Below are 70423 nucleotides of genomic sequence, written 5' to 3' on the forward strand. Positions count from 1 at the left end.
CCGATGAAGGCACAGAGGAGTCCCCTGGGCTAATTTTATTTGGGTGGCTTTGTTTGCTCTGGAGGAGCGGATTCAGGGGGGAGGCTTGCAGGGGACACCTGCAGGAGGCTGCCACACACACCTTGCCCTCCCCCGCCTACCCACCCCCTGGAGGGGGGGCCTGGGTGCTCCTCAGGGCACCTTGGCCCAGACCCCGCTGGGTGAGAGCGAAGGCTGGCTCGCCTCACACGAGCCATCGGTGCAGCACAGGGGCCCATAAACCTGCAAGAAGGGGGAGAGATTGGCTTGCTGCTTCCGGACACGAATTAATAGGTGCAACTCATAATCCTGTCTGCGGGGAGATGGAGGGGAAAAGGAGTGAGGGGGAACACAATGGCCAATCCTGCCCTATCGGCTGCCTGGGTGTCTCTCCGGTGTTTGAAGTTCAATGCATAGGAAATGAGCAGAGAGAGACTCGCAGGAGTCAGCACTTTGGGGGAGTCCAGCACGTGGGCGGCCTCCGGGGAAGCAGCAGCGCACCCCTGCCGGTCAGCAGCGGTGCACATGGGGGAAGGAGCGAGGCGGCCTTAGCCCCTCTGTCACCCCACCCGCTGGGCCGGCCACCATGTGGGTGCGGGGTGATTGCGTGTTCTGGGGCCTCTGATCTGGGGAAGCAAAAGGACAGAGCCGGAAGAGGCGGCTCAAACATTGCAGAATCATTGCCTTTGTTGCATGGATCGGGAGCTTGGGGCCGCGGGAGTAGGGGTGCCTCACGGTCTGGGGCCAGGGCACACAGGGGAAACACACTCCCCTCACACTGTCCCACAGGCTCATGAGCCCCCCCTCAGGGGGATCCGCCGACACCCTGCCCCGTGTGGGTGTGGATTCCCGGGTGACGCTGCTCCTACTCGTCATTGTCACCATTTATGGAGAATTTACCATGAGCCGTGTAACTGCATCTTTGCCTCATTGAATCTGCCCAGCAGGTCACACGGCTCTCCTGCCGTGGCGTCTACCTCACGCAGTCAGGGGGAAGCCTGGCGGGCTCAGCACATGCAAGGTGCTTTCTCGGTGAGTGATGTGCAGTCCGTGTTTCGTAAATATCACCCAGGGGCTGGTGTTGTGGCACAAGCCGGTTACACCACTGCCTGGGATGCCAGCATCCTGTATTGGTGTGCTTGGTTGAGTCCTGGATATTTTGTTTCCAAACCAGCTCCCTGCTAACGCACCCATGAAGGCAGCCAATGATGGCTCAAGTACTTGGACCCCTGTAATCCATGGGAGACCCGGATGGAGCTCCTGGCTCCTGGCTGCAGCCTGGTCCAGTCCTTGGCTATTTGGGGCATAAACTAGCAGATGGGAAAAACCTCCCTCTGTGTCTCTCCAGCTCTGTCTCTGTTGCTGTGCCTTTCAAATAAAGAAAAACAAATCCTTTAAATAAATAAATAAACATCACCCACTCATTCGTTCGTTCATTCACTGGACAAAGGCGTGGTATGTGCTAACTCGGCGCTGGGTACTGCTCTTGACTCTGCAGGTGCCTCTGTGGACAGAATGGACTGGAGGATGCCTCAGAGGGGTCGGTTCGAGCAGAGCGAGGCAGACAATGGATGAATAAGTAAGCAATGGCGACAAGGACCGCGTGGGTAACTGAGAGTGCACTCAGGGTCCTGGGGAGGTCTGGCTGATGCAGGGGCATCGGGCGAAATCTGGGAGCAGGTGCAGGGTGTGTGAGCCCCCAGGGAGTGGGCCTGCAGAGAGGGCTTTCCCACGGGAGGGTGCAGCAGGGGCAAAGGACTCGATGCCAGAGGGGTGTGAGGTCCGTTCCGGGACCTGACATAGGCTGCTGTGGGCAGCGTGACGGGGACCAGGGAGAAAGCAGGAGGCGGGTCTGAGTGGGGGCTGAAGGCAGAGCCTGTGGGGTCTTGTAGGCCATTGGGAAGGCTTCGATTTTGACGCCGAGCGCCGTGAGTGACACAAGGTGCTTCCCTTTGGTGGGACCACTCCCTCGTGTTCCTGTAGCTGCAGCCCAGCAGGGAGCTCGGGTGCCTTGGGGACCAGTCTGCGGCTAATGCTTAGGAGCAAGGTGGTGGAGACTCAGGGGCCGTGGTGCTTTCCTGGATGCATTTTTTTTAAAAAAAAGATTTATTTGTTTATTTGAAAGGTAGAGAGAGAGAGAGAGAGAGAGAGAGGCAAAGAGAGAGCTCTTCCATCCAATAATTCACTCCCCCAATGGTTGCAACATCCAGGGCCGGGCCAGGATGAAGCCAGGAGCCTGGAACTCCATCTGGGTCTCCTACATAAGTGGCAGGGGCCTGAGCACTTGGGCCACCTTCTTCTGCTTGCCCAGGTGCATTAACAGGGAGCGGGATAGCAAGAGGGGCATCCGGGACACGGGCATTGCAGGCTCCGGCTTAACCCCCTGTGCCACGATGCCAGCCCCGTCCTGGCTACGTCCTGAAGTGACATCCAGGAGGCCGGACTACAGGGTGTGACGACAACGCTGAGATCCCTGGGAGAGGGTTTGGTTTGGGGTGCAGGATCCCAGGGTTAGCTCCTGAGCCGATCAGAGGATGGATTCCCCAGAGCGCGGATGGTAAGTGGTGCCTGCTGCACCAGGGAGGGGTCTATGAGTTCTGTAGGCACAGCCCGGGTTCCCAGCAAGCAGAACTGGAGTCAGCACTCAAGGACTTGCCAAGGGCTAGTGAGGGTGGGGAGGGTGGGCAAAGCTCGCGCCCTTGTCCTTTCTGCTCTGTTTCCTACGCCCGAGACAGCCTGAGGGTCGGAGCTGAGCGGAAGCACCAGGGTGACATTCACAGCTGTAGAATCAGGACAAAGAGCAGGAGGGGGAGGGATGCCCAGACTTCCAGGGGCCACTGAGAGCTGAGTCCGGACCACAGCCCCTGAGCACAGGAGCCCACTGGTTGAATTTGGGGCTGGGCCCTCAGGGTTGTAGCCAGGATGCGGGTTGGTATTGTCAGATGCCACTGTGCCCCATATGCTGAGAACAGAGTCGGGGCCCAGGGCAGGGGCCAAAGCAGTCAGTGTGCCTGGCCTTGCCCGGAAATGAGGTCCTTTGCAGGGAAAATCTTGCTTCCTGGAATGCTGGGGGTGGAGGGAATTTCTCTCCTTTCTGGAGCTGGGGACCAGCTGAGACACATAGAAGTCTCCATGGGGCAGCTGGCCTACAGCACAGCACAGACCCTTCTGTGCCAGGGCGTTGGGGTCCCTGCGGCAGGAGTCTGGAAACTCCCAAGGAGTCGGATCCGAAGCACTCACACCCCCGTGTCCCTGCCGCATCCTGCCTCTGACGGCTGGGGCAGCGCGACCACAGTGCCTGCCTGGGCAACCAGCCCCCTCACACGTGCGCTTAGACCCCACCAGCCCACTGCTGCTGGCCACTGGTGCCTCAGGCTTCACCGGGATTAGTGCAGCCAGCAGAGGGCAGGCATGTGGGGAGAGGAGCGGAGAGGTCCAGAGCCAGGCTGGGACTTTGATCCAATCAAAGGTGGAGGGTCCCAGCGGCCGGTGGGACCAGGGTGTAGGGGAGGGCCGTGCTGGAAGTCTGGGAGGGAAAGTGCATGAGAGAGAATTCCAGAAGCAACTACTGATGCTTCTGCAAAAACAGTCTCATCAAGGACTGACCTTCATGTGGTGTGTGCGTGAGGTGCTTAGTGTGTGTGCATGTGTGACACAGTGTATGTGTGCACATGTGTGTGTGATGTGCCCCTCTGGAGGCATGTATGCGCGACGTGGTGTGAGTGTTTTGTGTGTGTGTGCAGTGCTATGGAGTGTGCCTCTCTCTGTAGGGGGCACAGTGTGGGTATATGACTGTGTGGGACAGTGTGAGTGTGTGTCTCTGTATATGAAGGCATATGAACATGTGAATGATGGTGTGTGAGACAGTGTGAGCGTGTGTGATTCTGTATGAGATATTGTGTGTGCGCATGTGCGTGACTGCATGTGAGATAATTTAAATATGTGGGTTTACATATGTGAGTGTGTGTGTGTGTGTGAGAGACTATAAGTATGCATGACTGCGTACAAGAACTGTGAGCCTGTGTGACTGTATGTATGAGTGGGTGTGACTGACAGTGTGAGAGCATATATGACAGGGTTAGCAGGTATGACTGTGTGTGAGATTGTGTGTGTATGATGGTGTGTGTGAACATAGATGACAGGGTTAAGTATGACTGTGAGACTATGTGAGTGTGTATGATGGTGTGTGAATGTGTGTGATGGTGTGTATGATGGTGTGTGTGTGAACACAGATGACAAGGTTGACAGGTATGACTGTGTGTGAGATTATGTGAGTGTGTATGAGACAGTGTGTGATGGTGTGTACGATGGTGTGTGTGTGAGCATATGTGACAGGGTTAGCAGGGATGACTGCGTGAGACTGTGAGTGTGTATGATGGTGTGTGAATGTGTGTGATGGTATGTATGATGGTGTGTGTGTGAACATAGATGACAGGGTTAAGTATGACTGCGTGAGACTGTGAGTGTGTATGATGGTGTGTGAATGTGTGTGATGGTATGTATGATGGTGTGTGTGTGAACATAGATGACAGGGTTAAGTATGACTGTGTGAGACTATGTGAGTGTGTATGATGGTGTGTGAATGTGTGTGATGGTATGTATGATGGTGTGTCTGTGAATATAGATGACAGGGTTAAGTATGACTGTGTGAGACTATGTGAGTGTGTATGATGGTGTGTACATGAATGATGATGTATGTGACTGTATATGAGTGTTTCTAGCATATATGACAGGGTTAGCAGGTATGACTGTGTGAGACTGTGTGAGTGTGTATGATGGTGTGTGAATGTGTGTGATGGTATGTATGATGGTGTATGTGTGAACATAGATGACAGGGTTGACATGTATGACTGTGTAAGACTATGTGAGTGTGTATGATGGTGTGTGAATGTGTGATGGTGTGTATGATGGTGTGTGTGTGAATATAGGTGACAAGATTGACATGTATGACTGTGTGTGAGATTGTGTGAGTATGTATAATGTCATGATGGTGTGTGTGACTGTGTGTATACAAGAATGTGTGAACATATATGGGAGGGTTAGCATGTATGACTGTGTTAAGGCAGGAAGGTATGACTGTGTTAAGGCAGGAAGCTATGGCTGTGTGTATGAGTGTGTGAGCATGTGTGGCTGTGTGTGTGTCACTGTTGATGTGAGTATGTATGGCATGTTATGATAAAGGGAGCCCATGCGACTGTGTGTGAGTGTTGTGTGTGACTATGTGAGCGTCACGGCTGTGTATGTGGGTGTTTGTGGATATGACTGTGCGTGTGTGTGTGTGTCATGGGTGTGTGTGTGGGTGTTTGTGGATATGACTGTGCATGTGTACATGTGAGTGTCATGGGTGTGTGTGGGTGTTTGTGGCTACGACTGTGCGTGTGTATGTGTGAGTGTCATGGGTGTGTGTGGGTGTTTGTGGATACAGCTGTGCATGTGTGTGTGACTGTGTGTGAGCGTCACAGCTGTGTGTGGGTGTTTGTGGCTACGACTGTGCGTGTGTGTGTGTGTCATGGGTGTGTGTGTGGGTGTTTGTGGATACGACTGTGCGTGTGTGTGTGAGTGTCATGGGTGTGTGTGGGTGTTTGTGGCTACGACTGTGCATGTGTGTGTGGCTGTGTGAGATGACATGAGCCAGTGGGTGGGGGGAGGAGGCAGGGTGTGCAGGAGGGGAGCTCCCTGCTCCAGACAGTGCCCCTCTGGGCCCCAGCCCCCCAGGAGACCCCCTTACCCCAACAGTGAAACAAAGGAAGCTCCAAGGCGGAGGCTGGTCCGAGATCAAAGCCTGCCCCCTCCCCTGGGCCCCTCCTCAGCCCCTCCCTCCGCTCCCTGTCTTTATTCTGCTCACTTCCCTTTCCTTCAAAGCCTCCTTGCAGGAAGAGGCATGGAGCCCTCTTTGTCTGCAACATGCTCTATTTTTTGTTAACGGTGGTACTGCAGCAAAAGAGATCAAAAGAGGGGCAGGGAAGAAAGGCAAAGGAATCCACCCCCAAAATGAATGACTTAACCCTCCCCCTCCCCCGGCAGGACGGGGCTGGCGAGACGGAGCGGGGCGGGCAGCATCCCCCAGCCTGCCCTGGCCGGGATGGGTGTGCAGCTCTGCTGTTCTCCCCCTGATACCTCTGTGCTGTGTGTCATCCGGCTCTTGCCTGGTCTTTTTGGTAGCCCTGTTTGGGGTTGAGGGAGGCAGTGAGCAAGTCAGGCAAACGTGTGCATCCTCAGGGAACTCCGGCAGGCCGGGGTCTTCATGGTCTCGCTTCCAGTTGGCCAGGGCTGGCTCTATTGCTAGGCGTGCAGAGTCCCCTTGTGTCCTCAAGGCTGGATGCGTGCTGTGCCTGGGCTGCTCGGGGGAAACCCAGCGGGAAAGAGTGACTTCCGTTCTTGTAGGATGGGGAACCCGGCTCCTGAGTGTCGGTGAGATGGGCTCTGGGAAGGATCTTAGGAGTTTGTGGTGGGGGCGGCACGTGGCCTCTGCTGGGCGTGAGGAGTGACCTGGAGTTCCTGAAGGGTCTGTGTTTGTCCCAGGCCCCTGGAGACTGTCGGGTGAGTGACATGATGCAAGGCGGTAGAAGCAAAGCACCTGTCTCCCCTTTTCTGTTGAGCGCCTATGCCTCCTAAGGCATTGTGTGTGGGGCTGCAGCGATGTGAGTGACCCGTGTCTTGGGCCATTCCTGCTCTTGTACCAAAAGACCTTAGGCTGCGTAGTTTGTGAAGAGCAGGGATGTATTGTTCACAGGTCTGGGGCGTGCAAGATCAAGGCGCCAGCACATTCCGTGTCTGGTGAGGGTCTTTCTGCACAGGTGACATCCTGTCTGTGTCCAGACGTGAATGAGCAAGCAGGCAAGCTCCTGCAGGCCTCACACATAAGAGTGCAGAACCCATCCAGGAGCCCCCCTCATGACCTACCCCTCCCACCTCTCAAAACAATCACATTGAGAGGGCGCAAGTGGCCACACATGGATTCCCAGGACCACTGCAACAGGTGTGCGTGCTGCAGCGTTTACATTCAGGATGGGAGGTGCCACAGCCTCAGGAAACAGGCCAGAAAGGGGCTGCTGATCCAGCAGAGGGAGGGAGGGACCCGGGGGACCTGCAATGGAGCCTGTGGAGGTGAATGTGGACCCACAGGGCTGACCCCAGCACACGGCAGATGTCACACAAGGAGTGAGGGCATGGGCACTTTGAATAAAGAAGACGTGTGTGTGGCACGGTATTCAAAGGGTGGAGAAAGGGGGCGGGCACTTGGCCTTGCCATTTAGATGCCTGTGCCCTACGTTGATTATCTGGATCAATTCCTGGCTCCCGTCCTGCCTCCAGCTTCCTGCCGGTGCAGACCCTGGGAGCCAGTGGTGATGGCTCCAGCGATGGGGTCCCTGCCACTCAACTGGGAAACATGAATTGAGTTCCTGGCTCCTGGCAATAGCCCAGAGCAACCCCAGCTGTGGTCAGGATTTGGAGAGTGAAACAGCAGATACCAACTCTCTGTCTGCCTCTCAAATACACACATAAAAATTTTTTAAAATGAGTAGCAAATACTATGTGGGAAGCCATGAGCGTAGCAGGTGCCCTGGTGTGTGTTCTCAGAGCAATTCTCTCTCGGTGCCAGGAGGACTCATGCACATTTATTCTGATTTCCTTTCTATAAATGAATGGGCAGCACCCCTACACTTCCATTCTTGTTTGTTTTAACTGCGTCTTTCTAGAGCAATTGAAATTTGCTGTAGAATGGAGAGGAAGGTGTAGATGCTGGCCCCCACGTGTGCACAGCTTGCTCATGACGAACACACCTGCCTGGTGGTACCTGTGGCACTAGAAATGTCCCTGCATTGGCATCACTGTCACTCAAATCCCGGAGATCGCATCAGAGTTCCCTCTTGGTTAAGATTGGACATTGGTGTATATGTATATATAATGATATATATCTACCATTATGTCTTACATCTGTCATGCACTCTATGGAGAATATTTTCACTGCCCTGTGAGTCCTCTGTGCCCCTCCCTCCACCTCCAGAATCTGCTATTCACTGTTTTTCTTCTGTGTGCTGTCACCTCGGTTTTCCTTTTCCAGAGTGTCATATGGTTGGAATTACACCGTAAGTAGACTTTGCCAGTGGGTTTCCTTATAGAGTGGTGTCCTTCATTTTGTAATACGTGTTTTTCTCCATGGGTTTCCAGGGCTTGGTAGTTCATTTCTTTTTAGTATAGGATTCCATTGTTTGGCTGTATCACAGTTTATTCGGCCGTGTGCATGTACTGGAGGACCTCTTGGTTGCAATTATGAATGGAGCGGGGTGCAGGTCACAGGGGGCGGGTCTGTTCTTGATTCCTTTGGGCACAGGGAGCACGGCTGCCCTTGTGCAGTGAAAGGACTTTAATTGCCTTAGGGACTGCCCAGTCGTTTTCCAAAGTGGCTGTGCCGTTTTGCGTTCCCACCAGTAATGAACGAGAGTTCCTGAGATCCACTTCCTCATCAGCACTCAGTTGTGGTGTCAAGGTTATGGCTTCGGGCTGTTCCAGCAGACAAGGTGTGCAGGTCTCTCATATCCCATTGTTTTAATTTGCATTTTCCATGACACATGTGGAGTCTCTTTCCAAATGTTTATTGGCCATTGGGATATTTTTTCCCAATGAGGTGTTAAATTCTTTGAATCCATTTAAGAAGTTTTCATTAACAATGATTGTACATATTTATGCTACAGTGTAACATTTCATGGCGTATACACAGCGGGTAGTGATCAAATCCGGGCAATCAACATTTCTACCGTTACTGTAAGAGGGTCTTTCTTCTATTTGCTCCTACAACTCCTAGCAGGAGATAGTGAACTCTCGTCTCCCCACTCTGCAGTGTTCCTCCCAGCTCACTCTGATTTACTACACACTTTTCATTTGGGTGGTTGGTTTTCTTATCGTTGACTTTCAAGGTTCTTTGCGTAGTCCGGACAATAAGCCTTCATCACACACGTGCCTTTGCCGGTGTTGCTTCCCGGTCAGGGTCTTGCCATCTCCTTTTCTTCACCTTGTCTCTTGTGGAGCAGAAGGTTTGGATTTGAACGAAGTTCAGCTAATCCACTCTTTCTTAGATGATGTAGTCACGTTATCTAAGCGTCTTTCTCTCATTACTCTCTGGGACATTTAGTACTGCTTTTATGTCTAAGTCTCTGATCCATGTTGAGTTAATTTTTCTTTTGTGTCTCGATTCAGTTGTTCAAGCACTGTTTGTTGAAAAGACTCTTCTCCACTGGCTTGCCTCCTCTCTGTGGCAAAGACTAGGGACTAGGTTGATGTGGGTGCGTTTGGGGGCTCTCCATTCAGATCCATTTATCTGTTTTCTTATTCTTTTGCCAGCATCACACTAAAGTGACTACTGCAGCTCTACTGTAGGAATTGGAGTTCACCTTAGATAAACAAAACTTGCACTTGGAAACTGTGAGTCTCCCCTCTTTGGTTTTTCTCCTACAGAACTGGGTTTTCTTGTATGGGTCTTTGCTTCTCCATATATACATCAGAATCTGCCTATAGCCACACAACAACTTGGTAGATTTTGGATTTAGGATGTCAAGATATCTATAGATCAAGTTGGGAAGAACTGACATCTTGATTAATTGAGTCTTCCTAGCTACAGACATGAAATATATTTATTTAGTTCTTTTATTTTTTAATCAGAATTTTATAGTTTTCTTCATCTATATATATTCAAGTATATATATATATATATATATATATATATATGTTGCAGTTTTTTGGATGCTGGTGTGAATAGTATTGTGTTTTTTTTTAAAGACTTTATTTATTTGAAAGTCAGAATTACAGAGAGAGAGAGAGAGAGAGAGAGGGAGGGGTCTTACGTCTGCTGGTTCATTCCCCAGGTGGCTACAATGGCTGGAGCTCCACCAATCTGAAGCCAGGAGCCAGGAGCCTCTTCCAGGTCTCCCACATGGGTGCAGGGGCCCAAGGACCTGGGCCATCTTCTACTGTTTTCCCAGGCCACAGCAAAGAGCTGGATTGGAAGTGGAGCAGCCAGGACGCGAACTGGCGCCCATATGGAATGCCCACACTGCAGGCGGGGGCTTTACCTGCTACATCACAGCACTGGCCCTGGTATTGTGTTTTTAATTTCAAATTTCACTTGCTTGTTATTGGTATATAGGAAAATAGTTGACTTTGTTCTGTGACTTTGCTTTCTTAAAACTTTGCTATCCTCACTTGATAGTTTCAGGAGGTTCTTTGTCGATTCTTTGATTTTCTAAGAGATAATCATGTCATTTGTGAACAAAGACAGATTTTTCTTTCTTTTCCCCATCTGTATATCTTTTATATCTTTTTCTTCTTGTCTTATTGCATCAGCTAGGACTTCTAGTACAATGTTGAAAAGGAATTATCTTGCTTTTTTAAACTAAAATGTATCTTGAAGTTTTTTAAGTACAAGTACATATAAAGCTGCCTTATTTTTTCATACTGCATATTATTCCATTTCAAGTATGGACCATAAAGTATTTCACCATTTCCCCTTGATGGACATTGAAACTTTTTTTCCCACTCTTTTCCTAATTACAACAAGAGCTGCAATTAATAACCCTATATACACATTGGTCACATATAAGCAAATTAATTTACAAAATATTCTTAGCAATGGAATCATTCGATCAAAAGATATATACATTTTGGCCTTAAACATGAAGATTCCCCTCAAAATATTGTACTAATTTTAACAGCCTACAGCGTGAGAAAAGAATTGATTTCTCATAACCTTTCAGATCATTTTATTACTTATTTTATTTGTTCCCAATAAAATGGCTTGGAAAAATTTGTACATTACTGAGGTTGTATTATAATGTCTTTATTGGAAATGAGGGATTTTTTTTTTTTATTTTTGACAGGCAGAGTGGACAGTGAGAGAGAGAGAGACAGAGAGAAAGGTCTTCCTTTTGCCGTTGGTTCACCCTCCAATGGCCGCCGCGGCCGGCGCAATCCAGCCGGTGCATCACGCTGATCCAAAGCCAGGAGCCAGGTACTTATCCTGGTCTCCCATGGGGTGCAGGGCCCAAGCACTTGGGCCATCCTCCACTGCACTCCCGGGCCACAGCAGAGAGCTGGCCTGGAAGAGGGGCAACCGGGACAGAATCCGGCGCCCCAACCGGGACTAGAACCCGGTGTGCTGGCACCGCAAGGTGGAGGATTAGCCTATTGAGCCGTGGTGCCGGCCTGAAGTGAGGGATCTTAAAATACGTTTAGGAAATACAGGATTGCTCATGACTTCTCATTTTTATATTGAGTTTTTGGTATTTTTCTCACTGATTTGTAAGAGTTCTTCATAGACTTGTTTGGATAAATGATGCAAATGTTTTATGTTGCCATTTTTCCTTTTGATTTTTAGTTCATTTTTAATCGACATGTACTAGTTGTGCATCCTTATGGAGCACACTATGATATTCTGATACAACTGTCCACGGTGTAGCTGAGTGGTTAACACCTCTATTATCTTGAATACGCGGCTTTCTTTGTGATGAGAATGTTCACAATCCTCTCTTCTAGCCATTTGGAAATACGCATCATTAACTATACTCACCGTACTGTGACGCGGATGATCCAAGCTTACTCCTATCTCATGGTCACTCCGTATCTGTCCACCAATCTGTTTGCTTTCCTCCCTCCTGACCACCCTCCCCAGCCTATGGTAACTACCATTAAACTGCCTACTTCTAGGAGGTCAACTCTGTAGGTTGTAGGTCAACCAACTCTGTAGGTCAACTCACACGTGCGTGAGATCACAGGGTATTTGTCTTTTCTAGTCCTGACTTATTTCACGTAATGTCCCCTCGGGTCATCCCTGTTGGCACCAATGACAGTATTTCATCCTTCTAAATGCCTAAGTGGTATTCCATTGTGTATGTATAACCACGTTGTCCTGACTCATTTGTCTGCCAATGATGGCGCAGAGACAGACGGACATGGTGGCTACCGTGAGCAGTGCTCCGGCCGACACGGGACTGCCGATGTCTCTTTGACATATGGATTTCATTTTCTTTAGGAGGATTCCTGGCAGTGGGATGCGGGCGGTTCTCTGTGATGTATGGAGGAGACTTCCTACTGTTTTGCATGGTGGCTGCCCTCATCTGCATGCCACTAACAGAGGGGAAGCATTCTGTTTGCTCTAGGCACTCACCACACCTGAGACCTGTGATTTTGACCCTGTCCATTCTTTTTTTTTTTTTTTTTTGACAGGCAGAGTGGACAGTGAGAGAGAGAGACAGAGAGAAAGGTCTTCCTTTGCTGTTGGTTCACCCTCCAATGGCCGCCGCGGCCGGCGCGCTGCGGCCGGCGCACCGCGCTGATCCGATGGCAGGAGCCAGGAGCCAGGTGCTTCTCCTGGTCTCCCATGGGGTGCAGGGCCCAAGCACCTGGGCCATCCTCCACTGCACTCCCTGGCCACAGCAGAGGGCTGGCCTGGAAGAGGGGCAACCGGGATAGAATCCGGCGCCCCGACCGGGACTAGAACCCGGTGTGCCGGCGCCGCTAGGCGGAGGATTAGCCTAGTGAGCCGCGGCGCCGGCCCCCTGTCCATTCTAACTGAAGCGAGGGATATTTCAATGTGGTTTTGATTCGCGCTGCCCCCAGGATTAGTGATGTGGAGCACTTTTTCGGGTATTTGCTGGCTATTTGATTCCTTTGGAGAGACGTCGATTGAGGTCTTTTGCCCTTTTGCAATCCTATGATTTGTTTTTGGTTGCTGAGTTGCTGGAGTCGCCTGTCTCCCCTGGATCTTAGCCCCTTATCAGACATCTAGTTTTCAAATATTTTCTCCCACTCCACAGAATGTCTCCTTACCCACGGCTTCCTGTCTGCTCGGAAGCTTTTCGGTCTGACACACTCCCATTCGTGTCTTTTTGCTTCTGTGGTTTGTGCTTGGTTGAGATGTGATCCAAAAAGGTTTAGTCGAGAGCAACCTCTTGTTTTCCCTGTGTTGTCGCCAAATTACTCACAGCTTTATGTCTTACATATTTAAGTTGCTAATCCATTTGGCTTTGATTTTTGTACGTGGTGAGAAACAGGGGTCTGGTTTCATCCTTTGGGAAGTGGATAGACAATTCTAGCACCTCTTACCAAGGAGATTCCCCCAGGACCACATATGGGTCAGCTTTTCCTTCCTTTAATGAGTACACCTAAGAGGACTTCCTGGGAAACAAAAGGTTTGTTTTGCCTTACGGTACCGAGTTCACAGCTCAACACCCAGCAGGCCAAGCCTGGCAGTGGTGGGCTGGGTGCTGAGGCAGGACGCTCACTCGGCTTCTCCAGTCAACCCTCTCACAAGACCTGCTGACGAGGGCGAGCCCCCACTATTGTAGGGACCTCCCACCAGGCCCACTTCTGAGACGCCATGGTTAGCTCAGGTCCCCACCTGTAACCCATCTGCTGTTGCCTTCACGAGTCTGGAGAGCCACGTTCTGTCCAAGCCATCACAGCAGGTGCACCTGGCCTTATCGTCCAACGTCAGTTTGCTGTGGATCCTGGGGCTCACTTCCGGGCTCTGCATTCTGTCCCACGGGTCTGTGTGTCCGTGTCTATACAAATACGGTGCTCTTTTGGTTCCGTAGCCTTGTAGTGTATTTTGATGGTAGGCGGGGTGACGCCTCCAGTTTTGTTCTTTTTGCTCTAAAATGTTTTGGCTACACAGTACAAATTTTACATTTTTTTTCTATTATTGTGAAACAGGTTGCTGGTATTTTGAGAGGGATTATATTGAATCTGTAGATTGCTTTGGTTAGTATGAATATTTTAACAATATTAATTCTTCCAATCTATGAACATGGGTATTTTTCCATATATTTGTCTCTTCTTCAATTTCTTTCAATTTTTTATAGTTTCCAGTGTAGAGATCTTTCACAAATTTGGTTAAACTTGTACCTAGGCTTTTATTATTATTATAATTATTACTATTGTAAATATTATTATTATTACTATTGTAAATAAGAGTGTTTTCATGATTGCCTTTTCAGATAGTTCACTATGAGCATATAGAAATAATATTGATTTTTGTATCCTGCAACTTTATTGAATGCATTTGTTCACTTGGACAGGTTTTTTTTTTTTTTTTTTTTTTTTTGATGGTCTTTAGGGTTTTCTGTATACAAAATCATGTTGTCTGCAAAGAGTAAGAATTTTACTTTCTTGGGGACAGCGCTGTGGCATAGCAGGTAAAGTTTCTGCCTGCAGTGCCAGCATCCCATATGGGCACCCGTTCGAGTCCTGGCTGCTCCACTTCTGACCCAGCTCTCTGTTATGGCCTGGGAAAGCAGTAGAAGATGGCCCAAATCCTTGGGCCACTGCACCCATGTGGAAGACCTGGAAGAAGCTCTTGGCTCCTGGCTTCTGATCGGCACAGCCATGGCTATTGCAGCCATTTAGGGAATGAACCAGCAGATGGAAGACCTCTCTCTCTCTCTCTCTCTCTCTGCCTCTACCTCTCTCTGTAACTCTGCCTTTCAAATAAATAAATAAATAAATATTTTTAAAAAAAGGAATTTTACTTTCTCTTCTCTGATTTGCGTGACTTCCTCTTGATGAGTTGCTTTATCTAGATTCCCAGGACTATGTTGAACCGAAGTGGTTTTTACAGCACTTTTGTCCCTGAGAAAAATTTGAAACCGATGTAGCAAAATTTATCATGAAAAATCATAATTGTAGATATGTCTTTTTTTCTGATGGCTTTGTGAAATTGAGATTATTCGCTTAAAATCCCATCTCGTGTTCTGTTTCTTTGGTGCCTCTAGGGTTCTATATTTTAGGCTTAAGCTGTTGATTAATATATAACTTAAGGTAAAGTTCCAACTTTAATGTCTGTGGGATGGGTACGCTATCAACAAAATTTACTGAGCAATCCATCTTTCCTGAACTAATTACAAGCCATATTCATCACACACAGTGTACAGTTCTAAGTGTATTTGAGAATATCTTTGGGTCCCCTTCTCTGCTTCCCCGATGCACTGATTCTGGATCCAGTACCGTTCTGTGTTGACCGCCGTCACCTTGTCTCGTGTTGATACCAGCATCTGATATCCATTCATAGCCCTTCACAGCTTTTGTTTTCTGTAGAATTTTTCTGGCATTTCTTACAATGTGTTTGATTTACCACACTTAATCAATCCTAGCTTGATCAAAAGTCGGTGTACTTGGGGTGAGAACTTTACAGTTACAGAATGATTCAGAGGCAAATGCTGCCTTCACCAGGCTGTCTTCCACAGAGAAAACTGAGTTTATCCATTTCTTCTTGTGCCTCTAATTTCACACGTGGTGTTTGGTTCCCTTGTAGCTCATGGATTTGGTGCCTTTGGTAAATCTCTCCTTGGGTGAGTTTGCTTTTGGAGTACTATTAAATAAGACCTCTTTGTCCACTACAGTTCTCAACTGCAGATTTTTTATGTTATCTTTGAATTAGTTTATCTTCCAGAGCAGATTCTCAGCTGATTTTATTTAATTACATCATCAATAAGCAACGTAAAATTTCTCTCTCTCTTTCCTATGTATACTCTCATTTTATGTTGCATTGAATAGTACCTAAAATAATATTATGTGATGGTAGCAAATGTGAATGCTATTTAGTTTCTGACATGAATATGGATCCTTCTGTTATGTTTTCCATTTAGCGTATGAAACTGATTTGAGTTGAATGAAGTTCTTATCGTCAAGAGGAAGTGTGTATGTCTAAAACTTTTTAAGTCCAGAAAAGTGTTGATTTTTTTTTTCAAAAGCTTTTTCAGCAGTTAGATAGGTTGTCCTTTGATCCAATTATATGGACAATTATATTAATAGAGCTAAAGTGCTTTTGATCCAATTATATGGACAATTATGTTAACAGAGTCGAACTATCCTTGCATTCTTAGAGTAATCACCGTTTAGTCACAGTGAATTATTCTTTTAATCTCTTGCCTGATTCTTTCATGCTAATATTTCATTCAGGATATATGCACTGATATTCATCAGTGAAATCAGCCTGCAGGTTTATTGTGTGCTTTATTTGTCAGGTCTTATTATTAACGCTATTCTAAATTTGTAAGAGTAATTTGGAAGTGATCTTTTTTCCCCACTATGATCTAGAGCAATTTAAAATAGTACCTAAGACATGTTACTTATGCATTAGACAGAATTATTTTGTGAAATTCTTTGGCTTTGATTTTTCCTTACAAGAGTTTTTTGTTCTTAAAAAAAAAAATCAAATTTCTCCTTTGGTAATTGATTTGTTCAAGCTGTTCATCTCCGTGATCAGTTGTGGTCACTTCCATTTTCCCTAGAAAATCAATCAGCCCTTTCTCTCAGGCTTTCAAATCTATACATCTATAACTGAACAAAATTATGCAATTCTTTAGCTTCTTCTGTACCAGTTTGGTAGGTTTTCAATAAAAGTAACCTAAGGAGGCATTTGTGTAAAAGGGGTGCGAATCAGAATGGAGGTATTTGGAAATGGCCCAGCCTGCAATTACAAAGGGAGCCACAGGGGGGCTGACCCCAGGCCACTTCTAGGAATCCCCAGGACTTCAGGGTCAAAGGTCAGGGGCGGGCCAGAGAAGCCCCATGGTGCTGTGGGCTTCCTCCCTGTTCTGCAGACAGTCCGGGAACCCGCTCAGGGGTCTCGGTCCATCCCCCTGACCCAGACCTCCTCCTCCAGGCTAGACCTCAGCTGGGGCTCCACCAGCTCAGGCTGAGCAGGTCCAGTCCCTCAAACCCACCTGCACTTGGCAGTGGCTACGGGAGGTCCCCTTGTCTGGCGGCCGTTTCCTCCCCACGGTTACCCGTGGCTCCACAGGGTCCTGCCGGGTCTGTATCCAAGGACTCCCAGCCAGCCCCCTCCCAGGGGAGAGACACGCGACATGCGGGGGGACCTGATTCTCCGACACTCAGCTGAGGCTTGGCACTTGATGCACTGAGTTAGGATGGGGATGCCTCGCCTTCCCTGGCAGGAAAGACACAGATGGTGCCATCCAGAATTCAGTGGCTCCCAGGGAGAAAGTGGGTCAGGAGTTTTATCTGTGTGCCTTCCCAGAGTGAGTTGAAAGTCACTGTACATAGTCCAACATCTGGACGGTCCTGTGTGTACATATGATAGTGTGTGTGTGTGTGTGTGTGTGTGTGTATGTGTGAGAGAGAGAGAGAAAGGGAAAGAGAGAGAAAGAGGTGACAGTTCCCAGGGAAATGTGCACCCCTCTGAATTGTAAGCCATGATCTTATTTTCATGACACATAATTTTATTTTATTTTTTAAAAAAAGATTTATTTTATTTATTTGAAAGACAGAGTTACAGAGAGAGGTAGAGACAGAGAGAGAGGTCTTCCATCTGATGGTTCACTCTCCAGGTGGCCGCAATGACCAGAGCTGTGCCGATCTGAAGCCAAGAGCCAGGAGCTTCTTCCGGGTCTCCCACATGGGTATCGGGGCCCAACGACCCAGGCCATCTTCCACTGCTTTCCCAGGCCATAGCAGAGAGCTGGATCAGAAGTGGAGCAGCCGAGACTCAAACTAGTGCCCATATGGGATGCCAGCACTGCAGGGGTTGGCTTTACTTGCTGCGCCACAGCACCGGCCCCTTTGATTCATAATTTTAATCAACAGATATTGAGTCCTTCTTCCACGGTGGCTGATGAGCAACTTCTTTTTTACATTGGAGCCGAAGAGGTTTGAATAAATCACCATCTCCATTTAGGAAGGAACCACAATTAGCCAGCAGAAGTTGTTCAGGACAGGAGAGGTGGCTCCCAGCTTGAGGCACCCCGTGGAGGTGCGGAGGTGCGCCTCGTGCCCAGGCCACGCTGGGCATCCCTTCCGTGTCTTCAGATTGGCCCCATCCTCATTGAGTGAAGCAGAATGGTTCCTATAGCCCCTGAGGAGTCTGGGACAGAGTCTGAAGTGCTGGCCAGTGACATCGTCAGGAAGGGCACAAGACGGCTCCAGCCCCATGGGCAGCTGGGAGAAGTGCGTGTGCACTGGCACCACGCCAGGCTAGGGGTTCATGGGAGCAGCCCGTGACAGTGTTGCGCTGTCTCCATCTCTCAAGGCTGCTCTGCTGTGGGGGCCATCCTCTCATTCCTGCATCCCTTCCTGGCTAGAGACGGTCATGCCCTTTCTCTAGCTCCTGCAGCCAGCAGCGACCACCTCCAAGGTGGCACCTGCCACCTGCTAGTAATTAACCCATTTGCACAGCTCTCTCATCCCCCATGCCCTTGGGCCCAACCAGTGCTTGGTGCACAGTGGACAACTCCATGAGCATTTGCTTAGGAAACGAATGAAACCATTTCACTATTAATTCTGCATGGAAACCCAGCTGTGCCCTGAACACTGAGCCATCGGGGCCACCCCTGAAGCCTTGAATCCACCCACAGAAATATGGCGGGTTCCTTCGGGCCAGGGTGGCCTCTGCCTTGCCTACATTTCCAGGATTTGCCGGCATAGAACAGATGTGCCCGGGTAGCTTCACCTCATGCTTTATTAGGGAGGCTGCCATGTGAATCACCCTGCAGATCAGGGAGCTTAGACGCATCTGGGGGCCCTAGCTGGTTGCCTGGATTCCTTAATCAGGCTGCGGAGGGAGGAATGCAGGGAGCCAGGCCCACCCCGGACTCCAATTTGTAAATCAGAAGAGCAACAGCAGTTTAATTACTTCGACATTCTCCTGCCTCTTTGCCTCCAAGCTCTGGGCACACCTCCTTGGCTTTTCTTTTAGAGCTGATTGAAGCTGTTCTTTCCGATGAGAACTCACCCCCCCCCCCTAAAAAAAAAAAAAAAGACAAGAGCTGAGGCCGGGATGCATGGCTACCTGCTGGTCAGCCACTTCATTCGTTGAGCTCAACAAGAAGGTTCTAACGTGTTCTGTCCGATGAGCCCTACAGGGCTGTGTTGCTGGATAGCATGGGGTCATCCTGGGCCCCCACAGCCCATGTGAAGGCCCTGCATTCTACCACTGAGGCCAAGCTGGCTCTCTTCCACTGGCCAAGGGACCCTTGGGAAGACAGGTGGAGCCGAGGGAACCGGACTGGGGCCTGCCCGGCTGATGAAAGATGTCCAGCCAGAGAACCAGCGTGCTGTTCCCTGGAGGAGCAGCGGGTGTGGACAGGGGTGCTTAGGGAAATGACACGCTGAGCACCAGCACACATGCGGATGTGTGGGGGTATAAGTCATTTCTGCAGAGTAACCTGGCTTTGGAAGCAGGCTTTTTTTTTTTTTTTTTTTTTTTTTTTTTTTTTTTCAGGCAGAGTAGACAGTGAGAGAGACAGAGAGAAAGGTCTTCCTTTTGCCGTTGGTTCACCCCCCAATGGCCGCCACGGCCGGCGCACCGTGCTGATCCGAAGCCAGGAGCCAGGTACTTATCCTGGTCTCCCATGGGGTGCAGGGCCCAAGGACTTGGGCCATCCTCCACTGCACTCCCTGGCCACAGCAGAGAGCTGGCCTGGAAGAGGGGCAACCGGGACAGAATCTGGCGCCCTGACCGGGACTAGAACCCGGTGTGCCAGCGCCGCAAGGCAGAGGATTAGCCTAGTGAGCCGCGGTACCGGCCTGGAAGCAGGCTTTTAAGATGGGAGTGCAAGCAGAGGCATTGCCTTTTACGGACAATGGCTAGGGGGAGACAGGAGGCCTGCAAAAGACCCACTTCAGCCGATATGAACAGATCTCTAGAAAGATTCCCCGAACCTCAACCCTTGGCCAAGGGCCTTCTCTCCTTGAAAGCTGGTGCTCACGGCTAGTCATGCCTCCTCTTGGGCCTGGCTCCTGGTTTCGGATCAGCGCGGTGCGCCAGCCACAGCGTGCCAGCCGCGGCAGCCATTGGAGGGTGAACCAACGGAAAAGGAAGACCTTTCTCTCTTTTTCTCTCTCTCACTGTCCACTCTGCCTGTCAAAAAAAAAAAAAAAAGAAAGAAAGAAAGAAAAAAAAAGAAAGAAAGAAAGCTGGTGCTCTCAGCTGGTCATACCTCCTCTCTATATCATCCAGGCTCACCGTGGAGCTGGTATGGGCAGGGAGGAAGCTGAGGATGGCCAGAGCCTGTCCATGGCCCCACGCAAACCGAGGAAACATCACCTCCTTCCGTGCAGATCGGAGCTGCCAGCGTTTTGTTGCTTAAAAACTTACACTAACAATGTACAATACACAATGGCTAACAATACACAATGGCTAACGATACACAATGGCTAACAATACACAATACACAATGGCTAACAATACCCAATGCAGCTGCTGGCTGTTCCCTGCAAGGACCTTTAAGTCATTTTAATAAAATGGCCGTGACTGACACTCCTGCTCCCATTATGTTCCTGACACCATGACAATTCCAAGATTTCCATCATCTGGTTCACTCCCCAAATTGCCTGCAATGGCCATGGCTGGTTCATACCAAAGCCAGGAGCCTGGAACTCCGTCTGGGTCTCCCACTGAGTGACAGGGGCCCAAGTGTTGGGCCATCACCTGCTGCTTCCCAAGGCACATTAGCAGGGAGGCAGAAAGGGAATGGAGCAGCTGGGACTTGAATTGGTGCTTAGATACGGGATGCCGGCATTGCCTACTGTGCCACAGCACCAGCCCCCAAGATTTCCAGAGAGGTGAAGCCCCACCCCCTTTGAATATTCAATTTAGCCTCTCCCCAGATAGCACTCCCTATGGCCCCAGATCATATTAGAGGACAGCCCTAAATGTTGCTATTTGCATCTTCTCTCTCTCTCTCTCTCTCTCCCTCTCCCTCTCCCTCTCCCTCTCCCTCTCCCTCTCCCTCTCCCTCTCCCTCTCCCTCTCCCTCTCCCTCTCCCTCTCTCTCTCTCTCTCTCTCCTGCCTACACTCATTCCAGGGATGCTTCCACTTTAACTAACCTGGATTCTCCACTCACCTTTACCCTACATCTCCTCCTTGAATGGAGACAAGAAGCTGGCCAGGTCTAACCAGGGACCAACCCACAACACAGCCACCCGGGTCTCCAACCAAAGCAGCAGGTTTGGAAGCAGAAGCGTCAGTCCCCCCTACCCCCACCTACAATCACCCTCCCCCAGGGAAGAGCCATGGTTCACAGCTGGGTAGATGACTTCTTGTTCTCCAGGGATGGATCTGCTGGAGTATTTTGAGATAAATCTATGTTCAGTAGGTTCGGGTCTCCATTGAGCATACATTCTTCCTTTCATCTGTATATAAAATGGACAGGAGCTCCTAAGAAGTGACATCCTTACTTGTATACTCATGTATCCATGTTGAATCTCATTGCCTGTAGATTTGGAGGATTCTGTGCATTTAATACAGTGTAACAAATAGATGTACCTGAACCCACACACACATTTTACAGCCTTGTAACTTCATAGTTGCTGGAGCTGCTGAGACGCTAAGAATTACTCTACATGGGGACATCTGCTGTTTAAAGAAGAGAACGGGAGAGAGTCAGGTGTGGCTCAGAGGGCAGCCCTTGGGGACGCCACTGCAGTGGCCAGCATTTTGGACAGCCCCATGCAGGCTGGGACACGTCTTGGCAGGTGAAGAACCCGAGAGTGATGAAGGCATGAGAAGCTTGGTGGGTAGAGGAGCTGGCCTCTGAGCATGCGCCTCCCACGGAGTGAGCGCCTCCCACGGAGTGAGCGCCTCCTCACGCCGGCTCTATCCATCCTCTGTGCATTCCTCCCGCCTGGCGCCGCCCGGCCCCCTTGTATTTATACTCTTTCCTGTCCTCTGTGCTTGAGTATCCGTTTTCCATGGAGTGAGGAAAGCATTTGTAGAGGGAAGTGGAGCTGAGTGAGGGGCGTGCCCTCCCGCCGTGAGCCTGGCTTTTCTCCCTGGTCCTGCTACCTCTCTCCAGCCCGCACGGTGCCTCTTGGCTCTCTGGTGGAGATCATGCTGGAGATCCCGCTAGAACTCACCTGTAGGGGACGCTGTGGGCCCAGTTGCTGGAGATACGCACACATAGGTGACTGCTGTGGGCTCTTGGTGTCCTAGCTCTCGGGACCTCCAAAAGGGAATTTATTTGGAATAGGGTCACTGCAGATGGCATCCGTTCTTCTAAGACCATGATCGAACCAGAACCAGGTGGCCGTCACTCCACCAGACCGGCACCTCATGAGGACAGGGGAGACGGAAACACAGAGCCGTGACAGGTTCATGAAGAGCCCGGGGGCCCAGGGATGTGCGGGTGGGGTGCCTCCACCTGCCGGCAGCCAGGAGAGAGCGCAACCGCCTCCTCCGTGGGGCTCCTCACAGGAAGCAGCCCTGCTCATCCGGGGCTTGCAGCCTACAGAAGTGTGTGAGAGGAAGCTTGGTGTTCCAGGCTGTGGCCAGCCTCAGCGACCCACAGTCATCAAAGGGAGAGGAGACCTTTGTGCCATCAACGTGGCTTTTTTTTTTTTTTTTTTAATGTCAATGTTAAGGGGATCCGGAAGTACAAGGCGAGGAGAGAGGAGCCAGAGACAGCAACAAAGCAAAGCGGTGGTTACCTCTGTGGCTTATCCTTCTGCTTCTGTCCCTGTCTTGAGGAAAATACAATGAAAAGGAGGAAAAAGGGCCATAGAGGGGATTGTCCCTGGACCCGTGAGACACCACTGCCGCCTGTGTTGGCAAGTGGAAGCTTATGCCTGAGAAACAGGAAGGCCAACTCCGCCGGTGGAATGTACAACCCCCTGTATTCTATACATTTTCCATCTTTGAAATTTAAATAACATACGTGATGGCTTCTTTTTTTTAGAACGTCGGTATAAGATTGCCAACTACACGTTTCTGGTAAAGATTGCGTTTCACTCTGAAATGCTCTTCTGTATTTTTAAGATTTGTTTGAGAAGAAGAAGAAGTAGGAGGAGGGGAGAAAGAGAGAGAGAGAGAAGGATAGAGAGAGAAGGATAGGGAGAGAGAGAGAGAGGAGAGAGAGAGAGAGAGAGAGAGAGAGAGAAGTATATATATAGAGAGAAGGATAGGGAGAGAGAGAGAAGGATAGGGAGAGAGAGAGAGAGAGGAGAGAGAGCGAGAAGGATAGAGAGAGAGAGAAGGATAGGGAGAGAGAGAGAAGGATAGGGAGAGAGAGAGAGAGAGAGAGAGAGATACCTTCTGTCTGTTGGGCCCCTCCTCAAATGCCCACATGGCTGGACCAGCTAAAGCCAGGAGCCCAGAACTCAGCCCAGGCCCACCGTGGGTGGCAGGCTACCCAGGCTCTGGCCGGCAGCCATGCCACTTAGGCTCTGCGTTGGTGGGAAGTGGGCAGAAGGAGCCAGAGCTGGGACTGGAATCCAGAGGCCCCGAGATGGACTGTGTGTGTCTTACGCAGTATCCTAGCTGCTAGGCCCAGTCCCTGCCCCTCAAATGTATGTTTAACTGAAAAGTTTTTATTGATCCTTCAAATTCACAGCCAAGCGTGGCATCTCACAGCCTGCTCTCTGCCTGAAGCATTTCTCGGTGGCAAACTCTGCAGGCCAATTTGTCCCCTCTGGGGACATTTGGCACCGTGTGAGACAGGTTTGGGTGGTCACCTCTGGGCGAGGAGGCACTCCTGGTGTGGAGTGTGAGGAGGCCAGGGATGCCCCTAAGCACCCTGGGACATGCGGGACAATCTCCCCCACGGGGAGACTTACATGGCCCCAGGCGTCACCGGTGTCCCCAGGCCAACCAGGGTGTCCTCCTTCGTGGTGGTGCCGGTGTCCCCTGGCTCTGATTCGGCCTGTGTGCCTGTCCCACATCTCACCTCGCGGTGTTCCGGGAGTCCCAAGCCCTGCTCTTCCATAGATCGAGCCGTGTAACTCTGGCCGAGTCACTGAGGTGTATCCCTGTCTGTAAAAGAGACAGTGTTTAACTGGAAGATCGCTCTCATGATTAAAATGATGTGGCACTGTGGTGTAGTTGGTTAAGGGCTCTGCCTGCTACTCTGGCATCCCATATGGGATTCTCACGAGACCCAGAACCAACAGGACATAGATACGTACCCAGAAAGAGATGAACTTTGAGCACTTGTCTTATATGATTATGGGGGCTGAGACCACCCCCACCCCCACCACCAAGGCTGGAGACCCAGTGAAGCCCCTGGTAGACATCTATTCCAAATGCAAAGACCAGAGAGCCAGGGGTTCCAAAGTCTGATGCAGGAGAAGAGGGGGGCGGGGTGCTGACTCAAGCCGGTGGCAAATGCACCCCTCTTCTGTCTTTGTGCTCTGTCCAGGCCCTTGGTGGACTGGAGACGCCCACCTGCATTGCACAGGGCCGTCGGCTTCACTCCATCTACCCAGAGAAATTTCCATGTGCTCTGGAAATCCCCTCTGCAGACACAACCGGGAGTCACGTGTCACTTGAAGGCTGGGCAGCCTTTAGCCTGGTCAAGTTGACCCATAAAATCAACCATGACAAAGCCTTCCTTTCCCTGGGGTCTGCAGACACCCCCTTGGCCAGAGCTCATCATGGGACTGAATCCAGATTCAAGGGGCAGGGCCTGGGACCCCTTCCGAGGTGGGGGCACACAGCCAAGTGAGGGCAGAGGGTGGGGTTCAAGGAAGGGTTGAATGGATTGCCATTAATGCCAACCACCATGGGTTTGCATGACAGCTCAGAGAGCTCCCTCTGAGTCTCTCGCTGTGCCAGGGAAATGAGGGAAGGCTGATGTCCCCTCCCTTGCTTCCTCTAGGAGTTATGACACATCCCGGCAGGTAGGACATTGAGAGAGGTCTTCCATTCACTGGGTCATTCCCCAAACGGCTGAATGGCTGGACATGAGCCAGGCAGAAACCAGGAGCCATGAAATCCATCCACAACTCCCATGTGGGTGGTAGGAGCCCAGGCACTTGGGCTATCTTCCCCTCTGCTTCTTCCCTGGGCGCATTAGCAGGGAGTTGGATCGGAAGTGGAGCAGCCGGGACTTGAACTGCCGGCTCTTTCTCATATGGAATGCCGGCACAGCAGGCAGCTGGCTAGCCCACTGTGCCACAACACAGACCCAACTCCACCCCCATTGAAGAAGGTTCTTGGCTGGGGCCCAGGGCCATCTTCCTGGTGGACTCCAGGCAGGGACAGGCATGCCCTGTTGTTTCCCAGGCAGCCAGGAACGGAAGGCGGTGAGAATCTCCCCTGTCGCAGCTAATAAAGAACTTCCAGCTCGAGATGCTAAGCCAGGAGGGGGTGGAACCAGGGCCACTTTGCAAGGCCTTAGAAGTCTTTCTCTCCCATCTGCTCCGCTCGTGAGAAGGCTCTGTTTTCCGTCCGTACAGGATTTGTAAATTCATTACCAACAAGTAGAATGTACAAAGCACACAGAGAGCCATCGAGGTCTGCCTCCCCATCTGCTGGGGAGTTGCAGCCACGCAAACAGACCTGGAGCTGTTCCCAGCCGGCAGAGAGGACGATGGGCGGTCCTCCGCCTGCCCAGCCCCAAAGGCGCCAATGGGCAGAGCTCCGTGGTGGTCTGTCGGGGCGCCCTGGGGCGGGACCGCGTTCATGGGAGCCCTCCCCGCATGTCTGCTGTTGGCCCCTTAGCTGCTGCAGACAGAGCTGATCTCCCTGGACGCCGCTGCACAGGCCCTGAGCTCCCCACTCAATGAGGCCGCCTTGGCCGCATGTTGGCGGGTGGGGTGCTGGCAGGGCTCCGTCTCCCTCAGCCACCAGCCAGGAGCTGCTTCCAAAGCCCGATAAGGCCTCTGCGCTGCCTGTTTCCAGGGCACTTCAGTCATGGCTGGGCCCCGGCAGATGTGTCAACGCGGCTCCCTGGCTTGGCCCAACCCCTCCCCGGGATCCCGCTTCCTGACAATGACAGCTGTGGCCACTTGAGCTTGACGGGCCGGCTGCTGCCTGCCTGGCCACGGAGCTGAGTCTGGGCTTCACCCTCGGCGGAGGGGTAGGGATGGGAGTGGGGGGGAGAAGGGAGTGGCCCCAGCTCACATCCCCTTCACTGTTCACACTCTGCCCTTGTGCCCAGCTCAAACTCCCCATCTCTGGCTATGCCCATCATCCCGCCAACTGGGGGATTTCCGAGTCACCACCGTGATGGGTGCCTCCCTTCTTCCAGCATTTGGACTCTTGTCAATCTTCCCACAGGAGAAAGCTCGGGCCCCCAATGCACTCTAGCAGCTGGTGGCCAGCTACCACACCTGACCCCATCACAGGAGCCCTCTGTGAGCCCAGGGCATCCATCTGATCACCTGTCTCCATCCTCTGCCTGCTCTGGGTCAGCTTGTCCATCCGGGCTCCCTGGCGCTGGGTGCAGGTGGACGGATCACGGAGCCCCGCCCTGCCCTGGGAAGTCTGCCCCCAGCTTCTTTGGAGCCCTTCTGTTCACTGGCTGCCCAGGTCTCTCTGTTGATGCCCCAGGCCCAGCCACTTACACACCGACACTCCATTCTTTTTTTTTTTTTTTTTTTGAGAGGTAGAATTACAGACAGTGAGAGGGAAAGACAGAGAGAAAGGTCTTTCTTCCGTTGTTTCACTCCCCAGATGGCTGCAACGGCCAGAGCTGTGCTGATCCGAAGCCAGGAGCCAGGAGCTTCTTCTGGGTCTCCCATATGGGTGCAGGGGCCCAAGGACTTGGGCCATTTTCTACTGCTTTCTCAGGCAGAGAGTGGGATTGGAAAAGGAGCAGCCAGGACTTGAACCGGTGCCCATATGGGATACCGGCACCGCAGGCGGAGGATTAACCTACTGCGCTACAGAGCTGGCCCCAACACTCCATTCTTTCAACACACATTTGTTGAGCCAGGCTGCCTGAGCCTGCTGGACAAGGCACGTGCCACCAGAAACTTGCTGTGCCCTTGACGGGAGTCAGGCAAGATCCAAAGCAGGAAGAAATAACAATCTAGCTAGTGATGGTTACGTACAGCAAAGAAGACTAGAAGACCAAATGCTGAGTTGCTGAGGTGGGGTGCAGGTAGAAGGGAGACTTGAGCTCTCTCCGAGGAGGTGGTATTCTGCCAGGGACCCCCACCATCCGACCTGGGGGAGGAGAGATCCAGGCAGCGGGGCCAGCAAGTGCAAAGGTCCTGGGGCAGGAAGGAGCTCGGTGGGATTCAGGGACAGGGTTTAACTCAGTGGATGACAGGGACAGGGATCTCCTGGGAGTGGAGAGATAGGCAGAGGCCCACAACTGAGGCACCAGGCCTTGGTGCGTGCAGTGTAAGCATTTGCTAGGTTTCACGCAGGAGAGAGCGAGGCTCTGACTGACATTGAAGCTCTTATTACTGCAGAGAAACCAGTGAGGAGAAGGTTGGAGGTGCGCTGACCACTGACACGCCAGGTGTGAGGTCGAGAGACAAAGACTCAAGGGTAACCACGAGAAAGTCCCTCAACCCTCGCGAACCCAGAGGGCGTCCTTATACCACACTCGTCTATTGGGTGGACAGCTCCATAGCTGAGTGTGAACCTGCCCTCATTTTAGCAACAAAACAGAACAAGCAAGCAGTAAGCACAGCCCCATTTCCCTGGTTTGCCCAGGAACAACGAAGTAGTACAGACTGCTGGGCTCCCCAGGGTCTCTCCCCACCCCCAGCACAGGGTACAGTAGCCAGCATTGTTCTTGTCTCTTCCGCCTCTGCAAGGTAAGCTCCTCACTCAGTCCCTCAGGGGTTAGCTAGACGCACTCCCACCTGCTCAGGGACTGCCATCCACCTGCTTGGTCCCTAACCATTCTTCAAGACCCAACTGCAGGGCTCCTGTCCCCAAGCTGCCCGTTTTAATAATATCTCCAGTCCTGCTCTTCCTGGAACTGCCCACCTGTGCCCCTGCACTCTGTGACACAGCAGGCCTGTCCACGGCTCCCCAGGGTGGCCTGCTGGCAAGGTTGCCCTTGCCCAACATCGGAACCCTCGGCCCCCACCTGATGCACTCCCTCCAAGAGAGGCTGGCTCCTCTGTGCCTGGATGGTGCCCGCACTGAGCACCTGCCTCCCAGCTGAGAGCCTGGAGTTCTGGAACGTGCAGGCTGTGCCTCTGTGAGCAATCCCAACACAGCCTTTGGCATTGGCTCATCAGGGCTGCCCGGCGTGGCAATACCCTACATGTGCTGTAGCATGGTCGTCGCCAGCCGGGTGCTGAAAACCATAGGGGCTTCCAGTGAATGTCCAAATGAGATCTCTGGGATCCTGACACATGCTCCTCTGGGCTCTCGGCATCTTTGTCCCACCCCGCGCCTGTCCTTTTCAATATTAGATCAGATTCTGGCACTGAATTCCCACAAGATCCCAAAAGACAGATCCTCCTTACAATCACTGGTAGCCTATTCAACTCCTTGCACAAGCCCAGACAGCCAGCAGGGACTGGAGACATCCCTGTCAAGAGAATGAATGAATGAAAGAAATATGAAGGCCCCCCCGGGTGCTTGGGGCAGTGGCAGACTGTGGGCAGGTGCCTGATGTGCTTTGATGTCGTAGCAGTGTGCTAGCTCCTGGGGAAGGAATGGGCAGCCAGGCGGATCGCACTCCGGTAGGGTTTCCAAGTAATTCCTGACCTCACGAGGTAGCCAGGGAAGGCTCTGCTGGAAACAGCGGCATGTAGGAGCGGCTGTGCACAAAAGCAGGAAGAAATCCACAAGTCGCCCAGAGCTACCTGCAAATTCTGTCTCCGGCACTCAGGGCTCCCGGGCTCAGATATACACCCTGTATGGAGGGCTTCAGAGCAGCTGGCGGGCTGCAGATTTGCACCACCGAAAGGGTCGGGGGTGGTGGTGACATGTTTCCATATTTATTTATTTGCAAAAACCATGCAGATGAGCTCACACATTTTATATATGCCCGTGCGTGGGCGTGGGGGAACTCAGGGGTTTGCAGGTGTAATTCCACGAGCGCCCATGTTTGGCGGGTGCAGGCGTGCGTGTTTCCCCGCGTGGAGTCGGCCAGTGCACACCCGTGCACATGCATACTGATCCGCGCTCGTCCGCTCCGTGCTGTGCACAGACAGCTGCTTTAATAGCATCCGCAGCTGAGCGGGGGCACTCACTGCTGGGGCCCGTGTGGCGCTATCAGCATTGCTTCAGCCCTTGCAGGATTACCAGTGCTCAGTGCCGTTTTAATAATATCTCCAGTCCTAATCCCTAAACAAAGATGCGATGATTTCGGCTAAATACGCCAGATTATTTATTAAGACAAAGTCGAGGATGTGGGAAGCCTCGTCTGGTGGAACACTGATTGCCCTTCGAGGTGTGAGATCGGGAAGCCGGATGCATCTGTCTCCCCTCTGGGGGAGGGGGAGGTCCAAGGACTGGGAAGCCAGCGAGTGATGAGTCCCAGAGATGTCAGGGGCTCTCGCAGGAGGTGGCGGAAGACCAGCCAGACTCCTTCACCAGCTAGGATAAAGTACGTGCCATTCAACAAGCATCACCGCTCCCCCAAAGCGGGGCCTCGAGTGAGAATCTTCGGTGAGGGTGCACAGGACAGTCATGCGACTGCTACTTGTGTTCAAGGGTTTCTCAGGCCGGTGATGGGCCAGGAGAAAGGGAGCAGCCACTGCGCACCCAGAGAACGTTTCTGCGCTTTTAGGGGATGTCTCCCCTTGATGCATGCCATCCTGTCCCAGGACGTAGGGGGTTCCCTCAGCTACGAGCCCACGGGGAGCCTGCAGGAGCATCTGAAGCACAGAGGGGAAGGCCAGGAGCCAGATGTGAGAAAGCAATGCCTGCTCCAGGGAGCGGAGCGGCCAGACTGATGAGAGACACGGCTTCCCACCCTGCGCCATCGGCTGTTGGAGATCCGTGTGCGCTTCCCCCCGACCCTGCTGCTCCAGTATGGGCCAGGTTTGGGTGCACAGATACAGCTCAGATGTGGCCGCTGGCTTCCATAGAGTGAGCGTGACCTGTGTGTCGCCGTGAGGCCCAGGTGAGGTAGCCCAGGTAACGGGCAGTATTCAGGAAGTGTGCGTATGTAGCCCATGCCTGATGTCTCCCCTGCCCCAGGGGCTGTGGGGACGTGCGGCGTGACACTCCTGCCTTGTCGGAACATAAAAGGCACGCAGCCCTTGATACAGCTGGATTTAAATGTCATCATTCTGGCTTTTTACTACATGCTCCATCTGTTCTTTTCAGATCTCCTTTCGTGTGAACTAATTTTAATCTCCAGTGTGGGCTTTATTAGCGCTCTTTGTTGTGTCATTTTAGCGGTGGCTTTAGGGTTTACAGGACACATCTGTAGCTCATCACAGTCTGCCTTCAGGTGCAGCACACCAGTGCACACGCCATTTAAGAATGTCCCCTGGAGTTCATGGCCACTTCTTCCCACCCTGTCCCATAGCTCCCAGACGTTTGTCTTAGCTATCCGTGACAGTATGTCTTAGGACACTACTTAAATCTTCTCTTTAAACAGGTGTCTTACCATGTGATTGAAACAGAAGGAACCCGCACCCACATACTTACCCACATAGTGGCCATTATAATTGATTACTTGGTGTTATTAACAAATTAATCGGCATTAATTTTTGCAAAGTTTGTTATGGAATGCCAGGGTGGTGGGTTTATTCTTCCACACGTTGCTTCTGATGGGGAAATCGTCTAGTCTCTTTATTTTTATTCCTCTGTACAGAAAGCATCATTTTTTTTTCTAGCCTCCTTTAAGATTGGGATCTTTATCACTCTTTTTGAGCTCTCACGATTATACTTTGGAAAAATATTCAGCACAACCTAACATCCATTTCTGATAAAAACTGGGCCACAAACTAAGAACCAAAGGGAACTTTTTTTAAAAGATTTTTTTTTATTTATTTGAAAGTCAGAATTATACAGAGAGAGAAGGAGAGGCAGAGAGAGAGAGAGGTCTTCGATCCACTGGTTCACTCCTCAGTTGGCTGCTACAACCGGAGCTGCACTGATCTGAAGCCAGGAGCCAGGAGCTTCTTCTGTGTCTCCCATGCAGATGCAGGGGCCCAAGAACTTGGGCCATTTTCTACTGCTTTCCCAGGCCACAGCAGAGAGCTGGATCGGACGTGGAGCAGCAGGGACTCGAACTGGCGCCCATATGGGATGCCAGCACTGCAGGCGGTGGCTTTACCTGCTGCACCACAGCGCTGGCCCCTAAAGGGAACTTTTCAACCTGATTATGGGCATCTACCAGATTCCATAGTCATGCCACACTTAGTCCTGCCCTCAACATGAGAAATGTCCACTCCACGCCCTCACTTCTGCCCCACACTGTCCTGGAGATCCTGGCCAGTGCAGGAAAGCAAGAAAAAGAATTGGAAAGGGAGAGAGGAGGATGGGAAGTTGCCCTTACATGTGGGTAACACGGACATCCGTGTCAAGGTACCTGTCCATGCAGAGAGTTCTATGGAGTTTGTGTATGTGTGCACATGTGTGTGTGTGTATTACAAATTATTACCCAAAGTAGTTGGTGAGTCTAGGAAGTTGCAAGCTATAAGACTTACATATACACACATACATACAATCACAGACAATTGGAAATTAAAATTTTAAAAATAGCATTTATAATATTATCAACAATATAAAACACTTAGGCATAAATTTTTAAAATTTTCTCCCGTACTAAAAACTAGGGCACACTGCTGGGGAGTTGCATATGGTCCATATGGATGGAAAGACCACGCGCATAAGTTGGCAGGTCAATACCGATGTTAGATGCCCTGCAATCCCAGGAAAAATTCCTATAACTGTTGAGGGAGAAATGTAAACGCGGAGTCTAAGATTCTTACGGGAATGCAAACCATCTGAAATAGCTGAAACAACTTGGAAAAAGTTGGCGGGCTGACATGACCTGAATTCAAGACTTGTTTTAAAACTGTGTTAACCTTAAGGCTTCCTGGTCTGGCTGAGAAGCCCGTGAGAGCATTTCAGGCCTGGAAAGCAGAGACACTGTGGCACAAAATGATCTACATGAAGGATCTCTGTGAGTGAGACCCCAGCGGAAAGAAGTGGCCATCAAAGAAGGATGTACTTCTCTCTGGAGGAGAGAACTTCCACTTTGGTTATGGCCTTGTATAAATACTGATGAAGTTTGTGGATTCAAAAGGCTTCCATAGCCTAGGCAGTTCATGCCAGGAGGCCCGGGTGATCACTGACATCATACATAAAAGTGTTAATTATTAAATTAACAACAGGAGTCACTGTGCACTAACTTCCCATGCAGGACCTCTGTCCTCAAAGAGTTGTGTTATGAGAATTAACTGTAAAACTTGTTCTCAAACAGTTTTTGTGTGTTCGTGTGCAAATTGTTGAAATCTTTACTTAGTATAGAGTTGGTCTTCTGTGTATAAAATTAATTGAAAATGAATCTTAATGGAGAATGGGACTGGGAAGGGGAGAGGGAGGAGGAGGAGGGGTGGGTATGGTGGGAAGAACAGCTATATTCCTAAAGTTGTACCTATAAAATTTGTATTCCTTAAAAAATTAATTAACAACAAAAAAATAAAGAAATTCAACAAATCAAAAAAAAAAAAAAAACTGCAGTAATCCTGCAGTAGAGACAGACAAGTGGATCAGCTGGACCCCAGCAAATGCAGTGTGCTGTGAGGACCTGCCTCCGCCCTGTCCCCAGCCAGCTCTGCCACAGAGCGTGGGCGGCTGAGTGGCTGAGCAGCTGAGCACCTGCCCTGCCCGCCGGGGAATCAGGGCTGTTGTTGGGAGCCGCCTTCGTCAGCCCTACTCCCTCGCTCTCGAACCTTCTCTGCATTCAAGCGGGGGCTGGGGCACTCTCAGCTGAGTCCCTCCAACCCCAACGTGGGTCATTGGTGATCACTATTATTAAGTGCCCGTCCCAGAACTCTAGGCACTCCTGGGAGTGGTTACCAAGTGGTTTCCAGGGCTTGAGCGAAAGCCTCAAAAACTCAAGGCCAAGGGCAGAAGGAACACTTGGGCGCCATGGGGCAGGGCTGGCACCGGCAGCCCGCGGATTCCCTGACACCCAGCTTCCCCTACCCCCGTGCCGGCCTGGGGCCACCCCAGTATCCCACCAAGGCCTTCTCGCTCGCTCTCACTCCACTGCAACCCCCTTCTCTCCTCCACACCCACTCCCAACCTCCAGGCCCAGCCTCCCTTTAAATCTACCCCAACGAGATGTCCCTTGCTCCTGGTGTCTGCGCAGTGGAGGGAGCCGTGCTGCTGTGACGAAGAAATAAACTGTGCCAGGCCGAGGGAGGGCCAGGGAAGGAGACGCTGGCCCTGGCCCGAGACAGAGGACCCTTGGTGGCCCTGCTTGGGCAGACTGCTCATCCCATATCATCATTTTGAACAGTCTAGCACGGTGGCAGGAGGAGCCAGTGGGGCTCGGTGGTCATGCCAACAACCACCGCTTACACCTTGCAGCCATCCAGAGCCAAGAGGAAGGAAGGAAGGCAGCGATGACACTGCTGTCACTCAGGGGGCAGGTGCTGCGGAAGGCATAGACCTGTGAGTGTGGGGATTCAGGCAGGGCACTGAGGTCAGAGCCCCTACATGTCAGGTAGGTGGGAGGGGACAGAAACCCCAAAGACCCACCAAGCCCAGTTCTTCTAACGCCCCCTCCCAGCACCTGCTTGCTAAACTGAGAACCAGGGGCCAAGTTTCTTTGTTTCTCTGTGTGCTCAGCCCAGCTAGCTCCCTCCCGAGCAGCCGACTGAATATTGCAATCAGGGTGGGCCTTCTGGCCAGTGTTTCTTTGTACCTGGGGGTCAAACCGAAGCCTCAGAGCGCAGCCCAACCTACAGCATGCCCTGTGCCAAGGTGCCAGCAACGAGAACTCAAATCCTGTGTTTAACGGGTGCATCATTCATACTTTAGTAGATGGTGTGGATCGATCGGAGCAGACGGGCTCAGGGGAGGCTCAGCCTGGGCAGAAGAACCAGCCTGGGATGCATGAGAATCCCACAAAGGTGAGTATTCCATCTTTTATTCATCTCTTTATTCATGGATGGGCGGAATCTTTCTCCATTCCCTCACCAAAATGCATTGTGGCTCCCTGTGAGCCGGGCGTACTCCAGCCAGGGTGACCCAGCTCGGCTTCTAGGAGGAGGGGGAGATGTTTGAACTGAGCCTGGGAGAAAAATCAACATTTTAGTAGGAAGAGAAACAGAGAAGCGTTGGGTGCACCTGTTGTGGCTGGAGGAGCCGCATCCATGAAGGGTAAGGCATAGGGGAGGCGGTGCACCTGCTGTTACATGGGGTAGGGAGGGGTAGAAGTGAGAGCTGAGGCCAAAATGTGCATAGAATAAATGCAGAGGACCTGATACAGCAGATTCAGGAATTGAGATATTTGCGGGGCCTGCGCTGTGGCGCAGCAGGTTAAAGCCCTGGCCTGAAGCACCGGCATCCCATGTGGGGCCAGTTTGAGTCCCGGCTGCTCCTCTTCCGATCCAGCTCTCTGCTGTGGCCTGGGAAAGTAGTGGAAGATGGCCCAAGTCTTTGGGCCCCTGCACCCACATGGGAGACCCAGAAGAGGCTCCTGGCTTCTGGCTTCGGATCGGCGCAGCTCCAGCCATTGCGGCCATCTGGGGAGTGAGCCGGCTGTTGGAAGACCTCTCTCTCTGTCTCTACCTCTCTCTGTAACTCTGTCTTTCAAATAAATAAGATAAATTTTTAAAAAGAGAGAGAGAGAAAGATTTGCTGCCAGCTGTAGGGAACCTGGATTTTTTTTTTAAGATTTGTTCATTTATTGAAAGGCAGAGAAGAGAGAGAGAGAGAGAAATTTTCCATCCGCTGGTTCAGTCCCCAAGTGGATGCTAGAACCAGGGCTGAGCAAGGACAAAACTAGGACCTGGAACTTGGAAATCCATGGGGGGGCTCCTGTGTGGGTGGCAGGGACCCAAGTCCTTGGGCCAGCATCTGCTGCCCTCCCAGGTGCATTGGCAGGGAGCTGGATTGGAAGCAGAGCAGCTGCGACTCACACTGGGTGATATGGGATGCTGACATCGCAAGTGGCCGCTTCACCCTCTGCCCCATCACAGCGGCCCCTGGGGTCTTTAAAGCTGGGACTGGGGGCACTGGGAAGCCAGCACCAGCCTCAGCACCACGTAAGAGAAGAAGGGGGTGGGGCAGAGGCTGAAGTCTCGGGGAACAGGAAGAGGAGGGGAGTGAAAATCTCAGGGTGGAACCAGCGTTGCTGTAACTCGGCAGCTGCTTGCATGTGGAACTTCGGGGACAGGGAGGGGCCCAGCCTGGGGCAGGGTGACCTCAGGAGCAGGCGCAGGGGACAAGGGAACAGACAGGCTCTGCTTTGGCCGTGCTGAGCCGGATGTTCAGTCTTGTGCCACGAAGTGCCCAGAGGCAGGTGCTGGAGCCTGCAGGCTGGCCGGCTGGCCACACAGCCCCCTGGAATGGCTGGAGGCTCCAAGCCGCAGAGAGAAGATGCAAGGGAAGGGGCAGGCATTGGTCTAGGAGATAAGGAGCCGGGCATCCCGTATGGGAGTGCCTGGGTTCGAGTCCCAGATCCAGCTCCCTGCTAATGCAGAGGCTGGGGAGGCAGCAGGTGGTGGCTTCAGTAATTGGATCCTTGAAGCTCCTGTGGGAGAACCTGAATTCAGCTTCGGCCCTGCCCCCAGCGGTTGGGGGCTTGTGGAGGAATGAACTTTCTCTGTGTCTCTCTGTTCTTTGGCCTCTCAAATGTACGTACGTGAAAATTTAAAAAGGCAGAGTTACAGAGAAGCAGAGAGAGAGAAACTTCCATCCGCTGGTTCACTCCCCAGATGGCTGCAACAGCCGGAGCTGCACCGATCCGAAGCCAGGAGCCAGGAGCCAGGAGCCAGGAGCCAGGAGCCAGGAGCCAGGAACTTCTTCCAGGTCTCCCACATGGGTGCAGGGGCCCAAGGACTTGGGACATCTGCTGCTGCTTTCCCAGGCCATAGCAGAGAGCTGGATCGGAAGTGGAGAAGCCAAGACTCGAACTGGCGCCCATATGGGATGCCGACACTGCCGGCAGCAGCTTTATTCGCTACACCACAGTGTCGGGCCCCTCTCCAGTATTTTCTTATGGAGCCTCAGATAGGAAAGAACACTCATGTTCACTTGGGAAGATCCGGCACTGCCAAGAGAGTTCAGGAGCCTTAGGGCTGAGGGCAGCCCCAAGGAGGGTCACATAAGAAACCGCACTATAAGGACCCTCGGCCACAGCAGCCACTCAGCAGGGTGGCCGTGTGAGGCTGGACCATCACTGGGCAGGCATCCTCACCGACTCCTTTCTGTGTGAGGTCGTGGCTCTAGCAGGTGTCTTCTGTGACTAGCAGGCATTCGTGGATGAGAACCCATCCTGCTCCAACCCCTTCACCTGGTGTCATGCCTGGCCCTGGCCCTCCCTGGCCCTGGGGAGCCAAGGACGGGAGATGAGGGGCTGACACAGTAGCCCCAGGACCAGTGGAGCCCCTAATTACAGGGAGAGGAGGGGCTGCAGAACGCCCCCTGCAGCTGACAGGGCTGGAGCCAGGGCCCCAGTGATTAGCACGATCAGCCCGTGTTTCTGAGTCTTTACTCAGATCAAAGCATCACTCAGGGCTACGTGCCTGGGTTCACGCCATGCCCCCGCCACGCTCCCGGGTTCAATGTGCCTTTTTCCTTCTCCCTGCCAGGCCTGTGGCTTCCCTGGGGATGCAGAGCCTCATAAGCTCCCATCGGCCTCTGCACGTTGCTGATGGCATTTCCTATCTGTGGCATGCCCCAGCCGTCTCTCCCATGATTGAAGGAAAAGTCTTAGTTAGCTTCTTCTTCTTCTTTTTTTTTTTTTTTTGACAGATAGAGTTAGACAGTGAGAGAGAGAGAGATAGAGAGAAGGGTTTTCCCTTCTCTCTATCACCCCCCAAATTTGGGGGGGTTCACCCCCCAAATGGCCACTACGGCCAGCACTGCGCTGATCCGAAGCCAGGAGCCAGGTGCTTCCTCCTGGTATCCCATGCGGGTGTAGGGCCCAAGCACTTGGGCCATCCTCCACTGCACTCCCGGGCCACAGCAGAGAGCTGGACAGGAAGAGGAGCAGCCGGGACTAGAACCTGGCACACATATGGGATGCCAGCGCTGCAGGCGGAGGATTAACCAAGTGAGCCACGGCGCCTGCCCCTTAGTTAGCTTCTTTGCAGGTGGAGAGCAAGCCCTGGCTTCTCCAGGTGGTCTTCCCTGTTCGTTGCAGCCCACTCCCTCCATCACCCGCTTCCTGGAATGAAGAGCAGACGCATCATTAGGGATGTCTGTGTTGTATCCTAACGACCCCAACAGCTGCCGCCTCCTCTAAGAGGAGCACAGAGAGAGAGAGAGAGCTGAAGCAGAAGGAGACCCTGGGCCCGCGTCCCACTCTCTGCCATTCTCCTCTGGCCTCTGCCTCGGCTGCTGATCTAGGCGATTGGTAGCAAGCCCATGGGCAAATTCCAGAAAGTTCGAGATGTTTCCATCAGGGAAGGCAACGTGGCGCTCACGTGAGAGAGAAGAAACAGACAGCTCTGGCAAAGTCAGAGAAAGGAAGGGGAGGGATCCGAGGACCTGGGCTACTATCAGAGAGCACTGGGGATCTGGGGGAGTGTGGTTGGGGATACAGCTCTCCCGTGGGGAGGGGGACCGGGGTGAAATCCACAAGGAGACCACTAGTGTAGTGTAGTTTGTCTGAATTGCAAAACTTTGAAGCATCTTAAAGCTATTTAAACAAGCTTTTAAAATTTGTTTAAAAGATTTGAAAAAGTAAAAGCAGAGAGAGACACAGAGACGGGGAGAGAGAGAGAGAGAGATCTTCCATCTGCTGGTTCATTCCCCAAGTGGCCACAGCAGCCAGGGCTGGGGCCAGGCTGCAGGCAGGAGCCAGGAGCTTCCTCTGGGTCTCCCACATGGACCTGCAGGGACTCAAGCACTTGGGCCATCTTCTGCTGCTTCCCTGGGGCCATTAACAGGGAGCTGGGTGGGAGGAGAGCGGCTGGGACTCGAACTGACGTCGCAGGCAGCACTGTGCCACCTAAAGGGTGTTCTCTTTTGTTTTTATGACAAAGAGATTTAGTTGGATTTATGTTACAATTAATAAAATACAAAGTGAGTTGCCAGTAACTGTGTGTCAACAGTATTTGAAACACAGTGTCACTGAGGAGTATGAACAATCCTAGAACATCTGAGAAAAAAATCAATATGGGTTTTAATAAGCATGGATTGTGTGTCTTGCTTATGAGAGGTCCTGTGGGCAATTTTAAGAAATCGATGAAAATATTATTGAAAGTGTTGTTTAAGAGACATTTAAGAATACACACAGCGAGAAGGTGACTGTCTCCCATATGCCACTCCCAAAGGGTGCCTTCTTAACAGTTCTGCCCGGGGTCTTCCTTCTAAATAAAAAACAATCCCTTCTTTTGGTTTAAAAAAAAAAAAAAGAAAAGATGGTTTGAATTTTAAAACAATACAGACAGAAGCAAAGAGGATGCGAAACAGCGCCCCCCTCAGGTCACGTGAGGGTAGGAGTTGTTATTTGAAAGTGGCCCTTGCCCGGGGAATCTCTCTTTCTTTAAAACCTGATCTCATTTAATTTTGGGTTCTCTACACTGACAGCCATCACCTGGGCTATTTTGCTAGCGCAGTCTCTTGGTTTCCAGAAAAGTCCTCTAAGTTCTTAGCGTCCCAACTTACTGATTGCTTACAGATGATGCCCCGCCCCTCGGCTCAATCTGTTTCCCCAGCTCACTCCCTGTGTCCTTTGGCTGCCCTATTATCTTACCCACTAGCTCTTGGTTTAGTCTGTCCTTGTCCTTCTCTTTCTCTCTGCCTTTTGAGTCAATCTGTCAATCAATCAATCAGCAAATAAATTGAAATGAACATCCTGTGGCATTTTGGGTGTTCATAACACTCCACAATTATTTAGCTCAAATAGCATCTTCATCGCCCCCAAAAGGAAGCTTGAAGCCATCAAGCAGTGATTCCCCATCCCCGACACTCCTTCCACTGCCTTCCCCTGCTGACTCCTGGCCGGCTTTTCTGTTCCTGTGGCTTTCGTGTTCTGCATATTTCGTGTAAATGGAATCCGCACTGCAGGGTCTTTTCTGGTTAGCTTAGAGCAACGTGTTTGGCACCCATCTACTCTGCAACATGTATCACGCCTCTTCCAAATGAAGATTTATTTATTTATTTATTTATTTGAAAGACAGAAAGGGAGAGACAGAGAGAGAGAGAGAGAGATTTTCCATCACCACTCCATTCACCTAATGGCAACAACAGCCAGGGATGGGCCAGGAGCCAAGAGCTTCTTCCAGGTCTCCCACTTGGGCCATCCTCCACTGCTTTCCCGGGCGCATCAGCAGGGAGCTGGATCGGAAATGGAGCAGCTGGGACTCAAACCGGTGCCTGTATGGGTTCCAGTGTCATGGGATGCTGCTTGGCCACAGCACTGGCCCCCACATCATTCTGTTTTTATGCCCGAAAATACTGTAGTGGGCACACAGGCCTCAGTTCATGTATCCGCTCTCCTGTTGAGGGGCGTGGGGCTGTTCCCACTTCTTCACTGTTCTAAACAGCGGGGCTGGGAAGGTGCAGGTAGCTGTCCCCGTGTGAGTCCCTGTTTCCAATTCTCTGGGCCCACGCTCGGTGTGGAATGGTTCAGCCATATGGTAACTCTATGTTTAACTTCCCGAGGGACTGCTAAAGCCTTCCTCAGAGACTGAACCACTTTGCATCCAATGCACAAGGCCTCCGAGGATCCCACAGCCTTGCCAACACTTGGATTTTCCCTTCTTTTTGTAGCATGTATTTTTCTTTACTTCCAGGGCTCCTGTCTTAGGAGGTCATCGTAGGTTCTTCATTTGTTCCACGTTTTGGAATATTTCAAGGCTCCTGATCTGTGTCATTACATCCTTCATCGATTTTGTTTTTTCCTTGAAGTTCAAATTTCTGTGGCTTGTTCACAGATTCTAAGGACAATACGATTTCACAGGGTTTTGTAAGCAAAGTTATTCGTAATTTATTTTGAAGTTGAAGAGCTGCATTTGGAAGAAAAAAAAATAAAATAAAAGCAGCGGAATCCCTTTAGGAGTCTCATTCCAGGAGCACTAGGGGGCCCAGAGCCCATCTGCTGCCGGGGTTGCTGTGGGGGCGTTCACTTCCTCGGGTGGGATATTGGACAAGACGGTTGCTAACGTCCCTTCCAATTGCATTTTTTAAAATTAGAATTTGAATATTTATGGAGGCCCTTCTGCAAATGCACAAAACCCTGAGACTGTTGCAAATGTCTCCTTTCAGAAATGGATTTTTGCTCTCTTGCCACAGTAGGTGAGAAGGGAGTTGTGTCCAAAGGGCTGAAGATCCTGGCTCTTCGGAGACCATGGAGGAGGTGTGAGGAGAAGAGCAGGTAAGAGGCTCCGTAAGATGACCAGCAGCACCCCAGGCCCCCAAACTCCCTGGCCCATCTCCTTAGATCCTGCACCCCATCAATCTGCCAGCTGAAGTCGCCAGACTCATGGTGCCCACGCCAGGAGACTGCTAAGTCCCTCTGTGTGTTGTTTCCAGCTCCTCTGCGTGTGGACATGCACGCCTCGGACACCTTGAGAGAGGACACTGCTGTCCCCAAATGGGGGGTGACCGCAGAAAGCGCCCCTTTGTAATCTGGGGCTGGCTCCTCCCTCTCCCGATGAACAGCACTGCAAATCAAGTAGGGGTTTTGCGGTATATACATATGGAATGAGGTTTATTTATGAGTGGGAAGAAACCTATAAAGAAGAGTTATGAAGTCCAGGAGGAATTGATTTATGTCCCAGTAAAAGTCAGACTATAGTTCAGCTAGGGGGATGGCAGTCTCTGACAGGTAGCCCTGAATAAATCCCCAGCTTCTAGCGCCTTGTCTCCCCTTGCTAGCCAGCAGGCGAGGTCTCACGCTGGCTCGGGGCTTTGCCCTTCCTGCCCTTTGTGCTTTCCTGGTCCTGGTGATCTTTGCAGGAGACAGAGAGGGGAGAGCTACCGGTGAGCCAGCCGTGAGAGAGCCTGGGGTCTTTCTCACATCGTGTGGCTTTTCAGAGGCTGGAAGCTGAGCCGGTTCCCCCTGGGCAGGTGGAGCCTGGCCAGCAGATCTGAGGAAGCCAGGGTAGGTGTCCGCAGGGAAACCTGGCTGCTGTGGGTAAACACACCGGATCACAGCATCCCCCAGGGCTGCGGGCCACAGAGCCCTGCCTTTTAAGACGTTGCTGGGAACTGTTTAATGAGATCCTGGCCTCCAGCGGCCAGGGCCTCTCAGAAGCTCAGCACCGTCAGATCTTGGACCAAAAGCTGTGCACCCGAGGACGCCAAGTGGTCGTCGGTCTCTGTGGCTGCCGACGCTGGATTCCTGGGGCTCCAGACCTTATCTGCATTCCGATGGGGCACTGCAGTGGTTTGTGTCTGGATGGGTTATTGTTCAGAGTGCACAGACTGGCTTCTAGGGGCTGGAGTTGGGATACCGAGTGCACAGATACGGCCAGGAGTTATTTCATCCATCTATAACCATCTTTATCTATCTATCTATCTATCTATCTATCTATCTATCTATCATATCTACCTACCCACCCATCAAGTCGTTCTGTCTTTATATCAACTTGTACTGACTCTGCATTTGTCTGTTATCATATGTAGACTCTACGACCACAATTTCATGACATTTCCTGATCACACGGAAGCGTCGCGATGAATGGTGGTCTTTCTGTCCTTGTGACAACCTGAGGCAGTCGTGTCGTCGCTGGAGGCAGCGAGGGAGAGGCCATAGCGCCCTGTGAAGTCAGCTGGCTGATGCTTTCCATCAGCGTCCCATCCCCAAAGTAAAGGATTCCAGACATTCTCCCCCATTGTCCACAACGGGGACGGTGACCCTGATGGCGACGGGAGTTTGCCATCAGCGGAGCCCTCTTCAAGGGATGAGAGGTGCTGTTTCTGGTGTATGGGGGGGGGGGCGAGCCGGGACTTGGTCTGGCCATGGGGGCTTACCTCTCAGGAGCAGCCATTCTGCTGTCTCTTCACCTCAATCCCAAGAAGCTGGGAGACCACTGCAAATGCAGTATCACCCAGAGCCGGAGAGAGAACTCTACGCTTAGCCCTGCAGCAGGAAGTGTGGGAAGCTCCAGGAGCAAGCAAGATAGGCCCAAATCCCCTGCTCCAGAGAAGGCGGACCAAGACTCAAAGTCTAGGTCCTAAGCAGCCTCGGCTCCGTCTAGCTGCATATCACTTTCCCATCTGAGAAATGGGTTGAAACCCTCAACACCTGCCCGCTCTCGTAAGAACACCCTGGACGCCTCCCTGCCTCTCTAAACCCTGTCCAAAGATCCTGGATGAGCTCCGGTTAGCAATCTCCCTTAATCCCACGCTGGTCCTGCGCACTGCGCACTGCGCACTGTCTGCTCTGGGCTATATCCCATCTGTTGAGTTTTTCTCTGAAAGCCTCATGGGTTTAAGTCTCACTATTTCAGCACAGGTGAGAGCTGACCTGCCTTCCACGTGGACACACCTTGGAGTCCTCCCGGGGGATCCGACATCATGGCCAGATATGGAATGAAAGAAGGTTCTAGAAATACATGTTGCAGGGTGTTGATCCAGACAGCAGTCCCAGGATTCCTGGAGGTCTAAAACGAATCGTCCGTGCTCCATCATTCTCATAAATGCTCTGGTACTTAACACCTATGAATCTTTCTTGCCCGGACGCCATCATGGGGTATGAGCTGGAGCACGGATGGGTTTGTCCTGAGGCACACTGGGAACACCACAAGCCTGTTCCTCACCCACACCAGCACCCTGTGCGAGGTGGGCATCTCTGCCTGGGGCTCTCTCTGAGGCTGGGACCCAAGGATCTGACTCTTGGTGTGGCCTCTGTCCTCTGCGGCCCCTGCGGAATGGGAATGAGCATCCAAGGGATGAAAGCCAGGTGGGAAGCTCATCGCATGGCCCTGCCTCCGTGCCTAGGCAGCTGTTCCTTGGGGGAGTCCAGTAACATCAACGAGGCCAGTGAGGCTGCAGGGCAGCGACCGGGGGTTGGGGAAGGGAGGTCAGGGGGAGATGAGGCCAGGAAGTTGCCAGCAACCAAACCATAGAGGGCTTCAGACTGGACTCTCAACCATGGGAAGCCACTGGGATGTGGCACAGAAGTGCTGTGATCACATTTTGGAGAGCATGATCAGCCTCCCAGCCCTCCCTGGCTCTGGCTGGCTCGTGGCAGGCAGCAGCCCCTTTGCCCCATAGCTCTGCCCTCCTGTTCCCCTCCCCATGCTGTGTGGCCCCCACCCCCACCCTGGGCAGGGGAGTGGTGCTCAGGGTGACGGGTGGTTCCAGTACAACCCTGGGATTAACTCAGTGTGATTTCTCTCACGTTGTATCCATTTGCGTTCTTTCCTTCTTAGCATCCACGCGTGTCCTTCGAAGGTGCGGGGTCCTTGACGCATTTGGGAGGATTTCCTCTGGACAGGGAAGCTTTTGGGAAAGTCCCCCACGCTGCGTTGCCAGAGACCCCACGGATAACTGAGGGCGGAGGGAGGGTAGAGAACTTGGACTTCGACAGAGACACCTGGAGGAGACAGCAGGGTGTTCAGATAAACACATTGTATGGGAAGAGCCGAGGAGCACCCGTGGGAATGCTGTGGTTTCACCTGGGGCAGGACTCCACACACGAGCCAGTTCAGCTGCGCAGAGGTGGGCTACGCACCGCCCACGGCCAGCCCAGGGCTGCTGCTCTCCATCCCACTCATCATGCAATAAACCCAGTGGCCTGGCCATTCTCCCCTTCAGCCCTGCTGGGGACAGCATCCTGTAAGGTGGAAGTACAGTTTAATGTCTGGGCTCATTGAGGCATGCCCAGGACCGCACTGGCGCCGATAAATGAAATCTTGGTGGTGCATATTTGATAATGGGTCACGTGTACCTGGCCCGCAGCGTGGACAGAGAGCACAGCAGAGCAGAGGAGAATTCATTCCTGCAGGGGGCTGCACCCCGGTCAGCCTGGAGCAGGGGTAGGGGTGTGTTGGCGGCGGTGGCAAGGGCAGGGTGTGTCACAGGAGCCAGAACGTGGCTTCCTGTGTTGTGGCCACTTGACAGACCCTCCGCTAAGCAAGGGACCGTCACTCCTTCCCCTGTCACCTGCTCTAAGCAAAAGTGGAGGATGGGGAGGAAAGAGGAGCACACAAGAGCGACAGCTCCCCCGTGGGTCGGGTCCACACTGAGAATCTTACGGAGAATGGTATTTCACTCCCTGCGGTTCCCCCCGTGACGATGGGGTCAAAGCAGGCATTTTTCAAAGAGAGGCTTCTTTTCTCAATTGATGGTAGGGCTTCCAGTGGCAGCAACATGAAATAGGTCTCTGTTCTCTCTCCCCCAGAGAGAGACGGCCCCTACTAGGGAAGGAGCAGATAATTTCCATCTGGCCTTTGTACGCCTCATAAAAATGTGTTCTGCAGGCATGTGAAATATACAGGACTGGGCAGTCACGTGAGGAGACAAAGGGCCAACCTCTGGCTGCCCTGGCTTTCTGGGCTGGGAGGCAGTAAAGCAGAGGTTTTTTTTTTTTTTTTTTCTTAAGATTTACTTATTTATTTATTTGAAAGTCAGAGTTACACAGAGAGAGGAGAGGCAGAGAGGGAAGAGAGAGAGAGAGAGAGAAAGGTCTTCCATCCTATGGTTCACTCCCCAATTGGACGCAATGTCCGATCTGTGCCGATCTGAAGCCAGGAGCCAGGAGCCTCCTCCAGGTCTCCCCATGGGTGCAGGGGCCCAAGCACTTGGGCCATCTTCCACTGCTTTCCCAGGCCACAGCAGAGAGGTGGATCAGAAGTGGAGCAGCTGGGACTTGAACTGGCACCCATATGGGATGCTGGCACTGCAGGTGGTGGCTTTACCCACTATGCCACAGTGCCGGCCCCAGGACTGGAATTGGCACTCTGGCACGAAATGTGGGTGTCCCCAGTGGCGGCTCAACTCGCTGTGCCACAATGCCTCCTTCTTCTTTTCCCTCCTTCCTTCGTGTATTTAATTCTGGGAGATAACAAGCAGATTGACAATGGCAAAGCCTCCAAAAGGACTTCACATGGTAGACGGACGCATGGAGGTAATGAGTTATAATGACCGTGTAGAAACCATGATGTGGAAAATGCTTCCGGGGGGAAAGGGGGCGAGGAGGGGAGAGGGGGAGGAGGAGGAAGAGGAGGAGAAAAGAGACCCTGGCTACCCCACTTGCTTTGTCTCTCCCTAAGCAGCATGATGGCCCTTAGCAGGTGTTGAGCAGACACCAGCGCCAAGTTCTTGATCTTATGAGACCCTGGAACTATGAGCCTAATCCAGGTCTATTCTCTATAAATCACCTGCTCTCAGGTATTTTGTCACAGCAACAACAGAAAATGATCTAAGGCGCTACCAGGCCAACAGCATTGCATTGTCAGAGGGGAAAGGGTCTAACCCTCTGTGTTCTTCAAAGTTGCACAGGGATTCTCGTGGGCACTCCCCTCCGCGTCTGCGCTCCCAGGAGAGGAGTCACCTGCCTTGCCCCACTGTGACCCCGGGCGCAGGAGGTGAGCCAGCAGAGCCAAGTTCCAGGCCTGTGTTCCCATGCACTGTCTCCCAAAGTCAGGCTGCTCACCTCGGGAGCAGAGGTGAAGGTAGCAGCCACCTGCAGGTAGGCAGTGTCTTGTAGGCCAACAGCTGGCCTGGGCTGCCAACAAGGGCTGTGCCCCTTGCCCTCCTCTCCATCTCAGGGTCCTTCTTCAGGTCTCCTGGGGCCAGCGCTGTGGGGTACATAGCGGGTAAAGCCGCCGTCTGTAGCACCGTCATCCCATATGGGTGCAGGTTTGTGTCCCGGCTGCTCCACTTCTGATCCAGCTCTCTGCTATGGCCTGGGAAAGCAGTAGAAGATGGCCCAAGTGCTTGGCCCCCTGCACCTACATGGGAGACCCAGAGGAATCTCCTGGCTCCTGGCTTCGGATCAGCACAGCTCTGGCTGTTGTGGCCAATTGGGGAGTGAACCAGCGGATGGAAGACCCCTCTCTCTGTCTCTGCCTCTCCTTTCTCTCTGTGTAAATCTGGCTTTCAAATAAATAAATAAATCTTAAAAAAAAAAAAAAAGTAGGCTTCCTCTGGACCACTTCCTCCCTACTGTCCAATTCCAGACCCTTAAAGGTTACACTGGGATGTCTGTATCCTGCAGGAAAGCTGCTCCCCAAATGGCAGCAACCGCCCCCTTCAGTCCCCCCGCAGCGTTCGGGGCTGTTGATCTGTCCTCCTGGTGCCGTTCGATACAAGCCGCTACCTGCACCGCCTTCCTCACCAGCCAGGGCTTCCAAAGAGCCCCGGATGCAGATGCTCTTAGCTCTGCGTCCCTCCAGAGCTGCAGCTTTGTGCACTGACCTGCTGTTGGGGGGAGGGGGCGGCTCTCCCTCTCGGCACCCCTCCCCCACCCCCTGTGGCCATTGCCTCATTCTGTTTGTCACTTACTGTGCTTTTGGCCCGCAGGTAATGAAAGGCTGAACCCAAAATAGCTCCTGCGATAATGAGATTGTGTTATCTTAGCGTGGCTGGAAGTGTAGGGAGAAAGCATTTCCAGGTTTGGACACAATTTTTTGCCCATCAGATCATTTCTGCATTCCGAGGTTTCCAGCTCCTGAGACCTGCACAGCACTGCCAGACCACGTGCGAAGATGCAAAAGCACCCACCAAGAACCTCTCCTTCAGAGAGCCAGGAAGTGCCCCTCCAGCTGGCCCCCTGGATCCCATCACGCTCGGTGCCCTGTCTGCACCACGCACGGCCAAGAGGACCAGGAAGACCAGCGTAAGCTCCGAGCAGCTCCGTGATGCTGGGGACAAAGACAAGAAGGAGTGGGGTGGCTGTGGGGTGGCCTCATCACCACCCCTTGAACACCCATCCCCACCCCAGTCTTCCCACCCCTCCCATGGGTGCTCCACGCCACCCATCCTAACCAGACCTGTCACCTTCTCCACGCCAGCCTCACAACGCCTCTTCTGTTTCCTTCTCACAACAGCAGTCCTGCTTCTCTGTCCTTTGAACCCGGAAGCTGATCTTCCTTGTGTTCTGTGGTCCTTATCAGACTTGCTCTGGGGAGAAAGGCAGGGGCGGGGCTTGTGTCCTGACATGGGCGTGGCATCCTACCAGGGCTGTGTTTTCTTTGATCAACTTCGATGCAGTGCTGAGCCCGGTGTCGGCACCTAACGGGCTTCTCTCTGTGAATGCCAGCTCCGAGGATGATAGCTGCTACGCCCCGTTAGTTATGCATTCTCCAGCGGTCCAGCGATGCCTCTGACCCCGTTCAGGTCACGGGGCCTGGGGAAGATGCTGCGGTTTTCCAAAGCCTGTCTCGGGAACCAGGCAGGGTGTGGAGCAGCTGGCAACTGGAAGGACTTCCAGACTGGAGTCTGGACGATGACCTCCCAAGGTTATTTGTTATTCCCACTAAGATCACACTCATGGGGCCGCTGCTTTGGTGTAGTGGGTAAAGCTGCTGCCTGCAGTGTCGGCATCCCATATGGGCGCCAGTTGGAGTCCTGGCTGCTCCACTCTGATCCAGCTCTGCTGTGGCCTGGGAAAGCAGTAGAAGATGGCCCAAGTGCTTGGATCCCTGCACCTGCATGGGAGACCCGGAGGAGGCTCCTGGCCCCTGGCTCCTGGCTTTGGATTGGCACAGCTCTGACCATTGTGGCCAATTGGGGAGTGACCAGTGGATGGAAGACCTCTCTCTCTCCTGTGTGTGTGTGTGTAACTCTGACTTTCAAATAAATAAACCTTAAAAAAAATCACATGCACCAATATTCTCTGAGACCAGAATCCTTAGTCAATCTCAGCAATAATTTTCCCCCCAAGGAGCATTAATCACACAATTCCGAAAGCTTCAGATGAAGCCTTGCCTTGGTGTGAGACGGCTCTGTCCGGGTTTCCGGGCAGAGTTGTGCGCTGTGTGCATCACCCGTGTGACTCATTACCGCCCTGGGGCTGGGTCCAGGGATAGCTTAGAGTCCCAGCAGGCACCCCGGGGAGTGGCTTTTCCATAGTCACCTGCATTCATGAGCGCTCCTGCAGGGCAGGCTAAGGGCCCTGGGAAGCGCCCCCCTGCCCTGCGTGGCTATCTCCAGCTCGCACGCGGTCCCTGCCCGCCGCGCCGGCCGGGGCTACTGTGGCACGGCTGTTTGGACTCATAAATCACACAGCAGCAGCCTTCACAGCTAATATAGGAAAGAACCGCAGGGATCGCTTTTCCTTCCACGTTCCTTGTCCCCCAAGCCACCGGGGGCCCTTGAGCTCTTAGGGCAGGTACTGCCTCCTGCGTGCTTTGCAGGGAAACCTGCCCTGGCAGCAAAAGGCATTGCGCCTGGCTCCGCCCACAGCTCAAGTCTGAGGTCTCTTGGCCTTGGATCCCCCACCCTCCTTGCCCCAGATGGAGACGCCAGAGGAATTCCCAGCTTGTTCCTTTTACAGAAAAGGGAGCTGGGGTCCACCCAGCAGCCAGGCTCAAAGGTCTCCATAAGGAGAGCAGGTTCACTGCCTGCCACAGAGCTCAGCCAACCCTAAAGGCTTCTTGGTCTCCTCCAGCGATTTCCCTTGCCCAGCGTGCTGCTGGATCTTGCAACACCAGGCGCCCATATTCCCACTCATTCACGATTGCAAAGACCCTCTTGCTGGGAGCAGGTGAGGAAGGAGAGGGGGTGAGGCCTCCCCCTCTGTTTGGCACCCGGCCAAGGTGCTGGGGACGGATGCGGGGAGGCCAAAGTAAAGGCAGAAACACCGGAGAAATATTGTGCCCAGATAAGCGGAAGAGCTGTTTATTCCCTCGGTGGCGTGAGGGCTGGGCTTTGAGGAAGATAAATCTTTGCTGGTAATACAGTACTTAAACTAGAACTGACACCTTTTTATATCAGCTGCGGAGAATTGCTTCTGTGCGCTCCCTCCAGTACCAAGGCTGCCTGCTTTTGTTTGCATATCAATTGCCTGCAACCTGTTGCTTGCTTATCTCTGTCTTGGCCTTCAGGGTAGCAACTGCCCCCCCTCCCCCCACCAAATAGCATCAAAGTCCCAGAAAGGCCTTCCAGGAGGGAGCGGTCCTGGATGGGTGGGAGAAAGGGGCTGCGGAAGCAGGCAGGGGCGGGCGGGACTGGGGGTGTCACCTGTCCAGCGAATCCTCCTCTTCCCTTCCCATCACCGATTGTTCTGCTGGGGCCAAGAGCCGGCTGGCAGGCCTGAGCGATCGGGTGTAGAGACAGCCGCCCGACATCCTCACTCACAGCCTCTGCCAGGCACCAGGGCCCCGAGGCAACTGGACTAAAGCAGTTTTCTGTTTCTTTCTTCCATCTACCCCCGTTCAAGCATGCCTGCCACAATACATTGGATACAACTGATAAGCAAAGAGAAGAGAAACACCACCCGCCGGAGACATTGTCTTCTCTACCCTTCCCAGGACACACACACACACATGCACGCACGCACACACGCACGCTCGCACGCTCGTTTGAATATAATCTATTTTCCTAACAATAAAATCACACTCTGGACCGAGTGTTTGCGAGCATGCCGAAGCTGCAGCTCTCAAGGTGACTGTTATTAGAGGTGGGCCCTTTAAGGGGTTAATTGTGGGTCCTGACCTGCTAGGGTTAGTGTCCCTAAAAGAAGGGACCAGAAGGCTCATGCCTCCTCCCGCTCACACAGCAAGAAGGCCGCCGTCCACACAGCTGGGCAGAGAGCGCTCTCCAGTTGCACAGACACCTGGGCCTGGGGTTTGGGGGCCTGCCGCACCGCACTGTGAGAAGTGATGTCTGTAGCTCCAGCCCTGTGCTCTGCGATGTCTTGGCCGTGATGCCCAAGTGGACTGCTGTCTGCTCCACGCGGGACTTGGAGAATGTGGACCCCGCCTGCTGCTTTGGGGCACGCCCACCTCTCTAGCACACATGCCCCAGCAATGGCGTGGAAGATGCCGGCTTCATCATACGGTTCCCAGGCTCATGGGTCTTCCATCCGCAGCGTCCTATTTCTCTGCTCTGTTAAGGGCTTTCCTTCAGCCTGCCCTCTCGCCCAACCCAGCTTCCCGCTGGAGGTAACCTGAGGTTGGCCAGTAGGACACAGGCATAGCCAGTTGCTGGTTTTGCAACACTGCCAGGTTAATCCCCTAAGTTTGGTTTCTCTGCCTATGGGACATGCTAACAATGTTGACACTGCATAGATAAGGTAAGGATTAAATAGGACAATAGTAACCAGCATAGTGCCCGGATGGGAGATGGTCAATTGAAATAAAAAGTAAGGGAAGATGGCCTCAATGCTTGAGCCCCTGCCACCCACATGGGAGACCAGAAAGAAGCTTCCGGCTCCTGGCTTCAGCCTGGCCCAGCCCTGGCTGTTGCAGCCATCCAGGGAGTGAAGCAGTGGATGGAAGACCTCTCTCTCTCTCTCTCTCTCTCTCTCTCTGTGTGTGTGTGTGTGTGTGTGTGCACGTGTGTTGCTCTGTCTCTCTGTAACTGTGACTTTCAAATATGTAAATAAGTCTTAAATAAAACCAGTAGGGGTGGACATTTGGCATAGTGGTTAATACAGATGCTTGGGATGCCTGCGACCTGAGTGTGAGAGCCTGGCTTTGAGTCCTGGCTTCTGGTCCTCGCCACTGCACAGGAAATCCAGATGGGGTTCCAGCTCCCAGCCTTGGCCTGGTCCAGCTCCGGCTGTTGTGGGCATCTGGGGGTGAACCGGCAGGTGGGAGACCTCTCTGTCTATTTCTTTCCCTTAAACGTTTGAAAGTTTGTTGTTGTTGAAAGTAGCTCCACACCCTTCAGCATCTCTTCTCCATCCGGGTGTCTTCAGGGTCCTGTGGACCCCCCGCAGGGCTCACCTGGCGCCTCTGGGCTGGGACAGTGCTCACCCCGGGGCCACAGCCGCGGCGCTCCGTCCTTGGCTCCCGTGGCAAACAAGGACTTGCTGCTGCTTGCTCTGGGGTAGCTGGAGATGGACGACCACAGCACCCACACTAGGCAGGCCACTTTGCTCTTGCGGACAGGGCTCTGAGCGTCACGGGGGGCCTAGGTCCTGCCTTCATCCCCCAGAGAGGATCTCTCCGGGCTTGTCGCCCTGGGAAGTGGGTGTCAAGTCCCAGCCCCGCCCACCAGGGGGCGCCTGTCCTACGGGAGCCTCCCCCTGGGTTCTTCCCGGTCTGGCTGCCAGCCTCAGCACCACTTGTCGCGCAGAACCTGTGGCTCTGGAAGTCTGACAGCTCTGGAAACCCACGTCCCTGCCAATCTATAGCTTCCTTCCCAGGCAGCTGCCACCACACAATGGAATTAACATAAAACACAACTCACAGAGGCACATTTAATTTACGGTGATTATACTATCTATTATACAACACAGTTTTAAGTACTACCAGCTCCCTGGAGAACAGCGGGGACGGGGGTTGGGGGGAGAACACATAGAAAAGGAACCCAGCCCTCTCCAAAACCACGCAACGGCAGAAGAGGCTCGGAAACAAAATACAATCCACGGGATAATAAATTGTGTCTTTTTAGAGTACTTAACGCCTCTCCGTTCTGTTTCGTTGCCATCAGGAACTCAGTCTATTTCTGATATGGCAGCAATTTTAAGCTCTGAGAGGCAGGTAGAACTGAAGGGGATCTGGCAGGAGGATGCTCTGGGGTGGATGTGGGGTGGCTTCCACCTGGATGCAGGAACGGAGCGCTGCAGGTTCACTCCGGCCGGCACTGAGCGTGGGCACTGATCCATCGGCAGGGAGCGTCTGAGGGTCAGGCACACAGGGCCCCATGCGCCCTGGGCCCCGACCTGGGAAGAAGGAGGCTGTTAGGTCCCCCTGCCCCCAGTACACACACTCAGTTTCCCCTGTGTGAGAGGGTCAACGGGCACGGCGTAAGAGAAGGGGCTCTGGTGTTCTCCAGCCCGGATTCCATCACTTGCCAGCTCAGTGGGTCTCAGTTTTCCCCTCTGTAGAATGGGGAGAATACCGGGCACCTCAGATTTTCCATGAACATTGGCTGAGAGGTCGCAGAGCGGCCGCCTAAGTGTCTGATGTAGGACCTCAGCGATCCTTCAGCCCTTCCCTGCTGCGTCCTGCCTTCTCTCCCTTCGCTTCTGGAATGAATGGAGGGGCAATTTCTTCCGCCAAGGGGCTGCCAGGGAGTTCTGGGCGGATCCTGCAGGCAGACACTGTCTCTGAGCCAGGAAGGGATGCACCTGCCCAGGGTAGCCGGGGTCTGGCTCCTGTCTGGAAGCTGAGCGGCCTTTGGGGTGGGGCTACAGCCGATCAGGTGGGACTGGAAGGCAGCACAGCCTGGAGCAAGGGCTCTGGGGCAGCAGCTCTCAGCCCTCTGTCTTCCCATGTAGGCTGCAGACAGAAGCTCCAGACGCCAGAGCCAAGCCCTGCTGCACCCAGCACACGTGGCATGGACCACATGTGGCCCAAGTTAGTTCTTACAGCAGAGGGGCGGGCTCTGCACCCGCTTCTTAATTGCTTAGCGAGCCGCCCAGCCAAGATGATCTTCATGTACATCAGCCGGGCCCCAGCAGAGGGACTGCCCCAGCAGAGGGGAGTCCGGACTCCCCGTGTGCACGTTTCAGCCGGGGCATGGAGCCGGACACACAGCACAGCGCGCAGGAAGCCATCTGCCTTCTCGGAGCTGGAGGCAAGCTGCAGCCCAGGGTTTCCCTGCGCGGGAGATGGAGCCTCCTTGGATGTGGGTGGAGGCTGCTGCGGCCCGCTGGGGCTGGCCACAGGTGCACCTGCTGTGGGCAGAGCTGTGCCCAGCCGCAGCCCCACGCTTGCCCTCACTGCTGATCTTTCTCAGGGCCATGTTTCTTTGCATCCCTCTCCATGGGCTGCAAACCTCACAGGACCCAAAGCAGTGACTTAACCCCTAAATATTCTCTTATACATTGAGGAAGCAGAGATCAGTCAGTCTGCACTGGTGGATAATATACTCACTGTATCAAGCACCCAAGTGAGTGCTGGGGGGCTGGGGTGGGGAGGGGTGGGGGATCCAACCCGATGTGACCATGAAGTGCCAGTCTGTGGAAAAAGGGAATGAAAAAGTAACTTTGTGGTCCATGCTGTGGCCTAGAAGGTTAAGTTGCCACCTGTGGTGCTGACATCCTATATGGACGCAGGTTCGAGTCCCGGCTGCTCCACTTCGGATCCAGCTCTCTGCTAATGCTCTTAGGAAAGCAGCAGAAGATGGCCCAAGTGCCTGGGCCCCTGCACCCGTGTGGGAGAGCCACATGGAGTTCTTGGCTCCTGGCTTTAGCCTGGACCAGCCCTAGCTATTGCAGTCAACTGAGGAGTGAACCAGCAGATGGAAGATTCTCTCTCTCTCTCTCTCTCTGAATTTCAAACAAACAAATAAATCTTTAAAAAAAGAGAGAGAAGTGTCTGTTGGTTGTTTGAAGTTCATGCATTGCTTATAATATGCATTTCCCACGAACTTTCTAAATTGCCACGTATTTTCTGATGCAATCCTTGCAACAAAGCTGTAGCATCAAAGGAATGTGGGACACTGGCTTCGGCGTCCTGGTTGGAATCTTCATGTCACAGAGGGAATCCGGAGCCTGGGTAGCCACACCTCTGGGTCCTAGACCCTGACCTCTTGTCACGGTTCCATTCTGCCCCTTACAGACACTCTGGCTGGAAGACGACTGAGGCTCTATCTGCAGTCGTGTGTAGTATGAATTCCCTGGGTTGCATGGGAACATGAAAGGGAGAATAAATCATCTATTCCGCAGGGACCCCTCCAGACTCCAAAAGTCGAGCTCACCTGCGGCAGCACTTTTCCGTCCCACTGTACTCCTGGCTTTCTGCCCTGATCCTTGGGGCGTGGCTCAGTGTGGGTGCCAAGAGGGAGCCGGATGACAGCGTCCGCTGTCTCTGTGGCTGCAGGATGGCGGGAGAGATCACGTTTCCCAGGAGCCAGGATCGAGGTGCTTCCGCTTAAGTTGTTGTCGTGCGCAACACTGGCCTCAGAAAACAGGCTGATTTGAGTCTTGGCTGCTCCACTTCCGATGCGGCTCCCTGCTAATGCGCCTGGGAAAGCAGTGGAGGATGGCCCAAGTGCTTGAGCCCCTGAACCTGTGTAGGAGACCCGGATGGAATGTCAGGCTCATGGCTTCAGCCTGGCCAAGCCCCGGCCGTTGCAGCCATTTGAGAAGAGAACCATCAGTTGGACGATCTGTCCATTGGTCTGTCTGTCTGTTCATCTTTCTGTCTGATGCTCTGCCTTTCAAATAAATAATCTTTATTTCTTTAAGTGTGTCATTTAGCTTTAAAGAGTTATAACAACACCTTGCTGGATTTTTCTCCAGAACAAGGGGGAGAACCCAACTCTGATTTAGCTCCCTGACACTGCACATGAGCCAGTTTCACCCTGTTAGATTTTTCAGAAACCCAGCCCTCGGCGCCATGCACCAGCCAATGCTGGGGCTTAGTTCCCTGGTCCCCGGAACCCTGTTAAAGGGATACAGGTCTGATTGAAGCATCGAAGGAAGGGAGGGGAGAAGTCTTTTGGACAAGAGAGTGGCTGGAGACCTGTTTAGGTGCCTGCGGTTTTACCCAATGCCTGATCTTCCCATGAGCATTGCATGGGGTGGGATTTGGGGAGAAGTGGGGTAAGCGGGGGTGGAGGGGGAGGGAAGAGGGAGAGAGAGAGAGAAGGAGGGAAGATTCTGCAGTGGCAAACGATAAGGGCAGGGTGGGAAAAGAGAAATCAGGAAACAGACAGCCATCAAAAAGGGCAGGAGGAGGGGTGTGTCAGGGTGAGGGGATCAAGAACATGGAGACAGGCAGTGTGGTAGCCCCAGCCCTGGCTGTTGGAGGCAAGGAGGGGCCCAGGCCACTGTGCAAGCATGATGACATCATTAAGTCTGGTGACGTCACAGCACTATGATATTATTAAGTCTGCTGATGTCATAGCGTCATGACATCATTAAGTCTGGTGACATCACAGTGTTATGACATCATAAAGTTAGGTGACATCACAGCATCATGACATCATTATGTCTGGTACATCATGTCTGGTATGTCATGACATCATTATCTGATGACGTCACTCTCTGGACAAGATCACGGCCCACGCCGTGCAGCAGGTCCCTCCCTGCTTGTGTGCATGCTGCAGAGGGGCCGGGCAGGTAGAGGGAAGCCCAGCCCAGAGAATGGAGAGGCTCTGGGGCCGAGCTGACTCCCTCCCTTCCAGCTGTTCTGAACAGCAGCTGGCCCAGACACCATCAGATTCAGCGTCGCCCGGTTTACAGGACTCCCAGTCACAGCCTTGGGTCTGCGCTCATTATGGCGATTAACTTGGACTGCCGTGGATGCGAATTAGACTTTGAGAAATGTGTCGGGGCTGCCCGTTGTGTGGTGTTCGAGGTGGGGGGGCACAGGGTGGAGAAGAAATGGAGCAGAGCTCGGAGGCCAGGGCTGCACGGGCTCGAGGAGGGTGCACGGAGGGAGCCCCAAGGGGTCAGCGTCAGCCCCACCCTGCTTTCTCTCACTCCCTCATTTTCCCTGGAGACCCCGTCTCTGCACCTGTTCATGGTGCCCACCGCCCTGAGATTCTCTCTGCTGGCTTTTTTCTCTGCTCCATAACCCAAAGACCTCCAGGGTCTAGCCGGTGATTACAGCTCCTCCATGAAGCCCTCCCTGACTGCTCTAACCCCAACTATTCCCTGTCTACTTCGGGTCCTGTCATTAGCCCATTTGGGTTGCATCGTTAGAAACACAGAGTTGGGCAATGCCTGCCTTCGAGTCTCGGTTTTGCTGTTGCGGGACTTTGACCTTAGACAGGCTCCTCAAATGAAACAATAGTATTGTCTCCCAGTGAACTTGAGAGCGGGCTTGCATCCAAAGTCTCTTTTATCCAATTTTGCTCAGTGCCGAGAACACAGATAATGCTTAATAAATCCTCGGAGACTGACAGACACATTCCAGGATCTTAGTATGAGGACATTTCAGAGACGATAGCTCTGGATGTGAGAGGGGTGGAATAAACAAGAAATGTGGGCAGTACACGATGAGAATTGTTTTCTCCCTGTTGCTAAAAAATTCACAGGGTCTGGCATTGTAGCGTAGCAGGTAAAGTCGCCGCCTGCAGTGCCGGCATCCTCTATGGGCGCTGGTTTGAGTCCCGGATGCTCCACTTCCGATCCAGCTCCCTGCTCTTGCGCCTTGGAAAGCCACAGAGGCTGGCCCAAGTGCTTGGGCCCCTGCACCCACGAGGGAGCCACAGAAGGGGTTCCTGGCTTCTGCCCCAGGCACTACAGCCATTCGGGGGAACTGAGCCATGATGGAAGATCCCCTCTCGCTGTTCCTCTGTACTTTCCAATAAAAACATAAATGAATCTTTTCAAAAAACAAGGAAAGGAAACCTGGAAATTCTAATCTCCTCCATGTTGGTTACTGTCAACTTCCTCCAGGGAGAAGAGTGGCCCGGGGCTGAGCAGAAGCTGTGTCGGGCCTGGAAGTTTCCCCTCGGGCTTGGACTATGGTAACCAAGAAGTTGTTGGATTCTTGCCGCTTTGGGGTCTTGAATTCCCACATAAATTCTTTTTTTTTTTAAAGATTTATTTATTTATTTGAAAGTCAGAGTTACCCAGAGAGAGGAGAAACAGAGAGAGAGAGAGAGAGAGAGAGAGAGAGAGGTCTTCCATCTACTGGTTCACTCCCCAATTAGCCACAAAGGCTGGAACTGCGCCGATCTGAAGCCAAGAGCCAGGAGCTTCTTCCGGTTCTCCTACATGGATGCAGGGGCCCAAGGACTTGGGCCATCTTCTTACTACTTCCCCAGGCCACAGCAGAGAGCTGGATCGGAAGTGGAGCAGCCGGGTCTCGAACTGGCACCCACATAGGATGCCAGCGCTTTAAGCCAGGACGTTAGCCCGCTGCGCCACAGCGCCGGGCCCATCCCACATAGATTCTTTAAAAAGTTCATTAAAAATGCTTATTATAAAGACAGCACATGGTTTTCTTTTTTTTTTTTAACAAAATAAACTATGTTACAAAATGTTTAGAATTAATTGGAGAGGCAGAAAGATGGAGATGGGGGTTCCATCTCCTGGCTCACTCCCCAGGTGGCCAGGACATCTAAGCCGGCATCACAACTGGGAGTCGGGGCTCAATCCAGGTCTCTGGCAGGAACCCTAGAACCTGAGCTCTCGCTGCTGTCCCCTCAAGTCCCCCTGGGAAGCGCTTCGTGGGACTTGAGTTTCTTAACTGTGAGGCTAAACGCTCACTCCCTGAACTCATCTTTGAATTCCAGTTTTCCGCAGACTTCTCGCAGCAGCCGTGTCCTTGCAAAGCAGGTGGAATCTCAAAGACACAGAAAACACCGGCGAAGGAAGAGAGTTCCTAGCAGAGTGTACTTAGGATGGCCGCGTACAGATGCCCACTGCACACATGCTTCGCCTGCGACAGGGGACGTGGCAGGGTGGCCGCGTCTCTGTCCGGGATTTGCTTTGCTTTTTTCTTTCCATTAATTAGACAGACACTGAATGGGTGCCTACCAGGTGTCTGCGGCCTGGCTGGAGAGAGTCAAGTCACTTAAGGGATCGCCTTGCCCTTGGAGGCTCACAGGCCCTGGTCCTGGGATCTACACAGGCATGGGACAGGGTCTTAGGAGCCACGGTCAGGTGGCGGCTGTGCCCCTGAGGCTGTCAGAGGCCCAGTGGCTCTGGGTGCCGGGAGTCCCCCAGGGCTCCTTGCTTGTCCAGAGTTGAGCTTCACTGTCCTGCCCGTCACCCCGGGTCGGGGTCCCAGAATCTTCCAGCAGGCTTTGGGTGTCACAATGCCCAGCCCAGATGAAGGGCCTTGACCGTGGCCAGTCCACATGGCTGTCCTCACACAGATTTCCACACCCCATCTCACAGATCCACCTGGGAGCTCTTACCAAGTGGCCGCTACATGCTGGGCTTGGTGCTAAGAAGCAGGGGTTAAACTCCCTGGCATTGGCGTCAGACCAGATGAGTCCCCTACACTGCCTCTGCCACTTAGGTGTGTGTGACCTTGACCTTGACCTTGGGTGGAGTCATGTAAACATCAGTGCCTCATCCTCAAATCTAGGCTCACGGAGCAGCATTAATGAACACACGCAAAGTGGCCCAAACAGTGCCTGGGACAGAGCGCTTGACACACGGTTATGATTGCTATCATTGTTTTTGGGGATGGAAAGAAAATTAAGACGTGATTCTGCAAACAAAAAATAGGTCAGGAAATATTACGAGCACTGTGAGAGAAACCTGCATCGACCACGCGAGGCTCACACAGGACGAGTTCTTATTCCACCTGGAGGCAGATGAGGAAGACGCAGAGTGAGGAAAGCATTCCTGGAAGAGGGATCCAGGGGCGGGCTCTCACAGGTGAGCAGGTGCGTCCAGGTGTACGGGGGGAGGAGCCGATGGCCAGGGGGAGGATCTGGTCAGCACAGCGGGGAGCCAAGACCAGATAAAGGCTTCAGGTGACAAACATTGGGGCAGTTGGGGAACTGGGTGACTGGGAGAGGAGAAAACAGCTTCTACGCAGCTGCCTCAACCAATAAACTGTAGGACCTACTCCTGATTGGAGGAGAGCAGCGTACTCGGCGTGTGGGCAGCCGAGTTAGGATTGGCGGAGGAGGACTATAAAGGAGGAGAGAGACGGCATGCACGAGGAACATCTAAGGGGAACATCTATCTGAAGGAACACCTGTGCAGCCCCCGAGAAGAGCCGGCCGGCGGTGTGCCGCTCCCCTGCGGAAGTGGGGAATGTGGCCGGGGGAACTGCCCTTCCACGGAGGTGGAAGGGATAGTAGCCAACCCGGGAAGAACCAGCAGCAAATGATGAGGGCTTGGGGGGAGGGGAGGGCCTGCAGGAGCTGGGGAGAGGCCTGAGCCCCGTCTGCGTTCTGGCCCAGTCTCTCTAGGACTGGGACTGTCTGTTAGACGGCAGCGCCACGGGGCTGTAAGTTGAGCTGTCCCCTGTGACACCTGCATCCCATATGAGCACCCGTTCGAGGCCCTGCTGCTCTACTTCCCATCATCCTCTTTGCTAGTGCACCTGGGAAAGCAGCAGAGGATGGCTCAAGTGCTTGGGCCCCTGCACCCACGTGGGAGACCCAGAGGAACCTCTTGGCTCCTGGCTTTGGATCGACCCAGCTCTGGCCATTGCAGCCATCTGGGGAGTGAACCAGTAGATGGAAGACCTCTCTCTCTTTCTCTCTCTCTCTGCCTCTCTGTAACTCTGCCTTTCAAATAAATAAATCTTTAAAAAAGAAAACAAATTTGGGAACACAGAGGACAAGATACTGCTTGTCCTGGGATTTTCTTCTACTTACCCTGGAAGATGCTAGAGGAACAGATTAAAAAAAAAAAAATCTCGCTTTGTGTGGGACAGAACACTGGAGTAATTCATGCACTGAGATGGCTTTAGGGGAGGAGAGGCACAGCTATGAAGCTAGAGGTGCCGCTGCCAGACAGTAATCAAAGATTGGAAGAGGAAGATGCTGACCTTGCATGTCTGTGAAGGGGAAAGCACATCACTCCTGCTGGTCTTCCTGGTGGGGTCGCTGGTGTTATGGCAGACAGCATGCACCCCCACAGGGATGCAGGTGCCACCAGAGTCCTGCTTCTCAGGACTTCTTCCTCTCTTCCAGGTCCTGCGCTATGAGCCCGAGGTGTGCAATGGTGCCCCGGGCCAAGGATCAGCCTCCTGGACGTTGTGAGCCGTGCACACTGCCCGGTGTGACAAGTGCAGACGGAGATGGAACCATGATCTTCCCTGCCTGCGCCCAGCCCTGCTGCGGGCTGAGCAAATCCGATACCCCAGTCTGTCTTCATCCAACATCTTTCTTATTAATAATGTAAGCGTGATGGGGGCCGCTATTGATCTTCGATACCTAAACCTTACTTCTCTATGAATAAAAAATGTAATAAGATCTCAGGAATAAGCTAAAGACCACTGCCTGGGTCTAAATGACAGGGATAGATGACGCTGCGCTGGGGAGGATTGAAAAATGTTAATGGATGGCAGGCTCGGTTTGCTTACCGGCTGGCTGAGGGTAGCGCAGAGCCCGAGCGGGGCTGGGGAGCCAGCAGAGAGCGCAGCCGACCCCAGACCCTCTGCGGCGTTCTGGAGGGCACCAGGTTCATCACTGTCAGAGGTTCTGCCGTGCAGCGGCCAAGCCCCTCGCTCTGACTTACTTCCAGACGCCCGCTCTGATGGGTGTGAGAGGGAGGGCGGGCTCACAGCTTTGCTACCTTAAGTAGGATTTAAGGTGTTGCATAAAATCTAAGTGTGCTAGGAAATGGGACCATTCAACAACTGGCCCCATCCTCCCGCCAGCAGAACTCCCCTTTCTTCCCAGGTCCCTCTGGGATGCCATCCGCAGTCCAGGTGCACGGCTGTGACGGAGGGGGAGGGGCGTTCAGGGTCTGCACCACCTGCGGTGCAGGGATGCCAGGTACAGGGGACAAGGATCCAGCCGTCCTCAGCTCCCTCGCTGCCTCCTCCTCCTCAGCCCTGCGTTCTGTTTTGACAGTAGGATCCTCTCCAATCCTGGTAGGCTCACTGGAGACGTGTCTCCACAAGGCAGTGGACAAGACAAGCTCGGCTTCCACCAGGCCAGCCATCCCCTCCCCTACGCCCCCTCCATGGTACTCGCTCTCTCGCCTCATTCATCCCCTCCTGAGCTCTGCTCCTCCTAATTTCACCCTTTCGGTCCTCATCCTCACAGTCAGAGCAGGTGCCTCTCCTCTCCGTGTGACAGTGCGTGGCGTCCCCTGTGTGCGTCGCTCTGTCGCTGGGGTCCTTAACTCCCCTTCCCTCGCATCCTGGACAGGGAAGGGACAGAGAGGACCCAGATATCTCAGACGCCTGCCCCGGGGTCTGAGAGGCAGTTTCTGCCTTCAGCATCTCCCCCAAATTGCTCCTTCAGCAGTTACAATTATTTTCTAATTGGAAATCCAATAACTTTTCTCTGCGATCCACGTGCTTGACCTTTGGGGCAGTGTTTAATTATTGGTTTAGTTTTTCCTGCTTGAAATCCTTTGCTTCTCTCCCTAGAACTCGATTTTCTCACTTGCTGAAGAATCCTTATCTGCCCCTCTTTCCCTATCACCAAATATCAGAAAATTGTAGGCAGCCTACAGAATAGTAAAATCAAGAGCAAAATACAGGAGGGAAAGGGGACCTCAGCATGGCAGGCACCCACGGGTTTGCGATCCCATGTGAACTGCTTCAGATGTAGCTCAGAAATTGTACGGGGAGCAATTTGGTGAGGTGGTTACACACGGCGTGGAATGCCTGTATCCCATATCTGAGCGCGTAAGTTCAAGTTCCGCCTCCACTTTCAGTTCCTGCTTCCTGCTAACGCACCAGGGCACCAAGTAATGGCTCAGATACCTGACCCTCTGCCACCCACGTGGGACACCTGGATTGCGTTTCCTTTCCTGGCTTTGTCCTGCCCCAGGCTCAACTGTTGCAGGCATTTGGGGAGTGAATAGGAGGATGGGAGATTTGAGCTCTCTATTTCTCTCTCTCTCTCTTTTAAACAAAACTTTTTTTTTTTTTTTGACAGGCAGAGTGGACAGTGAGAGAGAGAGACAGAGAGAAAGGTCTTCCTTTTGCCGTTGGTTCACCCTCCAATGGCCACCACGGCTGGCGTGCTACGGCCAGCGCACCACGCTGATCCGAAGGCAGGAGCCAGGTGCTTCTCCTGGTCTCCCATGGGGTGCAGGGCCATCCTCCACTGCACTCCCTGGCCACAGCAGAGAGCTGGCCTGGAAGAGGGGCAACCGGGACAGAATCCGGCACCCCGACCGGGACTAGAACCCGGCGTGCCAGCGCCGCTAGATGGAGGATTAGCCTATTGAGCCGCAGCACCGGCCTAAACAAAACTTTTTACAAGAGAAACTTTACCATTAATTTATCTCTTATGAATTAAGGTTATTTGAAAACTGAGAAATAAATTAATAATAAATAAAAAGAATTGAATTGATTAAACAAAGTTGTATTAAAATAGAATTATCAATGAGAGACAAAACTAAGTAAATTCAGAAATATCTAATTAATGGCTACCATTATAAAATATAAAAAATCAAAAATTCTTTCACTTAAAGGATGCTACATCCTGTGAATAATAGTTTAGTGGGGAGAAAAAAAGACTGAACTAATTTTATCTAGAACAAAGTGAATAGATTTATTATTACTAATATTGGTAATTAGGAAAATTCATTTGGTTGTCTTAAATGTTGTAATTATATAGCCCAAATTAAGAGAGAAGAAAAGAAAAAAAACCCAAGGGAACTTGAAAGAAATAAATTCAATAAAATGTAAAGCAAGGTAGCCGTACATGGGTGAAATTCGTGTCTTCAAAATAATTGTAGCTACATGAATTTATATATAGAACATAAAGCTGAAAAACCATCAGAATAAAACAAAGCAGAAAATTGTCAGGACCTAGTAGTCCTTGGAGACGGCATTGTTGGTAGATATGGTGGCAAAAGAATAATCCAGAGAAATCGATAGCTCTGATTCTTTCAGATCAAACACTTCTGCTCCATGAAATGCCCCATGAAAAGGATGAAATAGGGCTGGCGCCGCAGCTCACTAGGCTAATCCTCCGCCTTGTGGCGCCGGCACACCGGGTTCTAGTCCCGGTCGGCGCGCTGGATTCTGTCCCGGTTGCCCCTCTTCCAGGCCAGCTCTCTGCTATGACCAGGGAGTGCAGTGGAGGATGGCCCAAGTCCTTGGGCCCTGCACCCCATGGGAGACCAGGAGAAGTACCTGGCTCCTGCCATCGGATCAGCGTGGTGCGCCGGCCGCAGCGTGCCAGCCGTGGTGGCCATTGGAGGGTGAACCAACGGCAAAAGGAAGACCTTTCTCTCTGTCTCTCTCTCTCACTGTCCACTCTGCCTGTCAAAAAAAAAAAAAAAAAAAAAAAAGGATGAAATAAGTTCTGGGCTGAGAGGAATTTCACCAAACCACTTTTCTTCAATAAATGCACTTATATGTAGAACACACACAAAGACTCAAAATTCAGGAGTAAAACCACGTACACTAAAGAGGGGATAATGATGGCAAATAAATACGTAACAAAAACCTTGGCATCATGAGTCGCCAGGGAAATCCAGCTGACACTACAGCAAGGCACCACTGCCCACCTGTTAGAATGGCTGCAGTTGACAAATATACATACAAAGCAAACACTGGAAGAAAAGTCAAGGAGGTGAGTGTGGTGGGATCATCAGCTGGGGCTGCCACGCTGCAGCAGAGCTTGGCTGCTTCCTGCAAAACCAAGCACGCACGTAGGATACAACCCAGCCACGACCCTCTTTATCCCAGAGAAACCAAGCTGTGTGCCTGAGCGTGCGTAGCAGCCTTATTTATAATAGCCACTCATGGGAGATAACCCGAGTAGACATCAATGGGGGGACCACTGAACACAAGTTCTGGTACCTTGTGACTATGGCCATCAAAGGAACAGCCGTGACACAGGCACCAGCTTGAACAGATCGTAAAGGGATCTTGCTTAGTGCAAAAGTCAACCCCCAAAGGTCATGCGGTCTATGCTTCTGTCACTGTAACATCCTGTGGGCGTGGGTGTCACCATAATAGAATTCCTCAGTAGTGACGGGACTGTCCTAGTCCTGATTGTGGAGGTGGCATCGGAAGTCTTTTTTTTTTTTTTTTTTTTAAGATTTATTTGTTTTATTTGAAAGTCAGAATTACAGAGAGGAGAGGCAAAGGCAGCGAGAGAGAGATCTTCCATCCTTTGGTTCACTCCCTAAAAGGCCACAACAGGCAGGGCTGGGAGAGGCCAAAGCCAGGAGCCAGGAGCTTTCTCCGGGTCTCCTACATGGGTGCAGGGCCCAAGGACCTGGCCCATCTTCTGCTGCTTTCCCAGGTGCATTAGCAGGGAGCTGGATCAGAAGTGGAGCAGCCGGGACTCGAGCAGGCCCCTAGAAGTCCACATAGCACCAAACTGCATTGAACTGTGTACAGTGTGCAGCACACACACACACACACAAATCAGTGCATCTAAATACCAGCACGATTTGGACAAGGTTTGTAATTGAACCAATAGTACTGCACCAATGCCAACTTCCTGGGTTTGGTTGTGTCCTGCAGCTGTAGAAATAGTTACCGCTGGGGCAAACTTGGTTTAAAAAAATTCAAGGGGCTTCCTATAAGTCTATAATTGCTTCAGAGCTTTTGAAATTAAAGATAAAACACGTGTTTCCCCACTCTTTTAGCTGAGGGATCCAGGAGCCACGGCAGTCTGGTAGCAATGACTGTGGCCAGTGCTCAGACCTTGGGTTCCAACAGCAGCTTCCAAAGGAACCAAGCTCCTGGGAGGAAATGATTGGGTTTAGGACTGGGGCAGGAACTACGTGAGAGGGGTTGGAGCATCTTCTAATGCCAGACCGTAAGGGCATGCCAGCTAGCAGCTGAATAGGACACGGGACAGAGGCGTGCACCAAAAGCTGCAAACCTTAGCGCAATTAAATGGACCAGATCATATGGCACTGGACACAGATCGTAAAACCACCTGTGTGTCTCTACTGGTGTGAGCAGGTGCAGCAGAATTCCATGCAAAGGATGTGGAGGCTCCGCCCTCCAGGACACCCGCCCCTGAGTCCCCAGGTGGGCACTGCAGGGACAGAGTTACTTCCCAGGAGTGCAGTGTGGATGGACGGGTGGGAGAGGCACTTCCGGGGGCCGGGGTTGAGGCACAGTGTGGGTAAGAAGGTGGAGTCTTGTACCAGAGCCTGGGGTTTGAGTCCCGGCTGCTCCACTTCCCATCCAGTTCCCTCCTAATGTGCCTGGGAAAGCTGTAGCTATTATCCCAGATGCTTGCGCCCCTGCCACGCATGTGGGAGCCCTGGGTGGAGTTCTGGGCTCCTGGTTTGGGTTTGGGTCTGGCTCAGTTCCTGCTGCTGAAGGCGTTTGAGACGTGAACCAGTGGTTGGAGATCTCTCTCTCTCTCTCTCTCTCTCTCTGTCACTCTGCCTTTGGGATAAATAAATACATAAAGAAAGAAATCAAAAGAAAGGAAGGAAGGAAAAGGAAGAGAGAGAGGAGGGAGAGAGGGAGGGAGGGAGGAAGAAACTTAAGCGTGGAGAGGACTGCAAGCAGTGGCCTGAGCCAGGGGCTCTGGTTTAATGTCAGTGAGACATCCTGACGGCCAACATCCTTGATAGAGGTCATGAGATCACCCCTTAGAGCTGTGGGCTTCCTCCCCGAACCAAGCAAACAGATCCTAGTTGAGGAACACTACCTAGAACACCCCGCCAGCATGCCCGTCTCAAAACTGTCCAGGCCGTCGCGAACCAGGACAGTGTGAGACCCTGCCCCAGCCAAGAGTTGCCCGGAGAAGCCGTGAGTGCTCCAGACACTGTGTTGCCCTCTGTGCGACCTGCAGCAGAGAAAGGGGTACGAGGCAAAGCCGAAGCCCTGACTTCCGATGCCAGCGGTCCGTCAGGGTCGGTTCAGTCCCTGTAACACACATACCATGGAGGATGCCAGGGGCAGAGAAAACAGCAGAAGGGAGGTGACCTCAATGCACCTGTGCAACTGTTTGCAAACCTGAAAATATCTCCCAACACAGAGCGACCAGCATCCGTGCCAAAATGCAAAGATTCTTGAGTGTCTTAAAACATTCCAGAACACCAAACAGCAGCGGCAGACTCCACAGCATTTATGAGATATAACCACGACTCCACGACACATAAAACTTAAGGGAGAAGTGGCCAGGGCTTCTGCAGGTGAATATGAATGAGGGGAAAGTTGTTATTAATAATGGGCAGAGGAGAATTGAAGACCAAAAGCAGTTAACAGCTTAATGAGGTCGTTCCTCAGCATAAAGCTATAATGGTCATTACTGATTCTGTTGTAAATATCATAAAAATGACTTTGCAGAACATGAATAATCGCGTTGCACGGAGAGTGGAGTATTAGCATAGCACCCGCCGTCTTGGCGAGGTCAAATTGACTCAGATGAATGGAAACGGTGATGATTGAATAACATAACAAGCAAGGTTAATTTTACATACGTGCACCAGCGGGTAACCTGAGGGAATGCGTTTTTTTTTTTTTTTTCAAATAATCACGTTACGTTCATAAAACATGAATTATACCCAAGGTCACCAAGAAAATAGTGAATTACCAAAAGGGTGTTTTTTACGAGCGTTATGTTCTAATTGCCAAATCTTGAGAGCAAATTCAAAAATTCAAGTCGTGATTGCCGTTGTAAAAAATGCAGATTCAAAAATAAAAAATCAGGGCTTCAAGAGTTAAGAAATTAGAAAAAGAAGAAAAAAAGAATCAATAGAAATACCAGAAGTTGGAAATAATAATGATAGGACAGGAATGAATGCATTATAAAATGAAAAAGCTGCAGAAATTGGAAATAAAAATCCAAGAGCCATTTTAAAAATATCTGCTAGATATTGGGCAAGTATAATGAACAAGGAAGAAATGGATTAAATGGAAATGCACCTCCAGATACATGTACCAAGAACTCCTGGGACTACGTCTTGAGACTCAAAAAATGACAGGATCTTCAAATCTATATTATTTAACTACAAAGTCTCAGTAAGTGGACGGCTTCTGAGGAAACCGCCCTGGCTGAAGTCAACTCAGAAAAGAAAGACAACCCAGCGACAGGAGATGCAAGAAACTCCAATCACTTTCAAAGACTGTTTCAGTATACTAGAGCCACGTTCTTCCACTGCCTGATTCTTCTTATTGAGATCATGTTCTTCTTAAAAATATCTATTTATTTATTTTGAAAGTCAGAGTGACAGAGAGAGGGGGAGTGACACAAAGCGGGAGAGACAGCTTCCATTGGCTGGTTCACTCCCCAGTTGGCTGCAACAGCCAGGACTGGGTCAGGCTGAAGCCAGGAGCCAGGAGCTCCATCCAGATTACCCACATGGGTGCAGGGACCCACGCAATGAGGCCATCTTCTGCTGCTTTCCCAGGCGCATTAGCAGGGAGCTGGATCAGAAGTGGAGCAGCCGGGACTTGAACTGGTGCCTGTATGGGATGTTAGGGCTGTATGCAGTGGCTTTACCCACTGCGCCACAGCGCCGGCCACATCATTTCCTTCCTTCCTTCCTTCCTTCCTTCCTTCCTTCCTTCCTTCCTTCCTTCCTTCCTTCCTTCCTTCCTTCCCTCCTTCCTTTCTCTCTCTCTTTCTTTCTCTTTCTTTCTTTCAAGATTTATTTATTTGAAAGGCAAAGTTATACACACACACACACACACACACACACAGGTCTTCCATCCGCTGGTTCACTCCCCAAATGGGCACAATGGCCAGACCTATGCCAGACTGCAGCCAGCTCTGGCTGTTGCGGCCATCTGGGGAGTGAACCAGCGGAAGGAAGAACTCTCTCTCTCTGTGTCTCTCTCTCTCTCTCTTTCTGCCACTGCCTCTCTGTAACTCTGCCTTTCAAATAAGTGAATAAATAAACAAAAAACAAAAAAGAATTAAATATGGATGGTACAAACAGTGAAAGACAACAACACAGAAACATCAGAAGAAGCGAAGGGAAGAGTTTACAGGGTAGAATTTCGCTCTCAGGTACATATTGAGAAAAATTTTTATGGTTCCTTAGAGGTGAATAATTTAAACATCTATATCATAACACCGCCAACATCAGGATACGTAGAGATCTCTTGTAGAGTGATTTTGGCTTGGCTCACGTCACTCTGTTAAATAAATGGTAGGGTTATGTATGCAAAGATCTTGTTGCAAAGTATGGGCTCAATCTTCCTCTAATCAGCACTTTGTTAACTTGTAAAGATCCATGGCATAGGGCTGGCGCCGCGGCTCACTAGGCTAATCCTCCGCCTAGCGGCGCCGGCACACCAGGTTCTAGTCCCGGTCGGGGCGCCGGATTCTGTCCCGGTTGCCCCTCTTCCAGGCCAGCTCTCTGCTGTGGCCAGGGAGTGCAGTGGAGGATGGCCCAGGTGCTTGGGCCCTGCACCCCATGGGAGACCAGGAGAAGCACCTGGCTCCTGGCTCCTGCCATCGGATCAGCGCGGTGCGCCAGCCGCAGCGCGCCGGCCGTGGCGGCCATTGGAGGGTGAACCAACGGCAAAGGAAGACCTTTCTCTCTCTCTCTCTCTCTCTCTCTCTCTCACTGTCCACTCTGCCTGTCAAAAAAAAAAAAAAAAAAAAAAAAAAAAAAAAAAAAAAAGATCTGTGGCATAAAATAGAACTTTCCAGACACTGTTAGTGATGGTGATCTTGACTAAGGAATGCAGTCATAATACATGTCAGAGAGGAATCTGAATGCAAGACTGACGGTGCCACGAGCTCAGAATCTGACTTACTCTCCACCCTACCCAAAGTGATGCTCGAGGTGGCACAGTGCCACGGCAGGTCCTGCTGCCCGAGCCGCTGTGGGCTGAGCGCTGGCCCTGCGAGAAGGAGACGTCTCCCCAGACGCTGTGTTCGAGCCCCTGATGTTTCTGGACCTGTCTGCTCCTGCAACCTTACCCACCACGTTCTGGTAGAGAGCATTTTCCGAGGCCAGCGTTTTGATGCAGTGGGGTCAGCCCTGCCTACAGCCGGCATCCCATTTGAATGCTGGTTCGAGTCTTGGCTGCTCCACTTCCAATCCAGCTCCCTGCTGATGCGCCTGGGAAAGCAGCAGAAGATGACCCAAGGGATTGGGCCCCTGCACCCACGTGGGAGACCCAGAAGAAGCTCCTGGCTCCTGGCTATGGATCAGTTCAACTCCGGCCGTTGTGGCCAATTAGGGGGTGAACCAGCAGATGGAAGATCCAACCCCCACCTCTCTGCCTCTCCTTCTCTTTCTGTGTAACTGACTTTCAAATAAATAAATAAATCCATTAACAAAAGAAAATATATAAATTTATATTTTATTTATTTATTTTACATCTATTTATTTGGAAGTACAGTGACCGGGGGAAAGGGGAGAGAGAGAGACAGAGAGAAAGAGAGAGAGAGAGAGAGAGAGAGAGAGAGATCTTCCTTTGATGGTTTGCTCGACAAATGGCCACAATGCCTGGAGCTGGACCAATCTGAAGCCAGGAGCCTGGAGAGCCATCTGGGTCTCCCATGTGGGTGTCAGGGACTGAAGTACTGAGCCGTGTTTTGCTACCTTCGTAGGCACGTTAGCAAGGGTGTGGATCAGCAGTGGAGCAGCCAGAACTCAAACTGGTGCTCCCATATAGAATGCCGGCACTGCGGGTGGCAACTTAGCGCCCTAAACCACAATGCCAGCCTGAACGGTTCTACATTTTAAACAGTCCGTTCTTCTACTGAGAATGTAGATATTTTATTCTTTATTTAATTTTTGTCATTTGGAAAACACAAAGAGACAAAGATCCTCCACCTGTTGGTTCACTCTCCAAATGCCTGCAACAGCCAGGGCTGGGCCAGGCCACATCAGAAAGCCCCACACCCTCCCCAGGTCGCCCACGTGGGTGGTCCGGGTCCAGCTACTCAGGCCATCACCTGTCGCCTCCCCAGGAGCAAGTTAGTAGGAAGCTGGGACTAAACTCCAACTCAGGCCCTCTGATACGGGATGCAGGTATCCCAGGTGGGGCTGGAACCACCGTGTGGAATTCCTGCCCCAAGTCTAGGAATCTTCATTATCCTACATTTTTAAAGACTTATTTATTTATTTGAAAGTCAGAGTTACACATAGAGAGAAGGAGAAGCGGAGAGAGAGAGAGAGAGAGAGAGAGAGAGAGAGAGAGAGAGAGGTCTTCCATCTGCTGGTTCACTCCCCAGATGGCTGGAGCTACACTGATCCAAAGCCAGAAGCCAGAAGCTGCTTCTGGGTCTCCCACGTGGGTGCAGGGGCCCAAGGACTTGGGCCATCTCCTCCTGCTTTCCCAGGCCATAGCAGAGACTGGATTGGAAATGCAGCAGCTGGGACTAGAACCGGCACCCATATGGGATGCTGGCATTGCAAGTGGTGGCTTTACCCACTACGCCACAGTGCTGGCCCCCTACATTGGAGTTTTTGAATGCTTTGTGCCTACATCTACATTGCTGTCTCTGGCCCTAGGCCCAGTAAATTATTATTTGGATCAGGGAATGCTCAAATATGATCTCCCGCCTTCCAGCCTTAGCTGACTTCTGGGCTTTTAAAGGATTCCTTCTCCAGATCCCTGCTTGGCTAACGCCACCATCTGCTGTAACTCTTCGCTCAAGTGTCACCTGCTCCACACGTTCCACGCTGACTTTCCTGGTGAGCCTACACACTCACACACACACGCCCCCGATCCTCCTGTGTTCATGGTTTTCTATACCAAGCCGTACCTTCTCAGATACTGAACACGTCACTTACCTGTGGCCATCTCGCTGTCTCGTTTCCATCTCTGCCCGGATTGTGAATTCCGCTGAGAGTCAAGATGTTCTATCTGCTTTGTTCATTGCTGAAAGGGGCCCAGTACCTAATGGGAATCATTAATTCATTAATTCGTTCCAGGCCCCGGCTTCTGCCTGGTCCAGCCCTGGCCATTGCTTCTATTTGGGGAGAGAACCGACAGATAGGATCCTCTCTCTCTCTCTCTCTCTCTCTCTCTCTCTCCCACTTCCTCTCTCTCTGTAACTCTGCCTTTGAAATAATTCATCTTAAAAAAAGAGTAACAAAATAGGGG

The 70423-nt window shown here is 52.1% G+C and overlaps 2 long non-coding RNA genes across 4 annotated transcripts in view; both read left to right on the top strand.

The window, feature by feature from the left end:
* The window catches only part of LOC138843465 (uncharacterized), a 3389-nt gene extending 1247 nt beyond the window's left edge, over positions 1-2142 (top strand). The window contains exons 1-2 of the long non-coding RNA XR_011378160.1: positions 1-1050; positions 1517-2142. The exon at positions 1-1050 is cut by the window's left edge and continues 1247 nt beyond it. This is a non-coding gene — a long non-coding RNA (uncharacterized lncRNA). The remainder of the gene's footprint in view (positions 1051-1516) is intronic.
* A 30129-nt stretch (positions 2143-32271) lies between these two features.
* Positions 32272-47576, top strand: LOC127486093 (uncharacterized). 3 transcript variants are annotated; one of them, XR_011378159.1, is made up of 5 exons: positions 32272-33763; positions 40101-40182; positions 41436-42459; positions 43187-43475; positions 46281-47576. It is a non-coding gene; the product is annotated as an uncharacterized lncRNA (long non-coding RNA). The 3 variants fall into 3 exon arrangements; XR_007912863.2 differs by lacking the exon at positions 46281-47576 and having other exon boundaries at positions 43187-44275; XR_011378158.1 differs by lacking the exons at positions 43187-43475; positions 46281-47576 and having other exon boundaries at positions 40104-40182; positions 41436-43139.
* Positions 47577-70423: the final 22847 nt, after the last annotated feature.

The sequence above is a fragment of the Oryctolagus cuniculus genome, chromosome 8, assembly GCF_964237555.1.
Source record: "Oryctolagus cuniculus chromosome 8, mOryCun1.1, whole genome shotgun sequence".
Taxonomy (NCBI): domain Eukaryota; kingdom Metazoa; phylum Chordata; class Mammalia; order Lagomorpha; family Leporidae; genus Oryctolagus; species Oryctolagus cuniculus.